Below are 72089 nucleotides of genomic sequence, written 5' to 3'. Positions count from 1 at the left end.
GTAAGTACTTAACTGTTCACTTTTCCTAAAATAGTTTTCGATTTAAGAAAAACATTGAATATTCCACATACCAGAAAAGAAACATGGCCATCTCCTTGCTATAAATAATAATACCAGTGTTTCATAATATTTAATGTACAAATTTGTATATTATTCCTTTTTTCAAAGAAAAATGAAGTGATCTCGTGTTAACAGTGGATATCAGTAGTGATTAAAACTAAGCTTACAAATACTTCACTCTATATAAGAATTCCATTAATTCATCAATTAATTCATTAATTCCATTAATTCATCACTCTATTCACTTTATAGTCATCAAAATGCATTCTTGTTATTTGTTTCAGACCTCCACATATATTAGGAAACATCTAAAATGTCCATGTTCGTTGCCTACAAAATGGGCACTATGATTAAAAGGAGGATGCATCTGAACTTCTTATTGCCCACATTAATTATTTAGAAACTAACATTTTCACTTTGATTGTACTTGTGTTATCTTCCTCACCCAGCTAAATAAAAATCTTTATATATAAACACATCTATATCAGAGATACAACAGGCACTATTCTCTTTTAAACTTAGTGTGTACTTAGTGACTAATTAATTAATTAAGGCGAGATCATTTTAATAACAACTATGTGCCAGATGTTTTGCTAGGCATGAAGATTGGAAATTCATACTTCCCTGAAGTGTCTCCCAGGAAGCTTGGGGGGATAAATAGGTTGCCATACAGTTATTTAGCCTTACACTATGTTACTCCAGGAGGGGGCGTTGTGGTGAGCGTGCCAAGGTTAGGGAAGTCGGCCCAGGAAGGAGCAGGTGTGGCCTGGGTCTTGAGGTCTGGACCTTGAATGTGTGAGGGTTTTCCAGACGGGCAAAGTATTCTAGAAAAGGAGATTACTCATATCGGGTCATGGAGTTCAGACATTTTGTGGTATAAGTGTGGTACTATGAGCAAAACATTATTTTCCAAACTGCTAAAACTCCTTTGAAAACTTTACCTAAAAGCCCACTGAAATCTGCATGCATCCTAGAGCCTCGCATAATCCAGGAAACAGGAGCCGGGGATAAGAGGTGCCTGTCTTCAATGACGGCGGCATTTGTAAGAACTCAGGACTTTCATGACCTGTGTGAGTCACGTGTCCCTCATCTAAACCTCTTTTTTTTTTTTTTTTAAATATATCTTTATTGATTTCAGAGAGAGGAAAGGAGAGGGGGAGAGAGAGACAGAAACATCACTGATGAGAGAGTCATTGATTGGCTGCCTCCTGCACGCCCCCAACTGGGGATCGAGCCCGCAACCCGGGCATGTGCCCTGACCGGGAATCGAACCCTAATCGCCTGGATCCTAGGTCGATGCTCAACCACTGAGCCACGTCAGCCGGGCTACTGCCAATGATTTCAAGGAGAGTAGCTGTAAAGGCAATTCCAGATACTAATTTCTTCAGTGTTTAACAATATGAAGTATGAAATTATAGGCATTTAATTAAGTCAGATTTCTGGACAGAAATTATAGGGTAGCTATCCCCGGTGAAATCTTTTGAATCACCAGTCAGGGAAAAATAAGTTTTAATGTCATTGTTCTATGAAGAGGCAACTTTGGCCTTAGACGATCACAACACTGTTAGGAGAGGCTGAGGGATGTTTATCTCACAAACACACGGAGCTCACCCTGCCTTTCATCTTCCCACACTCTGGCTGTCAACAGCAGACATTTATTATCTGCTGGAAGAAAGAGATTACCTTAAGCATCCCTTTTACTATGATTAATGTGAGGAGTAATCATCGGAGGGTACAGTTTCACAAAGGAAACAAATGTCTGTCTTTATGGATTACTGAAAATCATAATGTTTCATCTTCTGTAGGAAAATGAAATGATCAAATACCAGTTTGCAGCATTCAAAGGAATATAGATACCGTTTAGATGGAGTCAGCGTTCATCCATAAAGTGGGCGAAGCGCTCTCCGCGTTCGCGCCCGATTTAATGCCCTGAACAGCACGCTCCGCGCTGCAGAGGGCAGAGCAGCCAGCAGTCAAGCGAATTTGCTTGGCACCCTTGATATATCAATAGACATGAAATTTCGTGATAAGTTTTGAAAAGCTTTATATTTATAAGGCACTTATACACCCATTATTTCATCTGACCTTTTTAAGATTCACTCAGATAAAAGTGAGTGCTTCTCCTTGCTACACACTCATTTTATCATCAAGTCCTCACTGCTATCTCTATCTCCAGAATATATCCTGAGTCCAGCCACTCTGTGTTCCCTTTTTTTATTTTTTTAAAAATATATATCTTTATTGATTTCAGAGAGAGGAAGGGAGAGGTAGAGAGCGAGAGAGAAACATCAATAATGAGAGAGTCATTGATCGGCTGCCTCCTGCACGCCCTCCCCACCCCACTGGGGATCAACCCGGGCATGTGCCCTGACCGGGAATGGAACAGAGATCTACTTGGGTGGTAGGTCGATGCTCAACCGCTGAGCCACGCAGGTCCGGCTCTGTGTTCCCTCTAGTACCCCCTGAGTCAAAGCTCCATCACGGCTCACCCGGACGACCACAGCAGTCTCCTAACAGGTCTCTTTCCATGCGATCAATGAAATCAATTCTCCACATAAAAGCCAGAGTAATCTTTCTAGAGTATAAAGTATACCATACCCTTTACCCCAATCACTGCTTATACTAGTTAGTGGCTTCACATTGAACTTAGAATAAAATCTGTATTCCTAATTAAGGTCGACTAATTGATCTGATCTGGAGTCCATGGTGCACGTTAGTATACAGCTCTTGATCTAATGAGTGTTCTTTGCTCCATCTCTAGGCCTTTAGGGCACCTTCAGAAATCCCCTAATGGTCTTTCCTAGGCCTTTTATATATTCACTATGCTTCCTTAAGGTTCTTCCAGCTTCTACTTACCATCTAGTTCCCAAACCAATGTTTTAAGCTTTGTTATGGTGGCATCCTGCTTCCAGGTACCTAATGCTGTGTGATGAATTACCATGAAATGTGGTGGCTTAAAACAGAAACAACACTTGTTTTGCTCAAGAATCTCTAATTGGGACCAGAGTTAGCAGAGATAGCTCATCTGTGCTGCATTAGATATTGTCTGGGGCAGCTCCATGGCTGGGGCGAGAATCATCAGCAGACTTTCTCGCTTGTATATGTGTTGCTGGTCCAGAAAGACACAAATGACTGAAATTGGAACAGTTGGGATTCCCTGGGCGCTTCCCTCTACCTCTAAAAAAAAAAATCTCCACATGATCTCTACAGCATCATCAGCACAGTATGGCTGGACTTCTTGCCCGGTGCTTCAGGACCTCAAGGTATATGCTTCCAGCCTCAGTCTTTGAGCTGCGATAATGTCTTATTTTTAGCATGTAAATTTTAGGGTAATTTTCAATGTATAATAAATAAACGTGTGGCAATAAGTTTACCTCATTCTTTCCATAATTTACTTGTTAAGAGAACGATACAGACCCAAAATGGTTTAAAAATCACTATAATTGGAACAGGTAGGCAGCTTATTTGGATTAGCTTTGGTTTCTTTTCCTCTACATTTCTACCCCAACTCTTAATCCACAGGCAAGCATTTGTGTGTGTGTGTACAGGTTTATTGAAATATAATTGACATACCACAAGCTTCATATATTTAAAATGTATAATCTGATCAGTTTTAATATTTGAATACATCCATGAAACTATCACCATAATCTATAAATGAATAAATTGGTCGTCTTACGAAATTTCTCATTGTAATTCCCCCTCCCCTTCTTGCTCTGCCCTATATATAGGCCATTGATGTCACTTTATATTAAGTGACTTTATATTAAGTTGCATTTTTAGATTTTATATAAGTGAAATCATAACATAGCATTATTTTTTGTTGGTCTTCTTTCACTCAGCACTATTATTTTTAAATCCATTGGAGGTGGTGTGTTATCGGTAGTTTATTTTTATCGCCGAGTGGCATTTCTTTGAGGGTATGTAGCACAATTTCTTTATCCATTCATCTGTGGATGGAAATTTGTGTTGCTCCAAGTTTGGAACTATTACAAAATACTCTGAACATCTGTATAGTACAAAGTCTCGTTTTGTTTCTCCTGGGTAAACACCTAGGATTAAAACAGCTAGGTCACATAGTAGACAGGTGTTTACCAGCTGGAGAAACTGCCAAAATGATCTCCACAGCAGCTGCACCGTTTTGCATCCCAGCAATGGTGCGAGAGCTTCAGGTTTCCCGTGTCTCAGCAGCAGCCGGAGGCTCGGTCGTCCTCTTCATTTGGGCCACTTCAGACAGGGCACAGTGCTTTCGACTTGCGTTTCGCTCACTGCTCATTATTTCCATTCATTGCACTTGCCTTTCTATCCCCATATTTTATTTATTTTTCATATTCATGTCCTTATATCTATTCCAATATCTTAAACATTTTTATTTGGGTTGTCTGTCTTATTGAATTATAACTGCTGTTTATATATTCCAGATGTACAACTCTTTTATGAATGAATATCTTCCAAATATTCTTTTTTTTTTTTTTCTGGTCACGATATCAGAACTGGAGGGAAAGTAAGAAGCTCTAGCTAGCATTTCCTAAGGAGCTGTGCTCAAGCAGGGCACTCATCGCTTTACCCGCTTCATCTCAGTTGTTCTTATCGCTGTCGAAAAATTACAACCACCAGGAGAAAATGTCACAAACACCGACGCTCAGTACCCACTCAGCCCAATTAAGTCAGAATCTCTAAGGATGGGGCATGAGCCCACGCCTTTTTTTTTTCTTCTTTAAATTACCCAGGCGTTTTTATGTATGCTCATGGTCGAGAACCCGCCATACACATCAAGGTCGCTGGTAAGATGACTGAGATTAGTTTTTGTTGTTGCTGTTGTTTTAATTTGTTTTAGAGATGAGGAATCTGAAATTCAGGGAGGTGATGAAGAAACAGGGGTGACACAGGAAATAAGAGAGGCTAGGATTCAAGTCAAGATCTATCCACAAACACTTTGTTTTTATTTCCTCCCATTGTGCTTAAAAAGCGGGTTAAAACCTGTACCGTGAAAGTGATGAAAAATATATATATATCTAAGTTCAGCATTAAGGATACAAGGGGTGTCCGGATGCACCTAAAGAATGATACCCGATTTGGTAGACAGTGGTCACTCAGAAAGTATTTGCTAACTACTAAAACAATGTGGGAAGTGAGAAGACCACGTCAGGAAGTCTTATACACAGCCCATCCCCATTCTGATGACAACTCCCTTGGAGATTTCCATCCTGAAGCCTTCCTTGAGTTTAACAAGGAAACAGGCCTTTCACTGTCGTCTCCTCTAATCGGCCCATCACTTGTTCAGTGTGTGGAATCCCCCTGACAGCTGGGGAAGTCCCATTGGTAGGACGGGCTTCATAGCTTGGCGGGGAGAAAATCTCAATGTGTATTAGGTGCAATTTATCATCTGCTTAAAATGGGTCAGCACCCAGACCTACTTACCAAGAATACCCCCTCTCCTCTGTCCATTCAAATCCTGCCTGTATTTTCAGACCCAGCTCCAATCCCATCTTTTTCTTAAAAGACGTCTCTGACCCCTGTCTAAATCCTAGTGTAATTATTGTCACTGCCACTCACGTGGTAATCCATCAGGAGCTGCCTGATAGTGTCTATTCTACTATTTTCTCCAAGTTATTTTATATTCTGCAATATTTTTTAACTATCAGAATGTTGATGTCTCATCCTTCCCTCAATCATTACATGGAATCTATCCCTGCTGGGTGACAAGGGCTGGCTGACATACTGACGTGAGGTAGAAAGAAAAAGGGGCTCCATTTAACATAGTATCAGGTCACATATACCAGGGAACATTTTTAGGGGGAAACTCAGGAACATTCCCCCATGAAATGGCTGATTTTAAAATTTTCTTCAAGAGAAGTTTTATTGATTTGGCTTGACAAGTGCTCCTATACCATAAATTATATCACCGTATCTAAGGAAAGGATGGGTCAACAGATGATGCACGGAGTTCCCAGAGGATTAGATTGTGGAGTCCAGGTTGCAGACCTGTTTCCATTGTGGAGATTTAAGGTACAGTTCTGAGAGCCTGATGCAACCAAAAGCCATTGCTCTGATCCCAGGCATACCAAGGAGGTTTCTGATAATGGTGGGATTTCTCTTGGAGTTGCTCTATAGGCATGGGATGGCTATCCAGAAAGATCATTTCAATGATCACGCTACCTTATCGCCTCTTCCTTCATATGACTTCTAAAACAATTCATCATCTGTCCCCTATTTATGTCTCGGGCTTTACTCTTCATTCCCTCTGTCATTACTCCATAGAACCACAACGTCTCTTCTTGCTTCCTGAAGGTGTTCTGCTGTTTAGGGATCTAATTTGTTCTCTCAGCCTGAAACATACCTCTACAGTTTAGCTATATATATTTTTCTCTTTTTTAAATGTTTTTATTGATTTTAGAGAGAATGAGGGAGAGGGAGAGAGAGAAACATTGATGAGAGAGAACCATCTATCGCCTGCCTCCAGCACACACCCTAACTGGAATTGAACCCACAATCAGGGCATATGCCCTGACCGGGAATCAAACCGGTGACCTCTCGGTGCATGGGAAGACGCCCCACTGGCTTCAAGACCTTGAACACATCAATATTAATGGAGAAATTAGGCACTGCCGTTCCCTTGCCCAAAGAAGGAGGGTAAAAATGAATCCCAGGGGTGCGGTGTAATGCGTGCTAACGAGAGAGTAATGGTCTGAGCTCTGCGCCCCCAGTACTGTGATGCTAATGCGTGTGTGCACGCTTCCCATGGAAAGGCAGGCCCAGGCGTGTCCCGGAAAACGAGATCTATGGTAAAGAAAGTTGAGGACCACATGCTTTAACGACTTTGGTTTCTTCTTGATCTGAGGGCCATTGGGGCCTCTCTCCAGCGCTCAGTGACTGGGGAGAGCAGAGCCTGTCCATCACACTATAAAATGCACAAGAGATCGCTGCAAACACACAGGTTATTACTCTAAGGTGTGATGATCCCAGGTCAACGATCAGAGGTCAACTACAGGATTTTGAAGAAAAATTGGCAAAACGCTGAAGAAATAATGTAGCCCTGGCCAGTGTGGCTCAGATGGTTGGAGCATTGTCCCGTACACCAAAAGGTTGCAGGTGTGACCCCCAGTCGGGACCCGTATAGGAGGCAACCAATCAGTGTTTCCCTCTCACATTGATGTTTCCCTCTCTCCTTTCCTCTGAAAAAAGAAAAAAAAAGAAAGAATGCAATCTCGGAGACAGAAAAAGTTCAGGTATTATTTGGTGTATGTCACTCCAATAAAGGCATGTGGGTGACCCATAGTTATTAATACAGAGAAGTTCTTGGTCACCTCTGCCACGTCTCCATTAAAGCTCCCAAACTTAAAGTGTTCCAGTATGTTTTTCAAATAAAATGTTAAATAACATGAGAATGATTTTAGTTTGTAGTTGTCTCTTTCCGCCTCAGCCTTCACTTAAGACATTGTTACCCCTTATTGATTTCTCTATACAGGAGTTTAAATAAGAAAACTGAAAAACATAATATTCCAGACACAGCTGGGTACACTGCAAGGCAATTAGGCTTCTTGGATCCTTGGGCTCTTGTTGGCCAGACTCTAATTTCCTTAGCATCTCCTTTTGTACGAACACGAAGGACTGGAGAGGTTCAGACCTCCCCAATCAGAAGTGGACCGCTGACTTTAAAAGGGAAGTCAGGTACCCAATCTCTCTTTCTGCTCTGCCAGGTGAAGAAAGACCTTTCTGTTCAATCCTAGGTTATCTGGAAACTTCCTCTGCAGCATGTTAATTGACTGTTTCAAAGGACACCGATTTAGAATAAAAGTAAGAATAAATGTTCTAGCTGCTGACCATCCACACATTATCACCTTAAGCTTAACTTAATTAGACGGCGTCACTAGTCAGAAGTTGTGACCTTCAGAGAGAACACTGTTCCTGTCTTCAGTCAACCATATTTATTTCTCACCGAGTATTATTATATATCAAGAAAGAAAGGTAAATTGTTCACATACACCATATGGCCTGTGAATATTCTTGACCCAGTCAATGTGTATTTTGTACAATGAAAGGTTTGGGTAAATTATAGTAATCTTCATAATAGTATGTTGATATTAATAGAAAATTTTCTGATTCTTTAAAAAATTTGCATAGTCATTTCACAAACATTATGAGGTCTAGTCCATTAAAAAGGCCCTGATCTTGAAATTTCTCATCTTTAGAAAGGATAGAGAGGCTTGAATTATACAAAGAAGAAAATATACCATCTCAAATGCTGCAAGGCCACAGAAAAGTAAAAAAAAATCAGAAACATGCATATGACCTGACCCCAAACGGATAGAGACATATTGTAGTTCTTTTTTTTTCTTCTTCTTTTTTTTTTAATATGTTTTCATTGATTTCAGAGAGAGGAAGGGAGAGGGAGAGAAAGAAACATAAATGATGAGTCATTGATCGGCTGCCTCCTGCACACCCCCTACTGGGGATCGAACCTGAAACCTGGGCATGTGCCCTGACCGGGAATCAAACTGTGACCTCCTGGTTCATAGGTCAATGCTCAACCACTGAGCCACTCCAGCAGGGCTGTGGTTCTTTTCTGTCATTCACTTCACAAATAAGACATGGAGAAAATGGCACCATATTTCCAGGACAGGGGGCATCTTGTGGTTTTGGCTATTCCAACAAGAGCTGGGCAAGTCTGTCACAGGTTCTTGGGGATGAAGAGTCTCAACAGGTCATGTGAACAGCTAACTTCTAAAGATCAGTCACAGTTTGGGAAGAAAATTCCTCCTCAAAGTCCAGAGTGAGAGATCCATCCCTAATGTTAAGTTGGCTTCAGACCAGCCAACTCTGCTCCTACACCTGAACCTCCTGTACATCGACTTTTTCTCCAAGGACTCCACTATGTTTAGAAAACACTGAGTAAGGGGGGAAAAAAGGGGGGGTTAGGCCCTGGCCAGTGTGGCTCAGTTGGTTGAGCACGGTCCCATGCACAGAAAGGTCACCAGTTCAATTCCCAGTCAGGGCACATCTCAGGTTACGGGTTCAAAGGGAGGCAACCTATTGATGTATCTTTCTCATACCAATATTTCTCTCTCTCCCTCTCCCTTCTTCTCTATAATCAATTAAAAAATTTTTTTTAAAAAAGAAGAGGGTTGAGAGAATGGAAAAGACTAGCATGTACTGAGTACCATGTCATGTTTTATGCCAAGTGCAGAGTGTGGTAGTGTACAATGCCTCACACATAGCACACAATGAATGATAATCATGTTGTTATTATAACTATTATATCCTTCGGTACCAGTTCTCAAAGCATGGTCCTGCTTAGCCTGCATCAGAGTGACCTAGAATGCTCCTTACAAATGTAGATTCCTGGGCTTTGATTAAGACATATTAAATCAGAATCTCACTGGGTGAGGCTCAAACCTCTGTATTTTTAACAAATATAATACTGATTCAAACTAACAATTGAGAAGCACTATTTTAAATATTCCAGGAATTTTACAAATTTTGTTTCATTTAATCCTTGAAAAAAAATATCTGATTTTACAGGAGAAAAAATAGGGACTCAAACAGTTCTTGTAAATCCATATAGAACTGATATTGCAACACAGTTCTGCTTGACTTCAAGCCCTATGTCCTTTCAACTATTCGAAGCAGTGAGTTGTGGAAAAAAAAAAAAAAAAAGATCCTGGGAATTACTGCTCTGGGAGGGTCTTGGTTATTGCTTCGACACACCAGAAAGACAGGAGGAAAGAAATTAGCAACCTGGAGAATGGCCCACTACACTGGAGCTGAGGATGTCACTAATTTAGTGCTCACTGCAGAAGAAAATCATGGCTGGATCGTTCAATTCCCCACATTTACAGGGGGATTAAGGTAAACCTTACTTCAAAGTCACCCTGGAAAATTACATGACGTTTTTATCAAGGTCATTTTCACACTGGGTGATTATCTTTAAGCAAACATTTGTGGCACACTTTGGACAGATGCATATATCAGTCAGGCAGTAGATTGCGTCACCAAATTCAGGGGGAGATGTTTCCACAATCTTTTGGGGGCTATCAATCAATAGATGGTAGTGACAAGGGAATGAGGGATAGAAATGTCAGAGGAAAAAGTGTAACCAACTGACAACCCCAGTTATCTACCCAAGGAACTGAGACTGGGGACTGAGATTTCAGCTAAATGGGCTAGTATACATGACTAGTACTTAGGAGATAATTCTAAAATATCTATTCCAAACTGGAACCTCAGGCCCACTACATAGTAGTGATTTGACCTTGGGCAATGAACTCAACCTCTTGGGATCCCACCTGCTTAAAGGAGGCAAGACACAGCTTAGTTTATCTCTGTGCTGTGTATAAATTCTGCAGACCTCTTTGCTTATTTGTTTGTTTTGTACAGTTTGTTGATCTACCTAGTAGATGTCAAATGCTTGGCCTGGACCTTTGGCCTTCCTGAGCCGACCCCCACTTACCTCTGTGGATATCTATCATGTCTTTCTAGGTTAGGTTGAAACCTTGTCCAGAATCTGCTTGCAAGCTCAGTCTATGTTGTACCATTCATCAAAAGAGTTTAAAGCAAAATATATGTATTTAGGGCTAGAAGGTCTAAGTTCAGAACCAGCTTTCATCCATTATCCTCTGTGTGACATTAGACATGTTGTATACCCTACCTGAGCCTTCGTTTCATCAATGGAAAAGAGAGCTAATAATATTTCATTCCCAGGGCTTTTGTACAATAAATAAGGGCATACCATAAATCTGCTGCCAAGCCTAGTGCCTAAATAATATGCTCAGAATGTTGCCTAAGTATCTTTCTGGTACTTCTACTCTTTTGAAATAGCAATCCATAGTTACTCCCCAAAAGTGAAGACAGTTTAGTTTTATTAACTCAGGTGAAAAAGATCCTCCTGTTCTTGCCTACCTGGTCTCTCCTAGAAGAGATTTGCAGATACAGTAGCTTCGGCCCTTTTCAACTATTTTTTCCCCCCTCTCTCTAGTGGATATTGCTGCAACCTATTGTAGAGTGTTGACATTGTACAAATGATTCCGAGGTTGTAATTTATGGTGCTCTGGGCACAATTTATTTTTAGATGTCCAGTGAAACAAGGTGTCAACAGTTTATCAATATCAAACAAGAGGATATAGATCAATCTTTTAGAAAATACAGCTGTGTATTCCCAAGGTGAACTCAGGTACCATGAAGAGTTTAAGGGGTGCAGAAGGATTCCCCTCCTGGTTGAATGCCAGAGCCTAGAGGAGCTCTGTGACTACACACGGGGCTCCAATATTTTATATACAGTGTTATTTTATTTGACAGCATTTATTGATGTTTACCTGGGTCTGAGCATAAGCCTAGTGTTGGAGCCGGGACTACAGAAGGGATATGACATGACTTCAAACATCATGTAACTCATATTTTAGTAAACCAGAGACACCTCTAAGCTGATTATTGACTTGAGCACTGACTACTAAATAAAGGAATGAATGAGGTAAAGCAGATGAAAAGGAAGGACAGATCTCCTCTAGGCCCTATTCCTGGTGCTAGAAGTACAACGATGGAGACATGAGCCACAACAGTTATGCTTGCTGGTGTCGCAGAGTTTATAATGTGGAGTGAGGCCTGGCATCAAACAAGTAAGTCCACAATTAATTACCTGACATGCTTTTGAATCGTTTCAAGTATGTAAAGAAAACACACACATGGGTTGAAAGGATTAAATACTTTCTATAGGGTGGTCATGGAAGGGTTCTTTGAGAAAGTGAAGAGCATAAGAGACTAAGGCCATCAGAGGCATTTGGTCAATATTCAGACAGATCCAGAAAGGACATTGGTTTTACTCACCAATTCTGTTAAAACAGATGAATGGATGTGCCCCAATTTTTTTTTTCCCCTTTTCCCAAAGATAAAGTCTGGGATAAGCAAATCTGGGTCAAGGTAGTGATGTATAATAAGGAAGCCCAGCTTAATTAAAGTGTCCACCTACCCTCAATAGCTTATTTCACCAAGATTTATTAAAACAGATCTTTGCCATTAATCAAAAGTCAATTTATTTCCAAAAAAAAAAAAATTATCAAGACTTAACTTGGTTATGTGTATTGTATGGTTGTTAAGTTCTCAATCTGTTTTTCCAGATCAATGTGAATTTAATTAAAATGCAAAAAAATAAAAATAAATCACCCACTTATCTGGTTCGCTTCAAATCCTTATTTATACAATTAAGAGGATACTATTAAGAACTCAATTTAGTGACTATGGGCCAGGGAGGCTCTCGTGTCCATTAAAGCTGCCAGTGGGGAAGGGAGGCTGGGAGAGAGAACCAGAAAGATGTCCCCTGAAATGACTGACAGATAGCAGTGGGGGTTATGCTGAAATATCACAAGGTTTATAGTGATAAATAAAATAGTCACTCAATGGCTTTATGGCTTTTATGCTTATATGACTCAGATTACCCATAAACCACAGTTACATGCACATAAGAGTTACTAAATAATCAATTTAGCACTCCTTTTTTTTTCTACTTTCCCCTGGGCAGGGAGGCATCACACAGAGTCATTAGAGGTGCGTCAAAACCAGGCTCTGTGAGGTCGCAGGTTGTGGCTAACAGCATGACTCTTCGCAGTTCTGAGTCTCGTATTACTGATTTCCAAAGCGGAGCTCAAGAAATTCACTTTGTGGAGTTGATGTGAAGATTCACTGATACAATAATTGGAATTCAGCACATATGAGTTGCCCTCCAGGCTCCCAGGGGCAGTCACCCCTTGATCGTGGAGTGGCTTTTTCCTGCTTTCACCTGCTCCTGAGCTCACGTGGACACACACACACACACACACACACACACACACACACACAGTTCCTGGGATACCAATGATTCCTCCTGACCCCATTCCAGCAACACGATTCTCTCTTACAAGAGCAACCTAGAAAACTGGTATCAGATACTGACATAAAAAAAATAAGCAGATAAGACAGGTGAAAGGGAAGAATGATCCTTTGAGCAAAGCCAGCTGGAATCATTAGACTGGGTCATAGAAGAAAGAGCATTTAACTTACAGTTGTTCTTATGTGTATTGATTCCCCCCAACCCTGAAGCCCCTCTGCCAGGCTCAATGGGCAGCTGACCTCCAGTGCCCTGCTCTAGCAGCCTCTTCTGCAGCTTAATAACCGTAGATTCCTTACATTTTGCTAAAAGTATGAGCTTAGGGGATGGAGAACGAACACTGAAAAACTCCATCCTTCCTCCTTAATAACCTTGGGGTGCGACTGAGGATTGAGTTCATGTGCAGAGATGTTAATGGAACAGGAGCACATGGCATCATAAATACTCCAGAGGGTCAAACAGGGTGGGGGTTCCTGGCATTGCGTCTAATTAAGCTTCACAATGGAAGCAAGCTGCTGACATTACACCCCTGCCCTCTTCCACAAGCTGATGAGTCTTCCCAAAGCCCAGCCTTGTCTCTCTGTGGTTGACACACTAGCTTTCTACTTTCTGGAATCCATGCAACTTTTTAAGTCATTTACCTTCCCCTTGTCTTTGCCTTTACATTCAGCCCATTCCTGGGACAGACAATAGGACGAGCACTTTGGAATCTCCCAGACTATGGTTGTTCATTCTGTTTCCGGTGGCTTGGAAACTCTGTGGACAGCCTGGTGAATGGCTCATTCTTTTGCAGTCATTCAATTAGTTCTGATGTGGTGCTGACTCTATTCCAGGGGCTGAGCTGTGTGTCACAGGCCCAGTCATTAATGCCCTTACCCTCAAGGAGCCACCAGTCCCATGGGAAAAGATGAAAGAAGTCACGTTTGGAAAATAGCATAAGAATCCCCCCGGTAAAAATTACATTTGTGGAGTTTTTCATCATGTGTCAGGCATCCCATCCCCCCCCCCCCCCCCAATGATCCTTTGAAGCAGAAGCTTACTATTCCATTTTATAGATAAGGCACCCAAGGCTCAGAGATATTAAATGATTCAGAGTACTTCAATTAAGAATAAAGATTTAAAGTCTTGTAATGCTGAATAAATTTAAATCCTTCTTCTACCTTCTATAAGCTGTAAGACATTGAACAATTAATTCCCATTTATTTTCATTAAGGAGTTATTTTTCCTGTTACAATGACAGGAATGGCATCTGAAGTCAATCCCTAACCTCTCCATTTCCTTTTGGACATGTTTTCTCTGCCCAGTTCCATCACCATTCGCATCCCTCTCTCACTTAGGAGGCCAAGAATGGCCACTCGTGCACTGACTGGATGGTTTGAAACGCCGAGCAGGAGTCGTGCATAGTCTTTTCAGCTCAGTCCCTGCTCTTCTCTCTGGAAGTGAGACAATGGAGCATCTTTAATTTACTAAAATATAGATGAGGGAGGTGTGTGTGTGTTAGGAGTTGAATTGTACCACCCAAAGACATATTAAAGTCCTAACTACTGGAACTAGTGGATGTAGCTTTAATTTGGAAACAGGGCCTTCAGAGCTGCATTCAAGTTAAAATGAAGCCATTAGGACAGGCCCCAATCCAACAGGACTTGGTGGTCTTGTAAGAAGAGGAAAAGGCCACATGAAAACAGAGACACACAGGGAGAAGGCCATGTGATGTAGCTACAAGAAAAGGAATGTCAAAGGTCAATGGCCACCCCCAGAAGCTGGAAAGAGGCAAGAAAGGACTTGACCCAAAGTCTCAGAGGGAGCATAATAACCCTGTGCACACCTTGACTTCAGATATCCCACCTCTGGGGCTTTGCGAGAATGAATTTCTGTTGTTTTCAGCTACCCAGTGTGTGGTACTTTGTTATCACAGACCTAGGAAACTAACACCAGAGCTCTCAAAAATCTCTAATAGATCCTGGTACGGTGATCACTTTCGGCAATTACCACATCTGTTCCATGTCTCCCTGAGCCTTTTTCTGCTGCATATAATTTGCCAAGAAGTATTGTCACTATAGAACCATAAAATATTTTAGCAGAAAGCAATGTGTTAGGCATCACTGCAACTAATTTGTATGAGCTCTGAAGAAATGTTGGTCCCGAGGAAAGAAGTGACTGTTTCAGCATGGGAGCAGGAAAAGGTTTCGGCCCCTGCTTGTCCCATCTCTGCACTCTGTCCTTCAGCATGCTCTTTCCTGAGCTCTTCAAATCCCTCCCGTTCTTAAAATAGACCTCTGTTGGCAAAATCCAAACATAGCATTAAACTATTTCTCTCTACAAATATATAAAATGATTCCTGAGTAAAGTATTATAATTCCATTTTATTATACCATATACAAAACTAAACTCAAAATGGATTAAAGTCTTAAATGTAAGACCTGAAACCATAAAACTCCTGGAAGAAAACATAGGCAGTAAACTCTTTAACTCTGGTCTTAGTAATATCTTTTTGCACATGTTTTTTAGGCAAAGAAAACAAAAGAGAAAAAAATAAACAAACGAGACTACATCTAACAAAAAATGTTTTTGAACAGTAAAGCAAACCATCAACAAGATGAAAAAACAATCTGCTGAACGGGAGCAGATATTATATCGCAAATAATACTTCCAATAAGGGCTTAATATCCAAATTACATAAGTAATTCATACAACTTAACATAAAAAAACTAGCAATCCAGTTAAAAAACGGGCAGAGGATCTGAATAGATATTTCTCCAAAGAGTACATACAGACAGCCAATGGAGATATTGGCTCAACATCACTAAGTATCAGAAAAATGCAAATTCAAACAACAATGAAACATCACCTCACACCTGTTAGAATGGCTATCATGAAAAATTCAACAAATACCAAGCGCTGGCAGGACACGGAGAAAAGAAAACCATCCCATGCTGTTGTTCGGATTATAAATTGGTGCAGCCACTATGGAAAATAGTATGGTGAATCCTCAAAATATTAAAAATATTGCCATACAATCCAGCAATTCCATTTCTGGGTATTTATTCAAAGAAACACAAAACTCAAAACCAAAAAGACATATGCACCCCTGTGTTCACTGCAGCATTACTTACAATAGCCAAGCTATGGAAGCAACCTAGGTGCCCATTGATAGATAAATGGAAGAAGAAGAGGTGGTACATATACACATTGGAATATTACTTGGCAATAAAAAAGAACGAAATGTTGCCATTTGGGACAACTTGGATGGACCTAAAGGGTATTATGCTAAGTGAAATAAGTCAGGCAGGGAAAGACAAATACTGCATTATTTCAGTTATATGTGGAATCTAGAAAAAACAAACAAATAAATTAAAAACAAAACAAAAAACAACAGACCCATAGATGTAGAGCACAATCTGATGGTTGCCAAAGGGGAGTGGGTGAAGGGGAGGAACAAAAGGGCCCCAATTTACACAATATTCATGTGCCATGCACAATCCTATAAAATGCATATTGTTTTACACACACACACACAAATAACAACAGAACACTTCTAAATGATCCATGGGTTAAAAAAAGCAAACAAACAAAAACAATTATAATTCCAGGAAGAAAAAAATTGGCAATTTTACCTTTAAAACAGATCACTTTTGTACAGAGATTTTCAAAGTTTTCATAAGTAGTAAAACACTTACATAAAAACCAACAACGAAAAGAAACTTCAGTCACAAAAGACGTCAATAAATTCATAAAACTATAATTCCAGATATAATTAATATTCTTAATGTTTGTGTCAATGATTTGTATAGTCTACCGAAATGCCATTTGATGTAGTAAATGATGTGTTCAATTAAAAAAAAATGTATAAAAAACCTTGTATGAGAATAAATAAATGCAAATTAAACAACATGATATTCATTTTTTTTCTGCCTTTACATCATTGCTTATTACAAAAATTCTACCAAGTCTATGGCAGAAGATGTACAATCTTGGTTATACAAAATTTGTCATTATGAATTAAAAACATTAAAATATGTACATATTTTGACCCTGTAATTCTAGCTCAATAAATGTACGTCCAGGAAAAATGTTTAATATTATAATCCCTTGACCCAAAATGTTTACCTATTATTTTAAAAATGTGATTAAGTGTAAATCCATTTTTAGCAATGGGGAAAATTTTAAGCATACTATATGATAGGATACATGTGGCCATTAAAAATATTTTTAATAGCTTAGAATGCTTAAGTTACGGCACCAAGTATAACAAGGACGGGTAAAAATAAAATTGTAATAGCTAAACTATGCATATTTAAACACATCACAAAAAGATACAAAAAATTAAACTTCTCCAGCTACACGGATATAAATTTGACCAAGACCATTCGATATGTATATAGGAATTGAAAGAAAGAAATATTGTAACCCAGTTTCCTTTCCTCTCTCCATTCCAAAAATTCATTCTATTCTTAGAAAACAGAAGTTACCAAGTAGTGACAATATAGAAAATTATCTGTGACTAGAAGAGGAGAGATTTAAGCTCGCTTGACGGGCTCCGATGTGAAAAAGACACCTGTATGGGGTGACACCTACAGAGCGTCTAGAGGGATCTATTTCTTCGGGGCATAAGCCCTTCTCTCTCTCTGTCATTGTTCCCTCTCTCTTGACTGTAGTAACCTGTTCCTCTCTCATTTCTACCGAAGTCTTCAGCTGGATCTCCCAAATTTTTATAACATCTTGTCCTCTCCTACTGACAATTAATCCAGCAGTTAAGAGACCACGGGCCCAAATGGGTCATGTTGAGTACTTTCTGGGTTTTTTGAAATAGAACTTTAAAAGCCAGTCACCATTTCTAGTAACAGAAGCTTCAGGCCACGATGTTCTGTGTGTGTTGGCAGCTCTGCTCTCAACATGCCACGGGGGGGAAGCCAGTGAGTGTTCACTAGAAGAGGGTGATGCCAGCAGACAGTGGGACGCAGGGACTCATGCCAGGGGGAGATCTGGCAGGATTCGCGTCTCTGCACAAAGTAGTACTTTTGCCCTTTGTATTGTGAGGTTATTGAACCTTCAATTCAGTCGGAAACTCTGCTCTCTTTCTGATGAGAACCTCTGTTTCCTTCAACTGATCTGACTCGGGATTCCTCACAATATAACACATAAGGCAGGAACTGCGAAGAAAAATAAAATGCAGAAGAGAAATAACCTTGTGTCCTGGAACGGGCCGAGATTTACGTATTGACTACAAAGCAGGAGACGATGTTAAGAGACAAAACTAGGGAGATGGCCCAGGACCAGATGTCAAAGGACTTTGTTATTCTTAACAATGAGACATGCAGCCTGTAACCCACACAGAAATTCTGCTAGGCGTTCAGCAGAGAACTGGCAAGATGCATCTGTGCTTCTGGAAGCACCACTCCAGCCGAGGCGTGGAACAATTGTTCCTATGTAGCAAAACCAAAAGCAACAGCCCAGTTTGCAGGCTATTATAATAATTACTTGAAGAGACAATGAAGACTGGAATTAGTGAAGTATCATAAGAAATATAGAAGAAGCAACTGGAAATAGTAAGATGCTTTGGCAGGACATATAGATCCTGCCTGCCGGGTAGATTTTCCTGAGTCTGATCCGTATATTCCCAATGTCATATTTTAAGCGAACAATCCAGGGAAACGTCATCTACTTTAAGTTGAATTATTATTGCCGAGGTTTAAAAATGCAACATTTTCAGATTAGTAGGCACAGAAAACACTCTCTCTCCTTCCTTACAGACTCACAGTAAGTCTGCATAAAGCATGCTGGGATGGATACATCTGAAATAAATAATCATTTTTTTTATTGTTGGACTGGTAAATCAAGAAGGGATGTCACCTCCCACACAAAGACAAATTATGAAAACTACAAAGAGATCTTTGAAGATGGCTCTAAAGCAAATTAAAAATTAATGACGAATGAAATCAAATTCCTTTTGTGGCCCATCTTCTGCCACCTGCAGACAGCTCTAAAAAACGCTGCTGAAGGGATCACGTTAGTTTCTAATTTAAAGGGACTGGTTCTAGAAAAGTAATTACTAAGCCTGCAATGTCGCCTGTCTCCAACGACTTCCTAGTTTTTCCAAGTGGGCAGCATCGGCCAGGCTGCCCTGGCCTTGCCTGACAATTCGGAGAATTGCATGACCTTTGTTCTTGGAGAGGGAATTGCAGTTTTTAAAAGTACATCTACGGAAAGAGCTTGCTACTCACGGTGCAATCATGAGAGCCAGGTCACTGCTGTTGTGCAGTTCCAGGAGCAATGGTTTCTCGGAAGAAATGACAATAACCAAGCAAAACGGCCGGGAAGATATTTTGCCAAACTATAATGTACTCAGCTGCAAGCACAGCCCCAATGACTTGTTATTAGTGACTTACCTCCTGTCACTTTCCATGGGTGCACTCAAGACCATAAAAGCCACAGTGATATTTATTTGGATTTCCTATGTGTTCAGGTCTTTTTCAAACCGACAAAAAAGGAGTCTGAATCTTAAATGTCCATTAAACACCAACGACTATGTTGTTTTGTCTGTTCCCTGATTTTCTCTCCACTAAGCACAGGTGTCTCATGCAAACGGCGACTGGATTTAGGAACCTGCATCTGAACAGCGAATGTGAACGGCGTGATTTGGGATGATTTTTTTGGTCATCAGTTTTTTCATTTATAAGAGTAGCATAAGTGCCCAGCCCGTAGCATTGTTGTAGGGATGCAACATGAGGTAATATGTATAAACTAGAGGCATTTTTCCTGCACACTTAGATTGAAAATGGTTACCTTATACGGGTATCATGCTTTCTATTGTTAACTACAGGGCGGGCACACAGTTGGTCCTCACTATATTTTTGATAGAGGTCAGAGTGGGAAGTTTGGATTTCATCTGGTAGGCAATGAAAAGCCATCTTACCTCCTAAACATAAATATTTATACCAAAATAACCATAACAGATATACCTATAGTAGCAAAACCTGTCAACTGGAGGGATAAAGGCCAGTCAAGAGGCCATTGCAATAATCCAGGCAAACAGAGTTAAGGGCCTGGTTAGAGTGATACAATTGGATCTCAAAGGAAGGACAGATTTAAGAGATCATTTGATAACTATTTACTAGAATCAAGGGAACTTGAAAATTAACTTCAACATACTATGTCCTCAGTAACTCCCCTGGTGCCTGGTACCTGGCACCAGGAGCTCGAATGCATGCTAAATTGTGAAAGTGCTTAACAGATGTTTGGCCAGTTAAGTATTTCAGCTGGACAACCTTCTGAGCAAGTCCTTTGCATATATATGAATTCCAGCAAGATACCATTTCTACCTGCATTTCCTATTTTTCTTGGACAGGAACTTCATAAAAACAGAAAGTAGGTCTGCCTGTAGATCAGGCGATCATTTATTATCCAAGTTTTAATCAAATTAGTTTTTTAGTTTTTTTTTTAGATTGAAAATATGATGTCAATCACAACAGATCTTAGCAAAGGGAGGAGGGGAAGAGGAGTCATACCATACGAGAAGCAATTCAGAGAGGATTTGCTGAAGATAAATATTTGTAATGTAATTATAGATCTGTCATCAACACCACTATAATTTACTGTCAATCATCACACTGATGATAGGATCTTATCTTCCAAGATACAACTCTAGTTCACTGCAATTATCTCCGGGATGGATCTTCATGCTCAAAGATCCAACTTAGAATTATTTGGAAATAAGTTTCAAAAATTGATACTTCCATGCCAAAGCCTGATGAGGGGGGTCATCCAATGGCCTCTAAACCTGTTTTTGTGTGGCTGAGGGTTAGATGTCAATTGTTAGAAATAGACGTTGGTATTTCCACTACACTCTGGCTTTTTTGGACGTAACTCCCCTGAATGACCAGGAATTATATGGAGTACACTGTGAAATTTTGCCCACCTCCCCTCCCACCTTCAACACTTTTTTCACTTAATTAACACTAAATTCCAGGAATTGTGCTAAGCCCTTTGTGTACCTTATCTTGTAGAATCCTCAAAATATTCCTAGGAGTTGATAGCATTACTGTCTCCATTTTATGCACGACTAAACTGAAGTCAAGTTCAATTCCATAGCCTATTTTGTTTTTAATTGATTGGTTGATTGATTGATTGATTGATTTGAGAGGGGAGGAGGGAGAGAAAGAGAGCAAGAGAGAAACAGCAATTTGTTGTTCCATTTATTTACGCATTCGTTGGTTGATTCTTGTATGTGCCATGACCGGGGATCAAACCTGCAACCTTGGCCTATGGCCTGTCGCCTATCACCACGAAGCCCTCACCAACTGAGCTACCCGGCCAGGGCCTGTATACCCTATCTTTGTGTTTTGTTTTGTTTTTAAACTACATCTTCATCAAAGGTGAAAAATTACTCAGTTGCTTTAGGAAGAGCCAATTTACTAAGGCTGAGAGCATTTATGACCCAGAGCCAAAAACCAAGCTTCTCTTCAACTCACTTTTGTGAGTATTTTGGGTCAACCCCACACTTGAGGAGCACTGACAGGATGGAAAACTAATATTGTCCGAAAAAGAAAAGAAACTCCTCCCTGAAATCCTATAGCCCTTGCTCTAGGCACGATTTCCAGACGCAATCACTAGCCAACAGCTCTTCGGATTAACCTGTGGTTTAATATAATGAACGCAATCTTCCTTAAAAATAGGAACTTAATTTGCAACTGACCTCACAGTTTCATTTAGTCCCTCGGGCACAGTGAATTTGTTACTAGCTCATTCCCAGGAAATGGCTCTGTCTGTGCGAGTAAGAGGACAGGCAGGGAAAACTGAGGACACGGGGGGGGGGGGGGGGGGGGGGGGGGGCGGGCCAGGAGTCAGAGCTGCAGGCCGGGGCTTCAGATCCTGCTGCGCCAGCGCCCTTAACACCACCACCCTCCTCCGGCGGGCTCAACGCGTCCGACCTGCGGCCGTGAAACGTAACCGATCCCTCGGGTGCTCTGGAAAGCACACCCCCAACCGTAATGTGCCCTGTAACGGTGATGGGACCCGTCGCCATCGGTCGTGCGGCGTGCTCGGGAAGGCCGTCCAAGTCTTAATTAGCTTATGCTAAAGGGCCTTAGCGTCCATTTAGGTGAAATGTGACACTTGGTGGAACTGTTTGGATGGCCGCTAGGACGAATAACTCACGGAGCGGGAACACCAAGAGGACACTGTTTCGCAAGGGACACGGATTCTGACAGGGGTCAGGAAACCATGTGGAAACAGGACAAGGGGGAGAAAGAAATCATTTATAAATACAGAGGTAACAAGATGTAGTCCCTTCGGTGTGAGCAAATCAAAGGCATCCACCTCCCATATGAAAGAAAACAACTATCACTCTAATAATCTCTCTCTCACACACACGCACACACACACACACTCACTCATCATATAAAAGTGATCGCATGCAGATGTACTACACTGTGAGTTCTGCGAGAGTGAGCACTGTGTTATACTTGTATATCTATTAATGATGATGCTTTGGACAATAATATGCTTACCACTGAGGACATAAAGCCTAGGCTTTTGATTCATAGAAGGTAAAATTAAAATTGTGGTTCCCCCGCCCACACTAGGAATATGGCATTGGGCAGTCCCTTCTCCGGGTCTTTGTTTTAATTGAGATATAACTGACATACAACATTATATGAGTGTCAGGGATACAACGTAATGATCTGATATGTGTATATATTGTGAAATGGTCATCACATTAAGTCTAGCGAACATGGGTGTTCATTTGTAAAAGTCTCATAGTGCTGGTAATAAGACTGTGTGCGGAGTGATTGATGTGTATGCCAGATTAATTCTAAATATCTCTATTGTCTGGAAACTCTCTAGTAACTCTGAGTCTAGGAAGGATTTTAAACTTGCCTTTTGGGGAGTTCATGAATGGGTAATCCCTTTCTAGAATCGAGGAGATGTTTAATAAATACATCAGGTGCTAAATAAAGAGACTGATAGATTTCGTGACAGCCTTGTAGAAGTTTGGCATTTACTAGAAGATCCAATAGGTAATAGCAAAACGATTAGAAAAATTATTCATGACCAAAGTGCTATGGAAACATGCAGTGGGGGCCTCTGATGTGGGTACAATGTGAGCTTAAGTATTTTTAAGGCAGGGAATAGAGTTCAGAAGTAACCAGGGGAGAAAATGTACATAAGGAGACACACAATATTTCTCCCTCTGTGACGGGCTTATTTTACTGCATAAAATCCTCAAGATTCACCCATGCCATGGCCTAGGGCAGAATTTCCTTCTTTTTAAGACTGAATAATAATTAATTATATGTATTAATTATATGTATATTACCCATTTATTGGTTGAAGGACATTTAGGTTGCTTCCAAATCTTGGCCACCACGGGTAGAATGTAAAACAGTGCAGGCATTATAGAAAACAGCATGGAGGTTGGTTTCAAAATGAAAAAATAAAAGGTGCTGACATACATTATTATATTAGTTTCAGGTGTACATCCCAGTGATGAGACATTACATAAGTTACTAAGTGATCATCCCAATAAATCTCGCACCCACCTGACAGCACAGGTAGTCATCAGAATATTATTGACTGTTTTCCCTTTACATCCCCATGACTATTCTGTAACTACCAATTCATACTTCCCAATCCCTTCACCTTTTCAGCCAGCTCCCCAACCCCCTCCCACCTGGCAACCACCAAAATGTTGCCCTTGAAAAAGAAAAATGATTTAAAAATAAAAATTAAAAAAAATAAAAGTGCTGTTAAGGAGCTTTTCATGTTATGTTCTCTGTGATTTTGTCTTCATCTGCTGAGAGAGAACAAGAGAAAAGTGAGACTAGAGAGAGAGAGAGAGAGAGAGTGAATGAATGAATAATCCCTAATTTATATATTTGGATCATCACTGTACTAAGCACATCAGACTTCTGAGTTCAGGGTTCTCCTGAGCTGCTTCTTGGCCAGGGGAATGCAGACCAGTCTCCCATTCTCTGTGCTGTCCTTTGCCAACCCCTCAGGAGGACATAGCTCCTGTACTTTCTCCCCTTTTTGGATGATCCCATGAGATACAGCCAGAACTTTACTTCTGCGATGGAATTCAGTGTTTACAGGCCTCTTCTCACATGCTGTGAGTCGTCTACACCTGCTTGGGTAAATTTTGTGATGGCAGAGACCGGCCAAAATATCTACCCAACGTTTCTTTTCGCCTGCACGAGGAGTTAAACCAAGCCCACTGAGATTGCCTGCAGAGACCATCCAAATACATATTTGCTCAGGCTAGCGATGACCAATGTCCTGAGTAATATGGAAATAGAGTTCGACTGCAGTCGAGGCTCTGAAACTCACCGAAACAGGATTGCTTAATGTACCCCCCCCCCACAATGGCTTGTCTTCCGCTGCAGATTTCACAATACAAGAATCATCTATGTGCATTTCCACATTTTACTGTTGACTGCATCACAGTACAACACGTTGGGGAAAAAGGAAGCCACAGTGAGAAGAGTTCATCAAACATCCCCAATTGCTCCTTTAAAAATAAGTAAAAATGAAAATAAAAAGGAGAGTCTTAACACCAAGCCCACTGATGAGCTGTCAGAAGCCGGCAGAGACAGAGCCTGGAAACTGGAGCTGGGCCCGATTTCCGCTATTGTCTCAGCTGCTAACTACTCAGGGATCTTACACAAAGTCATAAAATCTCGACGGAAAAAATAAGGTCAAGGAGAAAAGTGCCATCGCCTGCTGTCCCCTAGAGGAGATTAAAGAACTCCTATAATATAGGCCAGGGTCTCTCAATGCAAAACAGAGACCTAGAAGATGGAAGACAGCCTTGGTGAAACTGCTTCAAACCTCCCTTTGGGGAACATGACCCTTAATGAGGCCTCAAAACTGAAGTCTCACGATTGTGAAGACAGGCGAAAATCAGATAGATAATGGGCCCCGAGCACAATTTTTTTAATGGCTTTTTCTTCTATTTATTCAAGTGGAACCAGTTCGGTCTCATTGGGTATTGGTTTTAAAATCCTTTGATGAAGGCATCATGACGTCTCCTGCTGCTGATCTATTAATCGTACGTGCCTGTAAAGGCTGCCCAAAATTCAGTTGCGAGTCCCTTCTGGACAGAAGGTCTCAAGGCACAGAAAGGACAATGGAAGCCTTACTTTTGCTGATTCTTCCATATAACAGGATTCTTTCACAGGTCGGACCTACATGGATGTTACTCAACCTGCCAAAATACTCCTCCCCAGAGAGTTTCTGGGTTGACCAGGTCTATAAACGATAACCTCCTGTGACTGATTATACGGGAACCAGCTTGGTGTGGTGGCAAAGCATGGGGATCAGTAGCATTCCATAACCCTCCAATTCAATCTCAATGAGCCTTGAATGAGTCTTCAATGAGTCTTCAATGAGCCTGTGTCTCAGGGTGTGACCTTCACAAGTGGTTCTCTAGGGTTACAGATTTTTATATGTTTGTTTCCCTTGTCCCTTCCCCCGTTCTCAGGGCTGCAGTGTTTCCAACATAGTTCCTTTAAATCCTGCCATTAGTTGACAAACGTCTCTGGTAGATGGGACAAAAAAGCTGGAGGGGTCTGGACTGGGAGGAAATCTCTTCCCTCAGTGGGGATACAGCTCTGGAAGTCTTTCACCTGAAGAAAGACTTCACCTTTGCTGTGGAGAAGACCGAGTATATCTTACAAATGTTACTCTTCTCAGCATGATGCCAGAGCCACAAGGGACTCTTGGTTCCACCGAAAGGTTGCTGGTTTGATCCCTGCTGGGTACACGTATGAAGAGAGGCAACTGATCAGTGTTTTTCTCTCTCTCTCTCACCCCTTTCCTCCCTCTAAGTCTGTTATCAGATAAGAATAAAAAAAGAGAGTTCTTCTTGGCATAAAGTTCTACAACGAGTTTTTTTCTTCTTTCACACAGCTTTATAAATCTACTCGTATAAAAATATTGATCTAAATTTTTTGATTACTTGTTTATTTCCTGAATCAATAAGTACACTGTGCAAAGAAGACAAGGGGGACAAGGAAATGCTTCTCCACCATTTATGACTAATTTATATAGTTTTGAGTCATCTATTCCTGAAATTCTATATAGAGACATTTAATAAATTAAATTGCTGAAATGCCATTTTCAGAGACTTAAGAAAAACAGGGGAAAAACATTGTGCTGGAGCAAAATGTTCAAAAGTGTTGAGGGATTGTAAATGACATGGCAAAAACAAACAAACAAACAAGCAAACAAGCAGAAAACAGAGGGACACAAGAGAATTGGACAGGAGGGGCTCTGAACATCTCAGAGTTCCCTGGGAATGAGTATAGAACAGTAGATAGCAGAGAGTTTACACCCAAATCCCCTAACACCACAGCACCTTATATCTGTATATTCCTTCAACTCTAGGGAGGTTCTGAATCACTACAAGTTGTGTTTCACTTGTTTGTTTGTTTTTAGGGGGAAATTTTTTCCCCTTGTTTTGTTTGGTTTCATTTTTAATAGACTCTATAATCACTCCCCCTTGTTAATGACAAGTTACAGGGACCACTCCTGTCAAGGGACTGTGCTCGGGGCCATATGGGCCATATGGAGAGAGCTTATGACCGCCAATGTGTCTTTTGGTAACTGGCAGGGATGCTGTGGTTGTGGTAGTTGGCTTTCTGTACACTCAGAAATGCTCGGAAAACAGCTCTTGCTTCTTTTGTTCTAGGAGCTGGTGCAAAATCCATGCCTGATGCCATATTTTTAATGACCTTTTTTGGTTTATTTTGGCCAGTGGTGCATCAAGTAGTCATAAATCAAGCATTACATGTTCACACTCCCAGTTACATCCCAAGGGAAAAAAATTACAACAATGTACAAGCACATGCACATGAATGTGGGTGTGCGTTTTTGGTGGCAACATGTGGTAAGACGGCACTGAAAGTTTTCTAAATGTGTTGCATCATTATAAGAATAAATAAATCCTTTAAAACAAAGATCCTGGCTTCATTACACAAGTTTAAACTTTAAGGATTTGCCCTCTCTGTGTGTGTGTGCACTGAGACAAGGAAAGATATATTTCCCAAATAATATTGAACGTCTACAAATCAGGCAATCATAATTCCCTGAAAAATTATTCTTCTATTACCTATTTAAAAGTTACCAAACATATACAAATCATTTGAATTTAATAGTAATATCTTCTTTACTATAATGAACATATTTTTGATTATGTCATTTTATCATTGCCCTACATTCAAAGAAAAAACACAAAGAAATTTGGCATATGACAGGTATATTGAGAAATTTAATCTTAGCAGTAATATATCTATGACATGTAATATTTAGGACATGGTGAAATTTTATGGCATATTTTGATTTTATTTGGTAGTCTCTTTTGCATCCTTGTCACATTAATTTGACTGAATTGTATGTTTTATGACAACCTATATAGTATAGTAAATTTAATCATGTTTATTACTGAATTAAAATGAAATGAATGTTGAAGTGAAATTGGCTAAGGGAAACATGCATACTCAAATTGAGACACATATTAAAAGATTATTAAAGAAAATCAATATTAATTTCCTTCTGAGTTTGAAAATGTAAGGAAATTTAATAAATATCTTGTCATATTTATTAATTTTTATGTATTATTAGTGCAGAGGTTTGCAGTCAAACAGATCAACGATCAACTTTTATATTAAGCAGCACATCTACTTTCTCTGAGACTCAGTTTCCTCATTTGTAAATTTTTAGAAAAAAATCTTCTAATGTAAACTAACATAAGGAGGAGCACACTTTAATATTTAGTCATGTAGTGGTCTTAATCAGTGTGCTAAAAATCACTGAAGACTTAGAGTCACAGTGGCAGATGATCATACATCCTGAATCAGAGTGGTAGATGGGAAACTTTCAGAGTGAGAGATGATGTCTGCCATTCCAGTAAGAAAATGAAAACAAAACAATTGCCAAGTTTGCAATGAAGACTTCAACAGAAGTATCTATCAATAGAGAATGCACACAGACAGACACACAGATCTGCATGTGCAAGGCCACAGTCTCAACAAATACTAAAATTCTGACAGTATACAGGAGTCTCTAACCACAACGCGATGCAACTGGCATTTAATAATAATACAGCAAAATATAACATTCAAACGAACTTCGGGTGATTAGTGTTAGAATTCTATAAAACAAGTATTAAAAATGCCTAGTATAATAGAAACAGAGGTCAAGTTCACACAAGTGGAAGCAGCAAGAGTTGCTTCTTGGTTTTCTGGAACTTAGGAGCTGATGCTTGGCCCTCCCTCATTCTGCCCACCCAGTTATAGCAAAATCCAAGACGGCAGTGCCTCTGAGTCTGAGTAAAACCCCAGACAACCTGCACTGAACCTATAAGTAAGTTGGGGGGGGGGGGCGGGGAATAAATAAAACAACCGACTTTTAATAGTAAATTTATTATATCCATGCATAACCTACCCTATCTAGGAAGGAAGGAAGGGAGGGAGGGAGGGAGGGAGGGAGGGAGGGAGGGAGGGAGGGAGGGAGGGAGGGAGGGAGGGAGGGAAATTGCCATGACATATTTAGAAATAATGTTTTCTAATAAAAGGTAAGACACATTGCTAGGGCTCTGCGATCCAGACAATATTTACAATCAAGCCTTGATGGTGTCCACCTGTCTGATGTCCAGCACCTAAATTTGCATATGAAATGAGTGAATGCAAATTATCTGTAACAAGTTTCTTGTCTCTAGTCTTTGGCAGAGCCTAATCTTTGGCTCACATTTTACTCAACAGAGGTAAATATTTGCTTATAAACTCCTGGGTTTTTTGACTTGCACTGGGACACAAAAATTTCATGAATGCATCAGTTTATGTCAGCTTTTAATTTTTTTGTTGAATTTATGGGGATGATATTGATTAATAAAATGATACAGGCTTCAGGTGTACAATTCTATGACACATCATCTGTATATTGCATTGTGAGTTAAGGTTTGTTAGGTGTCCTTCAGGACAGTGTGTTGAGTGATAAGAGAAAAGCCTTTTGTTCATTTATCCATTTGTTCATCCATCCATCCATTCATGAAATCATTCATTCACCCAACTAATATTTAGTGAATATAGCTCCTGTTTCATATATGGAGTTAGCTTTTAATTTTTTTATTTTTTCATTCCATAATTTGGGAATAATTTAATGGTCAAGGATTCAGTAATACTAAATCTTTTCAGAAACTACTACAAAGGCATATTATAAAAATGTGTGGCTGATTGTTTTAGTGGCAGTTCAACACTATGTACTGCCACTTTGAAATGAATTTAAAATGCCATGTACATTACATTAATTCGATTGCACTGAAACACATTCTGAACACTTGAATTATAGGGGAAATGTTTGTGAATTGTTTTCACATTACAAGAGGTACCTCTGAGCCAATCAATGTAAATTTACCTCTTTATATGTTTACTTTTCCCCCAATGCATACTACAGTGAACCATATTTATGCTAATTGCTGCATTTAGATAAGCTTGTATTTTCATTTTATGTAACACCAGTTTCTGAGCAGTGAACACTTCCGCTCTTCGCAGATACACTGCTGTAATGGCAAAACGAGATCCTTGCATGAAAAAAACCCAATGCCCCGCATACTTTACATACATATCCTCAAAAGGGCCATGCAATGAAAATGCTTCAGGTATTTTTCTTGACTATTAAACATATTATTAAAATATGCTTTTATTGGAGGAGCATTAATTTATAACGGAAGTCATATTCATCTCATCTCAGCGATACCCACAATCATCAATTGGAGAGTAATTTGGGTGCGAGCAAGCCCCTTAAGAAAATGTAAAAAATATAGAAGACTTGTACTTTTATACAGCAGTCATATTCCCAGGTGCAAAGTGCTGCAACTTCCCTGAAAATTAGAGAACAGCACGTGGTAAAAAACTGTCGTGCTGAGATTTCATCGCATCTCCACTTGGGCAGGACATTAGCTCAGCGCGTAATAGCAGCGGAAAACGGCCCGCACGCGCCGCTTCCCCAGGGACGGACGGGGCGCACGCGGGAGCTGCCCAGCCTCCTTCTGGGGTGAATTCATTTATGCAAGGGGTGTCTTGCACTCTAATGATCGACACTTACCTAGTGACTATTTCACGTTATTTCACCCAAGTGAGGCTCGTGTGGGCAGAAATTTATTCCTGGTTTCTCTAGGAGAAATTCTCTTGCCCTTGGACACGCTGGGGAGTCTGAATTTTCAGGACCAGGTTTGTTAGCCGTCTTGGTCTTTCTCGGGGCAGTGTGCTGACTGATAGGAGAAAAGGCATTTGTTCATTCATCCCCCCGTGCACCCATCCATCCATCCATTCATTAAATCATTCATTCACCCAGCTGGTATTTTAGTGACCACAGCCCATGTTGCAGACCCGGTGTGCGTTGACGTGGGGATCAACTGTGGCATGTGATTTACAAGCAAGAGAAATCAACTCTGCAGCATTAATAAAAAGGAAAAGTCCTCTGAAGGATCCTGAGTATTGTAAAGACTAAAAAGGAGAAATGAATAACTGAGTCTCAGGAAGAATAAAAATTAGACAATTATGGAGCAGAGGCTTGTGTCTTTAGGAGGAAGCTTTCTTTTCAAATTAGTTCCAATGGTCTTTCATCCATGATGGCAGGCTTCTAACCAACTTGCCCTGCTTGGGGCGTGTGCCCTCTCCTCGGATGCTGAGGCTGGGGGACAAAGTGGGCAGGGCAGCTGACAGGCATGTGCAGGGTACTGGGGGGAAACAGACAGATGACACACACACAGACACACACACACACATATATATGATATATCTTGGTATAAGAAATATATACTCTATATAGTATATTATAGGACATACTATACATGCCCATATATAGAGACACACTGTATATAACAATCCCTACTATATGAATATATAACATATATATGTTATGCCATATATTATACTATGTACATAGTATACTTTCTCCCTTCTTCATCCATCCCACCTTCCCTTTCTCCCTACATGCCTTTTATTATCATTTACTTACTAGCACTAATTATACTCTTACATGTGCCAGGGAATTGGTTAAGTTTTGCGAACGATACCTAAGTTAGAATAGCTCATGTCTAGGAGAGAATGAGCCCCAAACAAGCAATGGGAACCCACTGCAATCGCGGTCAGTCATAGAGACGCCGAGGGGTTACGAGAGCACGAGAGGGGAACAGCATGAACGTCAGCTCCGCATCCAGGGTCGGTCAACGCGTCTGCATTAAACAAGGCAGCCCAGTGTTTATTTTCAAAATGATTTTTGTTTTTGTTTTACTTGGCAAGTCTTAGTGTGAGTTTCCAATTATGAAGCAACATTTCTTTCCTCCACCGTGCTTTGTGTGATGGTATTTAAAACTGATGTGGGTTATGATGTCAAAAACTCATGTATTAAAGAAATAATTGGCTTTCCTAAGCTGATATTTCCATCTTTTGTAGTTATCTTTATTTAAAAAATTGTGCTTGGATTGTCAAAAAATAAATAAAAATAAACATGACAGTCCACAAATAACCAGTCTTTAATTGAAGTTATATATGAGAAATTTAGTTATGAAGAAGCATTGCCTAAACCAAAGTAATGGTATGTGTCCTGCTTACTAATAACTTTGTGTTCATTTACACGCATTTCTCTTTCTCTCTGGTCACCAGAAACTCCAGGTTAAATATGAGATCATAATGAATCGTGCACCTTCGTTCTATTTCCCCAACTTACGATTCTTTCTTATATCTTTTAAACTCTATATTCCCTGACTTAGGCACATCTTATTTTCAAAAGGGCAAATAAAGTACACGTGTTTAGTAGGTAAGTTCCATTATTTATGTGGTGAGTATTACTTAAACAAAACTTTTTAACTATCAAATAAAAACTGCATGTAAGTTCCTACTGCACAGTGCATATATAAAATAGATTTCATATTCATTTACAAGTTATCTCAATTAATTTACTCTTCTCTTTTAAAAAAGTATTGGATTATTTAAAAATACTATGAGAGGGAATGCACAACAACTCTATACAGACATAAAAACCACCCTCACTTAGGGGCTCAAACAAATTCTGGACCCAGCCTCAGACAAGGGGCTCTGCCCCCCAGCCTGGGAACATCCCCTCCTTCCTTCGCCTCATCAGCGCCTGACTTGGGCATAAAAACCAAGAATCCGCCCCCACTCGTAAGTCTCTCGCCTGACTTGCTGTGAAAAATAATTGTCTAAAAGATACCTTTTGGTGCCACATAAGGGGCGGCAGGTGGTCCGAGCAGGGCAAACGGAGCCACGTGCCGGGATGCGCTAGGGAGCCTGCCATTTGTTGCAAGTTTAAAAAACAAAAAGCTGGAATATAGGTGTTTTGAATAAGCAGTTTATATTGATGACTGCTTATAGAGAAACGGCATACACTCTGAGCCCTCGTAACTTTAATCATCAGCACTCAACTTCAGAATTTACTTGGAGGTAAAATAAACTAAAAATGAAGTGTAAGATTGACATGAATCCAATGAGTAGCTTAAAATGTGATGCGCTTTCCAACTAAATTCATCGTTAGTGATTTTTTTCCCTCTGAAAACAGCACTAACTAACATCATTACATCGTGCCAGAAATAACCAGAGCAATGTAACAAACCTGGAAAGCAATATTAACAAGTTAAAAGCAGGCATTATTTCAGTCATCGGTTGACATATTTATGCAGCAAGAAGTATAATTAAAACATGACATTAATTACTGTGGGAGGTACCAAAAAAATAAAAGTTTATAAACTCCGTTTGTTAACAAGTTGTCTGACCTTTACAAAGTCATCATACCTCGCTGGGTGTCACATTCTTAATATGTAAACGGAGACTGAGCGATTCCCCATGGCTCCCGCTGCAAAAAAGAGGCCTGAAAATGCGGCGATGCAGCGGGGGAACGAGACGACCATTTCAATTCCAACTGTGCAGGAAGCGAAAATATATTCTGATAGCTACCAATTAGTTCATCTTTAAAATGTAGCAGAAAAAAGGAATGAAAGAACGGACACGTGACAGACTAAACGAAGGGAATAATCCCAATTTTTTTCTAATTTAATTTAGACAGGACTTTGAAAACCTACAAATGGATTGGCTATGCGCAGGGTGTTCTAGCGATGGGATATTTAATGAGCGATTTGCTCTCAAATCGGTTTGAATTCTCAATGGAGAAAAAGCAATTATGTTAACCATTTTTTTTGCAATGATATTTGTTTGTTTTCATTTGCACTCAGTACAATTAAATTCAAAGAAAAAGAGAGTACTTATAACTAGAATGGGGCAGATGGGCGGGAAAGGAAAAATCAGAGGGCTGACGTTTGAGAAAAATACTGAGATTTGTATTTTATCACGCAAAATTATTCATCTTTTTCATCACTTATGTGACTGGCAACCCACTTTGAAAATCTAGAACTGATACTGATACTTTTATGTGATTATCATTTCCTTTTTGTCTTTTATGACCGTATATTCAGATAAAATATAATTATCTAAATATTGTAAAGAAATGCAGCTAGCATAGCTCACAATAGCATTTTCCTGGAAGCATTCAGAGTTTAAAGGATGGGATTTAGCTAAATTTCATGATAACATAAAGCAGACTCAAAAAAATTGTGAAATTCCTAAAAAAATGTATTTTTAATATATTGCTCAAATTCTGCAATTCTCTTAAAATTATGCACCTAACTTTCCTCCCAGATTAATCCTCTCATTGTTACTACAGATGAAGTAACACTATTTTTGATCTGGTTCGTCTGAGAATTTTAAAGCATATTTTCTCTTTGAAGTAATCAAACTAGGGAAAGATTGAATTCACAAAGGATAGTAATGTATGCAGTTTTTCTTCTGTAAATTATTTTTGTGTTTATTATAGCAAGACAAGGATCAGTGAGGGAAATCACATGTCAAATGCTTACATGAACTTGTGGTCGGGCTGCAGCTCCTTGGCTCCTGGGCTTAATTTGGCATTTAACTTAGTATTTATTTAAATCTTACTTTAGGCCCCGGTGGATATGGCAAACCTTGTCTTCATTTTCATTGTGTGAGCTGAGGAACACATTGAGTGGTCATAGTTGCTTCATGCCTGTCATTACTAAGTTATAGTGATTAGGTTGTCATAAGTCATTAAACATAATACAGGAGAGAGGCAAAATAGTCTTTTTTTTTTCTGCACTTGAGGGTCTTGGTATAAGTGTGTAAGAAAAGACAGAAGGAGTCCTAAGAAAGATACACCTGTAGACCAAATTAGACACCCTAACTACTATGCGTGATTTTCAGAGCTGCACGCTGAAGACTAGGGATAGTAGGAGAGTATGGGTGGCCACTCCGGGCAGTGACAGAGCAACTGCGAGATGACAAAAGCTGGGAAAGGGCATCAGAGCTCTTGACAGTCTGTGCTGAAGGGATTAGGGGGACATCCTGGTGGCATCCCTCGGTTCTGCAGTAACCTGGGGAGGGAGCGAGGGCGCCTAGAGAGTGATTCCTGGGCTCTAGGTCCAAGGTCCCTCATTAGGACAACACTGGCCTTCAGCATGTCACTCTTGGGAAGGCGTCTGGCTGCCAATTTACACACCAGAGCAGAAGTTTCGGGAGTTCTTGGGAGACCACAACGGTCCATGGAGATTGCCATTCTGGCTCTAAGAGACTTTGTTTTATTGGTCTGATTGAGGAAAATAGAAAAAATATAGTATGGCGTGAATATAAAATTTTTAAAAAGTGCTTGCTGTTATACTTCCATTTAATGTTTGTATGTAAATTTGCCTTGTGATCATCTGGATATAAAAGATATTGTGAGTCCTTTCTCCACAAACAGTCCAATCGATTAGGAAATAGAGGGAATGCTAATACCCTTTAGAGAGTTCAAATCCTGGTGGGATGGTCTAAACTAGCAATTGTTCATACTAGATTGTTTTCAAAAAGTCTGCAATTTGTTATTTTCCTGAAATCTACATAAACCCACCAAATAAGTAAATTACATGCCTAGTTCTATTGATTTCCAAAAGAAACAAGTCTCTGAGTTCCTACCCACATTGGAGATTACATACATTTAGAAATCTGATTAACTTAAACATTGTTTTAAATTTTATCAATGTGCATGAAGTTGTGCTTAATGTGCAAAAAAGGCTTTTCCCTCCCCAAAATATATCCTACAAGTCCTAAAATAACTAACTTTTACACATTTATTGCATCTCTTTGTGGTCAAGTGAGTTAAGATTGGCGTTGAGGTAGATAAGATAAAAACATCATAATTACGTCGATTTCACACACCTTTCCTTTTCGTTTTTAGGACAGTCTACTTCTTCTGGGTGGCTAATGACAGACTGCAGAGGGATTAAGATGATTAACACCCTACAGCTGGTGAACCACACACTCTGCTGGGAGATGCAATGCAAGCTTTTCGCCTCGGCCCCAGTGTGTTTACATGTCTCTGAGACTAACCCTTTAAAGCAACAGACACTCCAAATGTAGAAGAAAGATGGCATAGAATCCGGAAATTTTTTTTAAAAAAAGACATCTCTAGGACAAAGAGATGCTGCTAGACAATTACATGGGAGAAACATGGGTATTCTCTTGGCTGTGGTCCTAACGGGCCAAGCCACTCCTCTTCCTCACTGGGGAGTAGGTGTTGCCTGGTTTCTCCTTGGAGCCTTGAGTCGCTGTGATCACAGCCTAATCCACTCACTGCTTGTCATCTTAGACTATGGTGTTTTCTTATACAGAATTAAAAATCTGTCTTCTAGTAACTTCAACCCCTTCATCCTGCCCTCCTCCCCCTCCAGGGTTCAAGTCCAATTCTGTTACGGATTCAGCAATTGAGGAAAAATAGTTCCCTGCTACTGCCTTGAGGTGAAGTAGACCTCTGCTGGTGTCCTGGAGACACTCAAAATTTGCTCTGCACCCAAATCTAGGAGTGCCAATACTCCTGTGTTCTTGTCCCTGCCCCCGTGCTGAGACCTTAAGAAAACCAGCTCATGTTCTCAAAGCTTCAAAACTACTTTGAAGTAGAAAAACAGTGTCGCTAAGATGAGAGAGGAACCCCAGTTCATTGGAAACAACTATTTGAGAGCCTCAAAGTCATGCTCCGAAAGCTGTACTGAAAGAAAGAAGCTCGTGATCACTCTGGAAAAACACACTGTATTCATTTTATTCCCAAACTTTACTGAACAAAATGAAATCACCTGAGTCACATTAAAAATGCAGATTTCTGAGACCCACCATCAGATTCTGGTGTAGTACATCTTTGCTGTAATACAAGAATCTTTATTTATAGAATTGACTCTTGAATAATGTGGGCTTAGGAATGTTGATTCCCATGCAGTCTAAAATCCAGGTGTAAATTTTGACTCCCTCCAAAACTTAAGTTATCTCTTGGTATCTGCAAGAAATTGGTCTTCCGTGGATACCCACATCCATGGATGCCCAAGTTCCCTATATAAAATGGTGTAGAGCAATGCATACAACCAGCCCTGTGCATCTGCAGACTCTTAACCAAGGATGGAAAACAGTACAGGTATTCAGTGGAAAAAAAACCCCACATATAAGTGGACCTGTGCAGGGCAAACTCGCGTTGTTCAAGGGTCAGCTGTACTGTGATCTCTCATCCCTACGTGATTCTGACCTAATTAACCTGCTCACTGGATTTAGAGACATGCTGTTCTAACAGACCCAGGTATCCCTTGTCATGCATATAACTCCTTGCTTTATTTATTTTTTTGAAGGGGTGCAGAGAGGGAATAATGATTGTGGGGAGAGTTTTTTTCAGGACAAATTACAGATATCACTCTTCTGAAAGGGAGCCTCCCAGGAAAGGGGCAAACACTATGGGATGATCACTTTCATGTTTAGATCAATTATGAAATTTAAGTAAATGAGAATGATTATTTCTTATATAAACATTTTCTGGCACCACACTCAATGGTAATTTGATTCCTGTTAAACCATCCCATCCTCTTTACCTCTGTAACCCCCCAGCAGGTGGTTAAAACCTATCATTACAGCTCCGGCAGAAAAAAAGATTCAAATTCGTTCAATTTCTTTACCAAACTCTGAACGTGACCCCTTTGGCTTCCCTTCGTTGCTTGGTTACATTTCCGTGTGTCCACATGAATTCTGATTAAAGCAGTGCAACGTGAGCAGGCCCAGTATCGACAACGCAAACCCTTTGACAGTGCAGACCTACGTGCTGTCCCTCACTTGCCTTTCCCAAGCCAGAATCTGAAATGAACTTCTATTTCTTTTTCAGTCTCATTACATATCGAAGACAGATATTCCCACTGCCCGAGTCTAGGAAACAGCTGAGAATAGACACGTGTACCCTTCCCCCCCCCCAGTTTTCATCTCTTCTTCATGACCAACTTCCCTTCCCTTTTCTCTCCTTCCTGCCTCCCCCTTCACCTTCATCCAGCCCCAGCGGTGGCTGCGTGAACTTGGACGTGCTACTTAATTCAGACATGCGCCAGGTTTCTTATCTCAACCTGAGGGCAGTAATAAGAGCAATACTGAAGCATGACTGCGAGGTCTCACTGAGCCCACAGCCACCCGGTGCTCAGAACAGTGCCCGCTTAATAGCAACTGTGCTGCCAGTGTGCCACGACGCCTCTCTTGGTTACCACGACAAACATTTCCACCTCTCCTACCCACACTTCCCTTAGTCGCTGAGACTGTGCATCACGTGCACCACACACTGCAGGCATGTTACTGATTGAATGCCCAGAAGATCTGTGATTTAGATCATATCTGTGTATTCCAGTGGGAAAAGGGAAACTGACTCCCAAGAAGTTAAGTGATTTTGCGTTCACACAGTGAGTGTGTCTCAGAATCCACAGGAAGGGAGAGCACCACCCGGACTGGGGAAGTCAGGTCAGAGGCTTGAAGTCAGAGGGGGATCCTCTCCAACTCATGGCAAAAACTCCACAGTGAGCCCACCTACCCCGGTGAGTGCAGGGACTGAGGAGTTACTCGTAAAGAGACATCAGAAAAGGGAGTCTTGAGGATGTGAATTCAGGGAAGGCGGGACCTTAGAGACCTCTGTCTCTACTCAGATGACAGACTGCTATCTGGTTAGCAAGATGAACATGATGACCATCGACAGGCTTGCGATCAATCCCACAGCTGAAATGGGGGACTGACTGTGTAAGTCCCTGTATAGGCTCTCAGGGCTAAATACCCTAACCCTAACCCCAACCCTAACCCTGCTATAGGGACTATCCTCAGTCCTTTGACACTCAGAGTGCTGTCCCCCAGCCTGTCTTACCCTAGTTCTGCAACTTAAGATCCTGGTACTTGACCACATCTATAGACAAAGTTCTGTAAGAGGAGGTCATCCTATGCTTTTCTCTTTGCATATTTAACAGATTTTGTCACATCATAGACACATTGTCCTCTGATTTGTTTCCCAGATTGAAAGAGCAGAGCTGAAAAGCTCACAGGAGCTGTGCCTCAGCTCCACCATGGTGGTTTTTTTTTCTTTCTTAAACATCTTGGGCTCTAACACTAAGCTGCTTTATGCTGTGAATCTAATTAGTTTTTAAAAACACAAGTTAATAAAGCTGATATTGAACCTTGCTGTCTGCTGTATCGAAGTGGGACCAGACGTTCAAGGATCATGGTGCCACCTATTAATCACCACTGGCTCCCATTTGCCAGCTGCAGGCAGATTCCCCTCCAGTCGTATTAAAATGTGATTCTGCATTTAAATGCCATTCTGCTAGCCTCCTTTAATTGCTATAAGCGCATAAAATTGTGTTCCTCCACCCTCAGAACTTCTAGTTCATAGATGCTACTTGGTTTTGATTCCTCCTCCAAAGATTTTTTAAACATGTTTTTGAAAATTTTATATTTGATTGTATATTATGCATTTTAAAAGTATATCTCTATCAAGTGGCAGATTTTCACATATTGAAAATGTATGAGTAAATATCATTTTAAAAAGCAATTACGTTTAATTGTATTTAAGTGATATTTGGAGAGTTGTTTAAAAATAGCTTTGGAATAGAAACCTGTAGACTTAGGTTTTACTTCATTTTATGAACAGGGTACAGACATGGGTTCAAATCCCAATGCTGCCACTTTGTAGTTGTAGGAACTTGAGAAAAGTGACTTAAAACTCATATTTGAGTTTCCTTTCTCTCATCCACATAAAGTGGATAGTATTAGAAATCTACTCAGTAGGATTGCTGTTAAAATGAAATGACTAGGAGAAATATTTTCAAACAACATATCTGCTAAAGGATTTTACTCAAAATGCACAAACAACTTTTAAAACTAAAAAATAAATAAGAACCCAATTGAAAAGGGGGCCAAAGACCTTAATAGACATCTCACCAAAGAAGATATACAGGCAGAAAACATGCATATGAAAAGATGCTCCTTAGCACATGTCAGGAGGGAAACACAAATTAAAACAACAATGAGTTACCAGTACACATCTATTAGAATGCCCAAAATCCAGAGCAAGACATCACCAAATGTTGACAAGGATGTGGAGCAACAGGATCACTCATTCACTGTCGTGGGAATGCAAAATGGTACAGCTACTTTGGAAGACAGCCTGGTGGTTTCTTGCAAAACTAAACACACTCGTACCATATGACTCAGCAATTGCGCTCCTTGATATTTACTCAAAAGAGTTGAAAACATATGTCCAAACAACCTGTATACAAATGTTTGTAGCAACTTTTTTTCATAATTGCCCAAACTTGAGAGCAACCAAGATGTCCTTCAGTAGGGGAGTGGATAAACAAACTGTGGTACATCCACGCAATGGAGTATCATTCAACACTGAAAAGGATTTAATTATCAAGCTATGAAAGAGACAGGATGAAACTTAAATGTATGTTACTAAGTGAAAAAGCCAATCTGAAAAGGCTACATCAACGATGTGGCATTCTGGAAAAGGAAAAACAATGAAGACAGTTAAAAAAAAAAAAAGTCAGTGGCTGTCAGGGTTAGTGAGGCGGGAGGGGTAAAATAGCAGGGCACAGAGGATTCTTAGGCCAGTGAAGCCATTCTGTATGATGCCATAATGATGGATACATGTTATTACACATTTGTCAGAGCCCATGGAATGCACAACACTAAGAGTGAACTGTAATGTAAACTATGGACTGCAGGTGAGACTGACTTTTCAATGTGCATTTATCAATTGTAGCAAATGCATCACTCTGGAGGACGTTGTTAACGGGGAGGTTACTCCGGTGTCGGGGCAAAGGGTACAAGGACAATCTCTGTACTTTCCACTCAATGTTGCTGTGAACCTAAAACTGCTCTAAAAATGGTCTATTATGAATATTAAATGAGGTTTTTTTCATGCTATTTCACCTTTATTGAGGTATAGTTGACATATAAAATTCTAAGATAATTAAAGTATACAACATGGTGATTTGATATACATATTCATCATGAAAGGGTTTCCTCCCACTGAGTTAATTAGCATATCCTTCCAGGTATTATGTGCCGGCCTCGGCATGGCTCTACAGTGCTCAGTCCTACCTCCTCAGCTTGCCAAAGTATCCTCCTGTCATTTCTCCTTCTAGGCAGCTGAGTAGGATGGAAGTCCCTGGAAGTTACTATCCCCCAGGCATCAGCCTTCAGCCACTGAGAGAAGGGAATCCAAGAATAAATACTGTAATATCCTCGCTTCTTGGGAGGGATACCTCTGAGGAGCAATCTGTTAGCACCGGAGGTCAGCAATTGCACAAAGGGTAACCTGCTCATTAACATGTTGAACACTGACTTCCTTCTTTTCCTTAATTTCCTCCCTCTCCTACTGGTGCCTCAGGGATCATTGACCAAATCAATGGCTTGCATTCAATCTGTATCTCAGCATCTACTTCTGTGTGTGGGAACCCATCCTAAGACAATGGAATACGTGCTTAATCAAACAGTGGGTCACTCGTAGACAATACCCTATAGAGAGTCAGTAAAGGAAACTCTCAGCCATCTAACCAACAACAAGCACCACGAAGACAATCTTTAGGTAGCTCTATGCTAAGCACTCTCGTTAACTATCTCATTTAATCACCACAGAAAGCTTTATGGGTAAGGTATACTATTTATTCCGAGCATTTTACAAAGGAGAAGGCAAAGCACAAGGAGATGTTAGTAAAACTGCCTGTGTCACACAGAGTCAGGATTTAAACTCCCTTTATTCCAAAATCCATGCCCTTAACACTCATCCTACACTTTCTCCCAAGACATCCCCTGATGGTAACCTGTAAAATTGGTTCTGTGCAGACCAGTCAACCTGTCAGTCAGGTATCCGATCTCAGTAGAAATCAGAGCCAAGGTTATCCATTCCCGTATCGCGTCTCTCCTGGCAAAGCTAATCCATTCCCTGTAAGATTCACCACCGTGATGCAGTAGGGGCGTCCGAGAGGAACCCCCCTTTCCCTCCCAGCTCCGGGTAAGTCACGATCGTCCTTCACAAGCCCTGGCCTCCCTTTAAATACTGCAATGTGACTAAGTCCATAGCGAGAGTGCTGGCATGTACCTGTAAGAACATTTAAACCACAGAGCCAAGAAGGCTGGCCTGTTCTCTCGGGGGCGTGCGTCGGGAGAGGGCCGCAGAAGCCCCCGCGAGGGGACCGGCGCACTGCTTCCTCTCTTCACACCTCATGCCATTGTTGCAAACAGTAAGGAGCAAGGAATGGTGAGCTAGTAAAAATTGTTTATAATCAGAATAAAAAGTAAATAGTAAAATATTTACATTGTATCTACAAATTTATATTTTAAGGCGCCAGAAATTCAAGCACTGAATATTATAAAAACATCATAGATGGTTTGCTGTATTTCTTTAAAAGAAAGCCTTCTGAAGAGAGATCACACCAAAGCCAGTTTTCGCATCATTATGAAGTATTTATTTCTTATTAATATTTATTTCTTATGATGATATAGGGGGCCTATCAGACCCCCAAGGCATTCTGGGAGAGTTTACACATCTGAAAAATCAAATAGATGCGGAAAAAATGCCCTTCTAGAAAGTGTAGAAGACTTTTGAAAGCCCGGTGGTATTTAGAAAGAGACAAGCGAAGGCACACAAGAAGTTACATGACCTCCTCAAGGTCACAAAGGGAGTTAGTGACAGAGCCAGGAACAGTGGCCAAATCTTTTGGGCTCATTGTCCAATGCTCAATCCACCATACTTTACTCTCTCCATGGTGTGCAATTTGCTTCTTAGCTCAAGTCACTCAGATGTGCTCTTTGGCAAAGTGGGCCGTCCAAGGAAGCAGAGACTTCTTCCCCCTCAAAGTCTCCCCTGCTTCAGGTCCAGCAGGGGGCTGCCTTCCTTGTCACTCAGCCACAGCCTACCCACAGAGATATTCCACTGGGTGGGGCTCTGAGCGCCCACCGAGCGTGCTAATCCTTAATGTACACAGCCTTTTGGTATGGAACATCTGTGGGTTCCAAGAGTGAACAGATGGCACTGAGCTGTGCCAGACTCAGCACCTCTCCCCTCCAAACTACATCCCTCCCTTAACATCCACAGGCTATGGCAAGAGGGACCCTGCGCTTCTGCAAAGCAAGGGGGCAGAACTGTGGGCAATGATCGTCTCGAAAAGGAAAATGTCTTACCCTAACTTCTTTTATCTCTTTTATCTATGTGCACTAAACTTGTGCTATCCTCGATTTCCTGGAGTCACCTCTCTGTGGGAGCATATGGCCAATGGAAGACAGACTCATTTTATTGGAGAAATCACTTTTCTTCATAGATATTCTTTTAATTATATTCTCAAAGCATGCCTGTTGGAAACTCCCAGGTACATGTACCAAAAAATGACAGTTGGCAGGCTCCCCTTAATATGTGTTTATAATTATTTCATGCTATTGCATCTCAATTTGTATAAGATAAAAAAATCAATCTGATATTTGTTAATGAGGTAAAAAATATTTTGCTATCTTTAGATAAAATAAAACAGAAAACTTTAAGATATATTATAAATAGTGTCTTATATGTGCATGTTTGGGGAAATGGTTACAAGGAGCCATTTTATTCTACCTTTTAACAGCAGTCATTTCCTTTCTGCTTGAAGTAAAGTGAAAATAAAACACTAAATGAAGTATTTACATTTTATCACTGACCTTGACCTTCAAAATACCAAATAAATTACAAGTCTCACTGTTAGCAAAGGAACGTCCTAGGAGAATTTGGGGAGCTTTATTTGGGCAGCTAAACTCCAAACATAGGGCCTGGGAAATCAAGAATCATCATTACCGGGCCCAAGTTAACCTGTAGCCTCCATTCCCCCCGTTCAGTCGACGTTTATGAAACCCTCACTCCGAGCCAGGCTGAGCTGGAGACACTCAGTTCTCCACCCTCGAGTCTTTCTGTCCCAGGCATCTCCTTGACTAGTCACACAGCACAGGACATGCACAACAGTTCACTCCTGACACTGTGGGTCCCCAAGTGTGTGGAGGTGGTTCCCCATGCCCACCACTCTCCACGACACGGCTGGGTGTTCTGCAATTTAACTCCCTGGAGATATTGCCGGATCCCACAGGTCCAGGGCTCAGTCCCACAAGACTGTGATTCCCTCCCACGTCAGGGCCCCTTGCAATCCCAGGTTATCACCTGAGCTTTCGACTATCTGGCTATAGGCCCGAGGTTTCCATGATCCCCTCTTGGGTTTGATTAATTTGCTAGAGCAGCTCACAGAACTCAGGCGAACTGTTCACTTACATTTATTGGGTTTGTTATAAAAAGATGATATGGGATACAGATGAACATCCAGATGCAAAGCACAAAGTATGTGGAACAGGGACGGGGCTCCCCTGCACCCGCCAGCAGGCCACTGTCCCAGCACCTCCACACATCTCAGGGAACAGGGAGGTTCTCCCAACCCCACCCTTTTTGCCTTTAAGGAGGCCACTGGCCACTGATTCAACCTCCAACCCCTCTCCCCTCCCTGGAGGCTGGGGGTGAACTGAAAGTGAGATAGTAACAGTTTAACAAATAATGTGTGTGCTTCAGAGAGAATATCTGGGAAATCGGTATTTAAAAATCTTTCTATTGGGTAGGTTTTCATTACTGAAAACTATGCTAAAAGTGTCACGAAAACTCTGTTACCTTTACCATTTAAAACCCTGGAAATAGAATTCCCTAACCAACTTCCAGCTCTCCCCAGAGCTTGTCTATGTTGAATTCGTGTGTCAAAAACATGAAGATGCACCACCGCCTGATTAGTTTGCGAGGATAAGTGATTTCACAGGGAAGTTGACATTCAGTGCCCTAATTTCAGCAACAAGCTCATAAGTGCTAGATAGAATTGACAAATCTAAAGAACATGATGAAGAAAAAACTCAGTCCAAAATGCAGTTGCACAATTTGAATCTTTTTAAAAATTAATTTTTGGAGTTACGGAAGCCACTAAAAATAGTAACAGAATAATCTGTGGTACGAAGTTTAGTTCTAAATTCAAACGACTAAACCAAGATTTTCAAAAACAATGAAGTCATTTTAGTGAAATGACTGCCACTAAAATATTAACAATCCTCTTACTAGGAGGCAGAATATTTTGTATACTGCTTTAATAAAATAAATTAGAAGAGTTTAAAATCCTGTTCATTTCATTGTCCATGCACTAATATAATAAACATATATAATCAGAAACATATATATATTTATATATGAGAGTCTATGATACTTTTTTCTTTGTTTTTACTAAGAGGCATATACGGTAAAAACCTTGGTATCAGTATGACTAATTAGGTAGGAGTATGGTTTTGTTGGTGTGTACATGCGTGTGCACGCATGTATGGATGCTCACATTCATGTGCACACACAGGGGTGGGCACTATGAACACTTGCCTTTTGCACATAACGTTGGCGTGTTTATTAGATATTCTCATCAAGATCTGTCGTGGGTACCTAAGCAGACACCCAGGCTGGGTGTGGGTTAGGCACTGATGGGTCAGTGCGCGATCCATCCGTATCTCAAGCAGGATGAGGTTCCCTTAGGCACTGCGTGCGGACAGAGTGGAGAAGAGCACCAAGGACAGGAGCTGGGGGGATCCGATGTACGGAGGTCGGGAGGTCTGGGGGAACCAGCCGAAAAGATGGAAATAGAGAGGCCAGGGAGGCAGGAGGAGAACTCGGAGTGTGCGTGTGTTCCCCGAAAGCCAAGTGGAAAACTGGTTTAAAGAAGACGACTTGTGGCCAAATGCTGAGGAGAGGTTGGATGAGGAGAGGCTGGATCAGGATTTGGCAATCAGGAGGTCACAGGTACCCTTGACGGCGGTCATTTCGGTGGAGGGGTTCGAATGGAAGCCTGACTGGAGAGGACCAAAGGCACAAACGAACAGAGCGGACAGTGTAGATGGCTTTCTGCGAAATTTATTTTAAGGGGCTCCGAGAAATGGCTCTTCAACTCTCTTCATCCACTAACCGTCTTGGACTTCCTGCAGGCCACCAAATGCTTTGTCGCTTGGTGCCTTTGGCTCTGCCCGAGCTGTGCATGTTTTGCGGGAAGTGTCGTTCCTTTTCCTTTACTCACTGGGCACCCTCTGCTCTACTCAGGAGTGATTTCCTAGCAAATCTCTAGCTATCTTCAAAGACTCAGAAGAGATGGGAGGTGTCAGAGTCACTGATATAATCCACCCCTAGAACATAACAGCTTCTGTCTTTAAGATCCCATAGCTAACTGCATGGGGACATTCACTATAATAAATCCCACTGCTTCTTTAAGAGTTGTCAGTCTAGTCTCTCAGTGAGCCTGTGATGTTCCCGAGCGCACAGCCCGGGCCCCTTATCTCTTTAGTGCCTGATACCAAGCAAATCCTCAGTATGATCACACATGCACCAACCACATTTTCCTGAGATTCAAATCCATTAAACTATCTGAAGATAAATACGAAAATAAAAAACAAGTAAAAAATAAAGTCGCTCGGCTGTAGCTGAACTCTAGCAAATAAGGGAGAGTAAGTTATTCAAATTGAACTTGGTCAGAATCCTTAGTACTTCCATCTTTGGTGTCTATCAGAAAACTAGAGGGGAAGGGGGAAAAGAGAGAGAGAACGGGTTTAGAAAGAAGACAAAGCAAAGTATATTTTGTGATATGATCAAAGTTTTCTGGTGAACCTCAAAGCAATTACAGAATTAAATGAGCTATGTCCTAGTTTTTTTATTGTGTTAAATCTGCGCTAGATTCTCCCAGCATGTGAGCTGCTCTGAAGAAATCCCTTAGGTGCTTTTGAAATCTGTATGAATATCACATACCAGTTTGCCTCACTTGGGTCCTTCCATTTTAGGAAACCCTGATGACACACCAGTGGCCAAAGAAGTCACTGTGACTGCCTGAAACAGCTGACGCTTCCTCTGAGGTAGAGGGAAAGGGGCCAGAGTTTAGATATTCATTCTCTTCTTACGCGCCTAGATCTGACCTTGTCCTTTGCCCTGTGGCACTTCCGTTCGCTTATCTCAGCTTGAATTTAAAACTGGTGGAGGCTGGAAGGACTAAGAGAGTATTTTACTTAGATCCAGTGTTAGATGGGTGAGGGTTTCAAAATGATCTGTGGTCTGCACAAGGCCAGGTAGGGAGAGAGAGGAGATGCTATATGCTAAGTGCTTTACAGTCGGTCGGCTTATCACATCAGAACTTGGAAGTGGACGTTGTGACCGGTTTTCAAAAACACGGAGACTAGAGCACGGCAGTAAAAAAGTCACAGTTCTAAGGAACAGAGACAATAGTTTCACATTCAGTTCTGTCTACGTTGAAACTCATACTCTCTGCGTTAAATCATGTTGTTGCTATTGCCAGTAACTCAATCTATTTTTCTTTTTTTTTTAAAGTTCATTTTAAGGGATAGGGCAGAAGAAGAAATTATATCATTTCTTTACTTTGAGATCCTCCCCAGTAGTATAGAAAATCTTGAAAGCTGGGGGATTGAATTTGAATTCTAGCTTGTACAGGAAGTTCCACAAATCAATCATTCATAGGCCTATTTATAAACAGGCACATTAACAAAAGATCCAATTCAATCACCTACTTGGAATGTCAGCACCTTTGCAAACTGTTGTGTGGTTGTGAGTATAAACATGTGTCTGTCTTCATACTTAACGTGACCACTAATGAACTAAAAACTAAGCTAAATTGTCCAACTACCAATTGATGTACATTAAATAACCAGCACAGCACATTCAGTATAGACTCACGTGAGACCAAAAGCAAGACAAGAAACAATGTCACCTCTTTCTCTCCAAGACACACCTGTAAAATAGGTTAAATGTAAACTGTATTAAATAAGGCCTTTTAAAAATGCCTTGAGGTCCTCAAAGTAAGCATCGTTAGAAAGCATTTTGTTATGAGAATAACACTAATAGAGTAATTTGTCAACAACATAATTACCTCATGTGCAAAAACAGAAACAACACAAGGAAGAAATTACAATTCCAAAGCACTGGAGTCATTACCCTCATGTCCAAACATACCTTTGAAAAGTTAGGCATTTTCTGATATACTACTCATACCAGGAAACTCAAAAGAAATATCACAGAAAAATTGTCCTTGAATCTCTCTTCTCTCCTGTGCATCCCCATGACACATAATTTTATATGTGTTTGGAGCTTGCTAAATGCTACCATAAAGTTTGCTCCTATGAGTTCACCCACTATGGAGAAAGACCTTTCTTGGTTTTCTATTTTTGTATCTTCCATTCCTACCATGCAGTACATGCTCAATAAATATTTGTTAAATATTTATTACAATGCATTACAGGAATAGATCTGAATTGACACAAAACAATACAAGCTGTTAGGAATCGCCCCTGAGAGAAGCTGTGAATTATATGCTAATGGGTTTAAAAATTGTCCACAATTCCCTGTTGCCTGCCAAGTCCAGCCTCTGAGAGGACTTCTCGGGCAGGTGGGTGTATTCTCAGATAAGAGCGCTGGTTACAAGGTGCAGAATGGATGGTGGCAGTGAGAGTCTGAGCCCCGGCAGCCCCCTTAGGAGTCTGCTAAAATACTCAGCATGAGATGCGGTGCAGGCCTGAGTTAGGATAGTGGTGGAGCATAAGTGATATTCTTAAGGTAAAATAGGTGGGACTTGGCTGCTAATTAGAGGGAATAACTCCATAGATGGTGACTGTGTTTCTGAGCTTGAGTGGTCCTGAGGCTAGTGGGTCATGGCAAAAAAAGGGGGGCAGGGGAGGAAGGAAGGAAAGAATAGTTCTGGGGAGATAAGATTCTTTTCATTCTGGATACCTATTCTTAATGACTTCTCTAGGCACTGCATGTGCGCCTTGGTAATGCAGGCCGCTATCTTCTTTAAATAAAAGTGATGTCACTTAGGCTCATTTCTTTTTAGTTTATCTTCAGTCAAGCCAGGGAATAATTGCCCACCTTCCATTCTAGCCTCTCAAAACCTGCTTTCAGGTTAGACTTTAATAGTCTCTTTGCCATTCTAAACTCTAGTTGAACCACCCATCAGGCTTCCATTACCTGATTCAGTCATCGTGATCTTCATGCTTCAGCCTTATGTGGCTTGAGATACTGAGAGAGAGAAAATCTATTTGGGAAAGGTAGACAAAAACGTAGGCTGCACCCCAGGAGAGTGGAACGAACCCTTCGGAAGGTGTGGCGTTCTAAGACTTGGGGGCATGAATGTCATGCTCACAGCTCGCTATTGCCACAGCTAATTCATAAACGTGGATGTTATTTAGGGGTAGAAATTCGTGCCACTCTTCTTGAAAATTCTCCCTTTAATTATTTGGGGGCCGGGGGTGTGGTGCAGCACCCTCTAGTGGATAGCTTCCTACTCAAACCCTCTCTTCCTCAGGGGAGCCGTTACTGGCTTTCCTGACTAAGGCACAGACACCTTTAGAGCCTCATGTCCCCCTCCTTCATATCGCTTGCCACAATGGAGAATTTATTTCCATGTGCATAAAATATTTGATTAAAGTTTGCTTTCCCCACCAGACTATACCTTCATGAGACTATATCTTTTTTTTTTTTTACTCAATATTATATTTATAATGCTCAGTATAAACCCTGGCAAATAAAAAATGGCCAATAAATATGCAATGAGTGAGTGAAAGAGGCTGGGGAATGAATGTCAATATGGGAGATCATTCCGAATCTAAGATACATGATTCCACTGTTCCATTTACCTCTAGGAAACTGACCTGTTAGCCCGGAAGAAAGTTTTGGTACATTCACTTTCCAGAATCTGCTTTTATAAATGAAGAAAATACATATTACAGGAATCTCAGATATATATGTTCCTTCAGTAATGACCTTAGCACAAATGCATATTAGACAAACAGAGATGAAGTCTTACAGAAGAAATCTCATCTGTGTATTAGATCTGCCATCAAGCTTCAAAGGAATGTGGAATGAATTGTTGATCTACTTTTCCGCATGACATAGTTTGTTACAAACATTTATTTTTAGAGACTGTTATTTTCTGGCTGCACAATAAATTACTGTTATTTGCATAATAGAATTGTTTGCCTCTTTAATTTTTTATACAGATTGGGGATTAGTCATACTTGAGGTGGCTGGTTTGACACTGAGTATAAATGTAGAGTAAATATCCCCATTATCAGTTTTTCTTTCCACTCTTCCTAGACTATAGATAACACCTGTTCTATCTGGAACACATGCTGCCCTTCAGAAAGTTTTGAGACTGGAGCTTAGATGAAAAAATCAGTGAAAAAAATCTTTGATATCCAGATTGAAAAAACACATGTAGCTCTCATGTGCCTGGTGCAATGCCTGACAGCCAACAAGTGCTTTGTGGATGGATGTTCAACGAAGGACCAGGGAGCAAAAGTTACTTTCAGCTGCAAGTGTTTTTATAAGATCGATCACATAACTGCCTCAGTCAACTTTCTTACAGGTAAGTTTACATAACGATTTTATGCTTGGTAAAAAGGACACTTTCTAATGAATTCCATTTCAATAAAATTAAGCAATTATCAAGTTCTTAAAACTTGCTAGGCATTGTGTGGAGCGCAAAAGTTTTTGTTTTTACAGTTTAGAACTGTACAGTGAATCGCATTTAAGTAGATGGATATGCAAATCTCATGCTCTGGGCTCTGTGGCTTTCACACCATTTTTTTTCTTTATGTATTTCAAAATCAGTAAAATAACAACACCCCACTCGGCCCCATGCTCCCAAACAGTGGGAAAGGGCCTGGGGCGCCTGATACAGTGACACACTGGCAATTCTTTCCTGACATGAAAGAACGTGGGGCCTGGAAGATGTGCAGGTCCTTGTGTGTTCTTGTTTCTGAACGTGCTGATGGGCAGATACGGGGAGCTGGAAAGCAGCGGGCACGCAGAATGGATGAGAAATGTGGAGGGCCCTCCACAAAAATCCAAAGATTAGTAGCAAGGCCAGCTCGGAAGGCTGACCGCCATCCCAGAGGGTTCCCTGGATGCTGGACAGAGTGAGCCCTGACCAGAGCACCCAAGTTTAAGCAGAGAGTGGTAAAACCCAGACATGAAATCTTCAAGTTTCCTTCCCCTGGCAGGTTCCTCCTTTGATTCTAGAAACTCTCCCCCGCTTCTCTTCTGAGAGTCCTTCATGATAAACCTGGGTCAGTATAGTTCTACGTGTAGTGGGGGGAAAAATCACTCTGACCATTTATGTTCCTGACATGAACGGAGGCTGCGCTCTCTCTCTACTGTAATTTCCTTGAGGACAGCGAGTGTTACTCGACCTTGTATCCCTAACACCCGCCCCACAGGATGCAGAACTTTGAAGGTGCTCAGAAATGATAGCTGAACGACTAAAACTATATTATGAATAGTTCTCTTTGAACGTTGGAAGTACAGAAAGTGCTACGCTAGCACATTAGCTAGTGCCTGGCACCTCATTTTTATTTTGCCAGTATGATTCGATATGTTATCTCCCCCTTTTCATGTATAAAAGAAGTCGTTCTTATCATATGACACGATACAACCTTGGACATAGAATAGATTGGTAGGACACCTAGCTGTTGCAGTATTTTGGTTTGAGCGCCACAATAGCTTTCTCTACTCCATTATCATAAAAACAAATAATATATATTTTATGCAGTCCTATTTTAAAAGGCACTTGGGGGGAAACTGGGGTTTAAAGTCAGTAATCCGAGTTTAAATCGGTTCCGTCCCTTGGTACTTGGAAACTCTAGGGGAAAGTCACTTAATTTATTTTGGTATCAGGTTTTTATCTACAAAAATGGAGATAATGTCTACCTTACAGAGTTTGGCGATGATTATAGAAGTCAATGTGCTTAAAATGCCCAGTGCAATGTTTAACACAGAGTAAGCTCCAAACCCAGGTCAGCTCAAGGTCTGGGCCATTGCTTTAGTGACAAGGGAAATGGCAAACATGATCAGAGTCAACCTATAGAACTCGAAATCTGTAAGACAATTACACAGGGCGGGGCGAGAGTAGGTGTGCCGTTGTGAGTACTGGACACGGAGTTTATTCTTGTATTATTCATTAATCACTGTATTATTTTCCATATGAACAACGGAAACCTACTTCTGCCCACCCTGTACGTGTAAGATAACTGTAGGGTATAAAGCACACGGTTCTATCCACAGGTATCCCTTGCTTTTCCAAAGTTCACTTTCCGATCATTTTGTTTTTAGGGAAGACACAGATTTAGTACTTCCTTGTTTTCTCTAACTGAAGGAAATCCTAAGAGAATTTTTACTTATCAAAAAAAAAAAAAAAAAAAAAAGGTAAGAAGTGAAAACAGCTCAGTGTCTGCTTTGCAGAAGCCACTATGGAGGCAGCTGCTCCCCGAGCAGCAAAAGTGACACCACCCGGATCCTTCCCTGGGAACCAAACTCAGGGCCTCGGCACCAAGCCCCATGGCTTTGAACTCGCCCGCGGGCGTCTGGCCTCTATCTTGACTCGCCCTGTGCATCCCTTAGCAGGATGTGCCCTAAGATATCAGAAAAGCCTAACAGGGCTCAGAAGGGTGCTACGCTGAGCATAAAATTGGGCACAGTTAGGCGTGTTCATCGCGGTGAATGGAATGAAGACCTTGTAAGTGCTGGCATGGCACTTACCTGCACTCATGATTCCTAAGTATCCACACACGGGGAGAATGAATTCTGAAAGCTGCCCAAGTTACAGCGCAGTCCTCGGGCCTGCCAGTCGGCACCCAGTCGCCCACCCCAATGCAAGTCTCCGGCACGAGTGGGCTGACGGGTGTACAAAGCATGGTGTGCGTTTATCACATGCTTCCTGCTTACACTCCATGCTAGTGTTATTTTAGGTTTTATGTGTTCTTTGGTGTGATATGTTAGGTTATTTTGGGGAGGAACCTGGGAAGGCTCAAAATGTTTTTCATATAAACTAGTGTTAATTGCTTCTTTGCTTTATGCTATTTTGGCTCAGGGAAGATTTCATAGGACTGTTCTGCTCTCAGAAAGCCAGGGAAATCTGCATATTATTTGGGTAGTTGTTAACAAATTATTTTAGTTTTAATATTCTGAGTTGAAGAACTTTTTAAAAATTTATTCTTTGCCACTGTTCTAGATGTCCCCCATTTCCACCCCCCTTCGCCCAGCCCCTGCTCTCCCCCTCCCTCTCACCATCGCCACACTGCTGTTGGTCTGGGCTACACATCTAACTCATCTGGGGAGCCACAGAGATAAATAATCTTTCAAATAGATTAAATCTGAAAAGTTCTGTACAATACACTATCATCTTCACAGGATAATGCTGTACTGGCCTTATTTAATATGACACGTCTATGCCCCAGAAGTTATTTATTGAAAGGAGACATTTTCCTTGGAAATATAGTTTAAGCATAATTAAATTCTCTCTGGAAAATCTCCAAAATTGGGCTTTTCAAAATTATTTGCCCAAATCCTGTATTTATCTTCTTAGTATAATGAAATAACAAGGTCTTTTTTTCTAAATAGAAAAATTCTTCTAAATGATAGTCTTTCTTCACACTAAATTTAGAATTTAGCTTCAACCAAGAAATGCTGTCACAGGGCTATGCACTATTAGATAAAGACCTTGAAGTTTTCATCAATAGAAAATATTGCGGTGATACATAGAAACAAGAAAAGGCTGCAGAAATATTCCTGATAGCATAACAAGGTGTTAGTTCATTATCATGGGATGAAGTTCATTCTCAGCTATTCATTTGTGTCATATGGAAGCAAGGGTCTCTCCTGAGCTTCTTGGCACAAACCCACTGAGGAAATAAAATTCAACCGCATACAAAAATCCATGCCATTTGCTGGTCAACAGACTTCAGAGCAAAAAAGAATCCATAAATCCAAATAACCAGTAAATTCAGTGATCTAACTGAAGTTTTATTACACCATTATTGACTCCCATTACTTCTATAATATTTATTGAGTGCTTTATATGCCACGGCTTATCTTAGCCTCTGAACATCATAGGTCTCTGTGCACAATGAACTTCTAGTCTAGTGGGAAAGAAAATAAAGCCAAAAAAAAAAAAAAGGCAATTACAACACATCATAAAATGCATGAGAATAAAAGAAATTAGAGAATGGACATGAAATTTAGGTGTTATACTACACGTGTTGATCTCTCCATCCAGAAGAGATAAAAAAAATCAGGATTGAGAGCTGAAGGGGTTCCAGTACAATCAGAGTGTGAGATAAAGATGGTGAGGACTGTGTAGATTTGGGGAGGGGCATATTCATGTCAAAACCCCTCCATGATCAGATCCTTAATTTCTATCCCTGTCTTCAGATGGCAAATGCAAAGCCGTGAAGGGATTTTTAAGTAACTTAAAATTTTGCAAACGCCACTATGATCACTTTGTTGGAGGAGACACAGGCTCGCTGGCTATAGGGTCATTTCAGCGGGGATGGCCGTGTTTTTTCTGAATTAACATGGTGACTTCATAGAGGGTAATGATGCTGAGGAGAGAAACTATTCCAGTGACTTGAGAAGGGGTGTGGAATTGATTGATAAATTGTAGTGACTGCTTTTTTTTTTCTCTACGTGCAAAGTTTAGATTAATGTTCTAGTTGAAGGCAAGGACAAGAGCATGTGTAGTGATGTCATCCTATGTCATACTTAATAGACTTGACAGGAAGTAGTCATCAATCTTGCCATCGCCATGGTGACCCCACTCGTCTGCTGGCCTTGAAACGCCCAGGAGCACCGAGGTAGTTTCCTGACCACAGTGCACCAGTGATGCAGCCGGGGGTGGAGAATCCTGCTGGAGGCGCAGGCAACTCAGCGAGGCTCTGCTCAGAGTCCCCAACGGTGGTGGCATCGGGACTATCCTGGGTCCTTATCATTGAACTCATCCCTCGTTCCCAATCTTTTTAATTCCGTTGCCTGACCCTCTCCCACTCCCTCATTTTGTTCTAGTTACAGGAGCCTGCTATTCCTGGAAAAAATTTGCACGCTTAGCAATTACCATTTCATTTTGCTTTCTGCCGCCACTTTTCCTCCCTTATCCTGTTTGATTTTCATTAATAGCATTTCTTATCGCTTGAGATAGTATATATTTATTTGCCCATTTATTTCATTGCTCTCTCACCAACAGTCTCCTCCCTCCCAGCCAACATAAGCTGACGGTAACTAGAGAATGTAACTTCTTCCCTTCTAAATCTTTGCAGAATGGGAAAGGGAGGGGAGGAGGGAAGAACAAAGGAAGAAAAGAGGACAGGAAGGGAGACAGGAAAGGGGCCCGGCCATCATGGCTCAGCGACTGAGCATCAATCTGGGATCCAGGAGATTGCGGTTCGATTCCCAGTCAGGGCACATGCCCGGGTTGAGGGCTCGATCCCCAGCAGGGGGCGGGCAGGAGGCGGTCAATCAATGACTCTCGTCATTGATGTTTCTCTCCCCCTTCTTCTCTCTGAAATCAAGAAAGATGTATTTTTTTTAAAAAGAAAGGAAGGGAGAAAAAAAGGAAGGAAAGGGGGAAGAAGAATATAGGGAAATACAAAAGGAAAATTTTTTTTAGCTGAAGGTGTTTTGTATAATGTATTGAGTTTGACCATGAACTAGGAATGTGTTTTCACTGTTAACTCTATTTGTTTCCAGTGTAAAAGAATTGAAGATAACCATATGCCATTAATAGTCTTTATCATAGGCCATTAATAGACTAAACAGTCTGTGAAATCTCTCTTATTTATATCCAAGTTCCCCTTATTGAAAATGCAAGCGTCTATTAATCAGGGGTAATTTTTCCATTATCTTTGCAATGAGAAAATCCAGATTATTAAATGAATAATCATTTGTTTAATCAAATTACAATTATGATATTCTTCAAAAAAACAAAGTAATTTTAGGTACAAAATTTTGTTCTATGTTTATACTATAGTGAACAAGTTGACTATGGTAATAAGTAGAACTAAATAGCTACCATTTATTTACTAATAGTTGTCAGACAGTATACTAGCTGCCATATGCAGGCCAATATATTCATTTCTCAAAATAAAACTTTTAATTAGATAATATCCTCGTTTCACATATAAAGAAATGATGGTTTAGAGAAAGAAAAGTGACAATTTAATATGGTTCATTAATAGCAAAACGGAAATTTGAACTAAGGGTCCATTTATTTCCAATGTCTATATTTTGCTCAATATGCAAACATTTGGTCTTGTCCTGGTTTATCATTGTAGATGTTAGAAAACAATTATTTCCTGATTAATTCAATAAACATTTATCAAGTGTGGTTACATATGCCTGCCTGCTTGCATATTGAGCTAGCTGTCATTTTATTTATTTTGTTCCGCTTTTAAAGCTGCCTTACTTTCTTTTTTCAGGACAAAGATTTATCCCAGGCAGCCAATCAATGACTCTCTCACCATTGATGTTTCTATCTCTCTCTCTCTCTCCCTCCCCCTTCCTCTCTCTGAAATCAATATATATATATATATATTTTTTAAATCTATCCCATACAGTCAGATAAAATTAACTTTACAATAAGTGACTCAGAGGAAGCACAGGAACATGAAACTGTGATTAACAAAGACGGAGCGGGGTTAGGGTTATGATGCTACATAACAGAGTCTAGTAGACTTACTCAAGGCTAGGGAGAGATTAATCACTGAATCATTTCTGGTAGTCACTGAGGTAACATGAATTCGCTACAACATTTACAGTTGGTAATATGAGAGGGTTAAAACCCAAAACAAAACAAAATTACATTTGTGGTATTACTATTATTCCCAATGATAGCAACCGAAAATCCTCCATGATTATTATTCTACTTGGGCGGGCCCTCAGTTGCCACCCTACAAAGACTCGGTGAATGAATTACTAAAACCATAAACAGCAGCTTCGAGTACACACAAGGATTTCTTGGAGCTCTTTCATATTAAGACCTTCAACACGGCTAATGGCATCCTGCCAAAATTTGATTTACTCAGTGCAGCTAAATGGTGATTGAAATCCATGTTGACCATCAACAGGGTCCTTGAAGTTTTAATTTGCATATAAATCTTAGGACACCTAGGAGGACATTTCTATTATGTGTCAGTCCGTGTGCAAAGTACTTAGCAAATAGCCGGGATCAACTACGTTTTGCTTCTGTAACAAACACTGTCCCACCCCAATCTCCAAATTAATGTACTACAATTTAATTTCTCACTTAAGTTCCAGCAGAGTTTGATAAGTGGCCCTGGTTTTGATGGGTGGACTTATGGGTGGATGGTGTCTAGCCTCTTGTGTGGCCTCTGGGATCCCTGCCTCCTCGTGTTCACACCTTCGTGACCCTCCTCTCCTGAGCCGGCGAGAGGCCCGTGATTTTCACCTACTCAGTAGAATGTGGGAAAGGGGACAGTATGGCATATCCTCGATTAGTCCATATTATAAAAAGACTCCACTTCGCTAGCAGATTGCTTTCTAAAGACTCTGTTTGCTGGCTTGATGAAGTCGGTGCCCACGCTGGGAAAATGCATACGACAAGGAACAACAGGCAGCCTGGAGAAACCTCAGGAAGCTTCTAGGAGCCGAAGATGGCCTCTATCAACAGCCAGAGGAAACCTGAACTTTCAGTTCCACGGCTGCAAAGGAAATGAACTCTGCCAACAACCTGAATGAGCTTACAAATGGGTTCTTCCCAGCCCAGGTCTCCACATGGGAATGCAGGGCAGAGGAAACCTTGATTGAAGGCCCCTGAGATCCTAAACAGGCAGCTCAGTCCGCCTAGTTCAGACCCCTGATCCACAGAAACTGTCAGGTAATGAATGTGTGTTGTTTTAGGTCAATAACCAGGTGGCAATTTCTCATCAGCATCAAAACCTTTATCTCAATAGGTGCCTTCTCTGATCCTACAACAGGAAAGGTATACAGTGTTTCACGTCACTTACTCTTGGTAAACACATAAGCTGTGATGGAAGTAAAAGCGCCTTAAATTAATAACATAGAAGAAGAATTACCAGTGATAAATCAGAGCCTTTCTTACAGTCACATTTCTCCACTAAATCTGTGTTTAAAATTCTCCCAAGAGCAAGAGGAATCAATGCTCCCCTATAAGGGAAACACCATCGAAAACAAATATTTGTTAACCACAGTAAACACTTTTACAAATAAGTATTTTACAAGTTAATAGTAGGATAGTGCCACTCATTAGGATTCATTAGTCTGCTTCACCATTATCTCATCAAACGTGTTTTAAAAACGCAGTGCCAAACTCAGATCCTCGTATTTTTTTCCTTAACCATATATCTCAAGATACAATAAATCTTCTCAGCAAATAAGAGAAAGTGTCTCTTTTGTGAGGCAAATCAATTTTTGGTTCCCTAGTTACCAGCCAATTTGACCTTGGGGTTCGGTATTTATTTTTTACCTGACTTTCAGAAAACAGCTCCAATCTAACAGGTAGGAAGACCTTACGTGTGTAGTCTATGGACCTGAACCCAGGTAGATGTTCTGACCTTGAGTCTTCACCCGGCCTCGAGAAAGGTGAAATGACATAAACACCCGTTCTCAGCACAGCAGAGCCGCCTGTATCAGGCTTAGCTGAACTCAAGAGCTGGTGTGGAGCAGCCTTCGTCAAGGTGCGGTGCTTGGAAGGCTTCCATTTCCAAGATCAACACGGTAAAATTGATGTAAAAAAAGTCTCCCATGACAGAATTCAAATGTATTTATAGGAAAGATACAAATATGTACAAAAACATACAAAAGGCACAAAAAGGTACAGAAAGGATGAGAGGAGCTTAATGTATACTTTCACTCTTTTTAGTAAAAAAATCATCTACTTGCTTATTGAGAGAGAATGCAACGCACTAGCTTGTATATGTATGTGTACTGCGCCCCGAATGTTCATGGCTGGGTGAAAAAGGTGAAGGGGGTAAGAAAAAATAGTCCCTCACAGACACAGACAACCCTGTGGTGATTGCCAGAGGGAAAGGGGGGGCGAGGGTAACAGGGGACCAATGGTGAGAAAAGGAGACTTGACTTTGGGTGGTGAACACACAATACTGAATATATTTCAAGAAAAGGAAACTCCAAAGCAATAGCTCTCAGAAATTTTAGGACAAAAATCATCAGCAAAATACTAGCAAACCAATACCAGCAACCCTTAAACAATACACACAGATGAAGTGGGAATTATTTGAGAAATGCATTGGAAAATGCATTCAGTATATGCATAGCAAAAGGTAGAAGGCGGGGGGGGGGGGAGAAAGGTAGGAATTTAAAAAAGGGAGGGAGAGAGGAAACCAGAAAAAAAAAAAAAAATTGGACTAGAATGCGGTAAATTTCAAAACAGTGCATCATTTTTATGGAACCTGAAATAGTCAATTAGCATAAACAAGTTTAATGAACAACTAACAATGCAGCTGTTTATTAAGTGCATTAGGAGCCCAGGATTGCTGTTTAAATAGATATATTTTCAGAGTAAGCAATAGAACCATTTTGAGTAGTCAAAATACATAAATCATGAGAGCAATCACACTTGTAAATATCACTTTTAATTGAAATGGAAAGTTTTCTGCCCATAGACTTAAGATCTGCTTTCAGCAAAATATTGAGGTTTTACTGGGGCAAACACCTATGAAATGTGTTTTTGAAAGAATTATGTTCTACAAAGTAGTCACCAGTGGTGACTGTTTGCTCAGAAAGAAGAAATCGATACCTTGGTAAATGTGCTACTGCTGTTCAACAACATTACTATGGACACAGAGGTGGGGCAGTTTTCCAGGGACAGGTAAAATGTGTCCCTTCGATGTGGCACATGTTTACATGTCCCCTTCCCGTAAGTCTCGGCTAAGCTTTTAGCGACCTGTAGACTGATGGAGGACTCTTTGCTAGGACAGGAGCCTCCTCCTACTTGAATGGGAGGTATTTAAGTTTAAGGTCAATTATTTGCACTTCCACTTCAATTAAGAGGACGTGGCCTGGTCGTTTAATTTACAACAGCTAGTTAAACTCCCTGGAAAATGTCTCAGAGTGCCAAACAGCCATCAGTCATGGGGAGGGCAGGAAAGTTCAAACACCTATCAGATTAGCACACGTATCATCCTCACTATTTCATTCACCCATTCGTAAAGTACTTAGGATAAAGAACTGATGGTGTTTTCTAGGCTGTACCAACATTCTAGGAAAAAGGCAAGAATTCGGTGAAATGGCTATTATATTGACAAGTACGCTAAAGAGGAGAGTTATCTTCTGGACAGAATTGATGGCATCATTTATGTCCATAATTTCATTTTCCCCATGTCAATATTTTAATCACTTAAGTGGCTTATGATTCAAAGGAGGAAAAGGGAAGGTATTGTAAATAACAGTAGCTATCATGTGATTGACACCTCTCATGAACTAGACATTGGGCTTAGTTAATCTGTAGAACATTTGAAAAAATAATTCCTTATCATTTATGCATTCCTTGCAACTGTAGTTTATATGATAATATATATCAAAATGTCAAGGTCATATGATAGCTAGCGTAGAAAGTGCTAGCCTGCCCAGCTGGCGTGGCTCAGAGGTTGAGCACAGACCTAGGATCCAGGAGATGCCCGGTCAGGGCACATGCCCGGCTGCGGGCTCCATCCCTAGCAGGGGGCGTGCAGGAGGCAGCCCATCAATGACTCTCATCATTGATGTTTCTATCTCCCTCTCCCTTCCTCTCTCTGAAATCAATTTTTAAAAATATTTTTTAAAAAAGCAAGCACTAGCCTAGATAAAGTTTGAGATCCCTTCCAGATCCAACATCCATGAATCTTTAAACCTAAGATTTTCTTTGGTTTTATATAGGAGACACCTCTCTAAAACTCATTTCACAGTGAAGTTATATGTGCCATTCTGTAGTATTGGCCAAAACATTCATTTAGAGATCCATCAAAATCTCAAAGAAGGGATGAATGAGTGGCTGTGACCTCCTTGACCTCACTGATTGGAAGCTTTTCTTCAGAAGTTAGGTAGCAGAGGCATCTCTCACTACAGAATTCTCTCCTTTGGAAGTATCCAAGTGCTTTTGTGGGGGCTATACCTCAAAGTGCATAAATCAGAGAACTCCCTTTTGTGGTACCGAAACCTTTTTATTGATTTAAGGGTTTGCTTTAAGGGGGAAATGTCACAGTGTCAAGACAAGTGTGGGTGTTACCTGAAAAGTGCTTATTTACTTTGCTCTTTGGGAAACAATGCTGCGTTGCTATGACAACTGCTACGTGACTGTTTCTTTTCGAATATACATGTGTACACACTCTCTCGCTCTCTCATTTTCATATACAGGCGACCTATTCACACAGCATATGTACTCCTAGGCACAGGTGATTCACCTAAGTAGACAACAGAAAAATTATGGGAGTGGAATTTTGTTTTTCTTCTTATAGAAAATGAACTGAATCAACAAGGATCGAGATGAATCCTCTTAAAATAGATAGCCATTCAAACGTAAGGGTTTAGGATATAAGGGTTGAAATGGGTAATGAGCTTAACGTTCATACTGGCATTGGAATGCTCCCTGCAAAACAGGGCGTTATCCTTATATCAGAAAAGAAAGATTAAGTTTAAAATTACAGGACAGTTTAAGGGACTTCAAGAGTCATATTTTTTGTTATTTTTTATTTGATTTGAAACATGCTGTGATCCAAATATGTACATCTTGTATAATCTTCATATGTTTTTTCTACTATCCTCAAACGTCGTCTTACAAATTCATAATTTATTTATTGATTTGCTTTTATGGGAAATAGATTGATATGAAAGGGAAATTTTATATTACTAGAGTAAATAAAAGACCCAATATCACTTGTCATAAAGATAAAGCAACTGCAAAAGGAAACGCATAAATTCTCCCATCTATGTACCATCAAACATAATCTTTTGTGGAACTAGTGAATTTTTAATATGCTGGAAAAGACTTCAATAAGCTCTATACGATCAACAAGTGTCTACTTGATCACTACCTCCACAGACATGCAACTCATTATATCCAAGGCAAATCATTCTTCAAATAAAATATTCTACTCCACATAGAGTATGATTTACACCTCAAATTAGAAGCTGAAGTAGCTCTCTTCAAAGTCTTCTCCTATGTAAATATGTCTTTCAATGAGAATGTTCCTGAGTTTTCTCCTTGTGCATGTATCTCATAAAATTTTTCTGCTATGGTCGAGCTACATTCTAAGAACTAAAAAGTATGAAAAAACAGTCCATGCCCTCTGAGCATTTCTGTCCTGGTGGGGTAAAGACAAACCAGGTTTTCATGAATACACGCAGAGTATTCAGTGGGAATGAAAAGAAAGTAGCCCCACAATCTGCTTCTACAATTTCCTGCATTGTAGAGGGGAGACAGAATTTGCATTGAGGCGAGAAACAAAAGGGAAACGAGTGGTGGAAAACATTTCCAGGAGAAGCAGTCCATGCAACCTTGGGGGGAGAGCTTGTCCTGTGCATAACGGGTGGGGCCCCAGGTTTGAGTACAGGGAAGTGGGAAGGCCTTGTACGCGGTGAGGCTCATCTAGAAGCTAGAGTGAAAGGCAGCAAAGACATCGCTTCTTAGGCAATACGTTCAGGTGGCATCTTGCAGACACGGGGAGGCCCTAGGATATTAAGAAGGACGGGTATGATACAGTCTGTTCTAGAAAGGAGAAAATGGCAGGAATGTCTATAATGGAATGGAGGGTTTTAAAACTATGAAGTCACAATAAGAAAAGTGGTTCAGTCTAGAGTTAGATGCGTGTCCAACGAGCAACAATGGGAAGAGCAGATTGGGAGCTAATGAGAAGAGAGAAAAAGACAAGGTTTTGTCACCCATAGGATCCTGGAGTACGAGAAGAGAAGAAAGCAGGCTTTTGGGTGAATTTTTTTCAGGAGTATCTGGAATGGCAAGAGAAGAAATGAGAAAGGTGAGCCTATCTAAGAACATGTTGAGCTTACGTTTTCTTGGGGGAAGGATCTGGATGGAAGCCTAACCTTCTTAGGGAATGTCAGACCCAGAGGCATAGGTCTGAGATAGAACAGCCTTTAGATGTCAATCGAAGGTTTGGTGTATCCATTCGAGAAGAGGTGAGCACTGCAAGAACTGGAGGAAACACAGGTACTTAGAAAACAAGATAAAGCAAAAGACTGAATTCTAGCAACATGGTTTACCACTAAAATTCCCTGTCACTCATTTTCAAGTAGAAAGGACGGTTTCATGGAGAATTCAAATCAGGTGCAGAGCAAAATGATTTCTATATAATCCGGCACTGGGTGGCTCTCTGGTGACTCATGGGAGCAGCTTCAGAGAAAGAGTGTTTGAGGATGGCCCCGAACAGGCGGAGACAACGAAAGCACAGGGCTCCTTCTGGAAGCTTACCTAAAATTTAAAGGCAGAAAGGTGAGCTGATGCTGGGAAAGAATCTCCACCAACAGCAGATTGTGCCTCCGCCTCTTGAAAGAGCATTGCCCAGAAGATAATACAATATCCACATGGATCTCATCACAGGGAAGCAGGCTACATGGAAATAAATTATCTCAGCCCAAGAAGAGCAGCATTTCTCTCTATTTTCCATCTATAATTCATCACTTTCCATTCTCTCAACCCCACGTCCTATAGCTCGAGGGCCACTGTCCAGAGACCATCCCAAAGCTCTTGGGAAATAAACTGGGAGACGAAACCTAAAATAGTCTTTTAATTTTGTATTTTCCTCAGCTTTCCCCCAGAAATGTTTGAGCCCGTGGCCCTTTTCTCATGACAAATCCTGCCAACTAAATGGCCTGGGAAACAGTCTTTGAAAAATTTCAGCCCATGCACAACAATAAATTGTACCTTACATAAAACAGCAATTTGGCATGCAAAAGATGACAAAACGCTATTAAATATTTATCTTCTCGCCTTATGTTTATTTGAATACATTTCAGTTGGAAAAGGTAAACATTTCCCATTTCAGCAGTAATTCTCAGTTCCTCTACCATCTGACTGTGAGTAACTGCTCCGTACACTATCCCCCGCTGGAAACCCGCAAGCTGATCTGAGCCCCATATAATGCTGCTACTTGTTCACTAGCTTATATTTGTTGTTACAGCGCAGGATCTCATGTCACTTATATTTGGGGAATTATAACAGGGGCTATGGACAGTCTAATGTACACCAGAATCTATGCTAAATCACTTCTCATGTCACAGTTTATTTATTCTTTCTAAGAACACTGTGAATTATACAAAAGAACCTAAAGGGTTAATTCATCTGCACAATGCGGATCAGGTCACCGGGGGCCAGGGAGACCGAACTCAGAAGCTCTTGTTTTTAACTATGATTCTTTCCCACCTCTTGTGTGTTCACCCTGATAGATGCTGGAAAGTTGCTCAGTCAGTGTTAAGCCCTAGAAGAGCTGTTTTGCTTCATCACGGTCATTTTTTGCTCATTCGTAGCATCGTAAGAAAGTCAATTGGCTCAGACTTCTACCTAATACATGATCAGGGTCTGAGCAGTATTACAAAATCACATAGAAGCTGTACTTGCAAAGAAATCTTTGTTAAATGGGTTTCTCGCTTGTCAAGAAATGACTTTGGCTACAGTACACAGCTTTTATGGTTTTCTTAACTCTTCTGCATTATATAAATTCAATTTCACATTTACAAAGGATTCCAGATGGTACTTTCTAAAATGAATATTACATATATGGGCTTGTTAAAACCACTCGTCCTTCAGTTTTGTACTTCCCCGTAAAGAAAACCATAACCTGTAGGAATGACCGCCTGTTGAGTTATAGGGCTGTGGAATTCCACAATATCCTGTTATTCTCACACCACAAGACATTTCTATGCGGCACGCTGTACCTGTGTATTATTCTTACAATGCAAAATCCTATTAAAGTCAACGGTGCATGTATCCATTTCATTTCCATGTGACTTTGTATAATAAAAATAAAATATAGTGAAGAGAATACATAATGAGTTGCCTGCCAACACTGTTCAAAGTGCAATTAAATAACCGAGGAAGTGAGAAATTACCTTAGTACAAAGGATGTATCCGCAAATAGATTGCTGTTAATTTAGGCTATGCCCCAAATTATACACAATTACTGAAAACTTTCTTAGTCCACAAAGCATCAAAATACCCACAGGGGTGATTAATGATGTTCCCCTTCTTGGAAGAAAAATGTCAAAACGCATTATCCATTTTTTGTTTTAGTTTCTTGACAATTACTGTGTACCCCTAAGTAACAAAATCTATGGAATATATGCCATGAGCTATATTTAATTTAAAAAAAAAATAAAATAGATTCTCCTTTACCTGGCAATCAACAATGTAGTAATTAACTGAGTATATTTTTAATGGTTTCAAAATATTTTCCTCCTTTCAAACTATATTTTCCTCTAGCACATAGAAGACATCTTAATATTAAGATTTGACTTTTGTTAGGCTCTCAGTTATTTCTAATGAATCCCTACTATTAAAAGGGGAGTGGTATAGCCCAGCTGGTGTGGCTCAGCGGTTGAGCGGCCACCTAGGATCCAGGAGATCGGGGTTCGATTCCCGGTCAGGGCACATGCCCGGGTTGAGGGCTCGATCCCCAGTCGGGGGCGTGCAGGAGGCAGCTGATCAATGACTCTCATCATTGATGTTTCTCTCTCTCTCCCTTCCTCTCTCTGAAATCAATTAAAAAATATTTTTAAAAAAGGGGGGGTGATTGGTATACATGAGCAGGGGAATATAATTCATCCTGTGAAACAAAACAAATATTACAGGAGGTCTATAATGAAGTACTAAAATCCATTGTGTGTTGAATTGCCTAATTTTGAAATGTGGTTTATTGCTTTTTTGTTTATTAAAAAAAATCTATCAAGTACAGCTATACATCTTACCACATGATGCTCATGAAAGAAATCCACTCTCTAGGTCAATAACCCACGCTCCCCATATTAAACTCTCCACAACAATTCGGTGGTGCTTTCTCATTCACTAATAATCTTCTCGAACACCACAGTTCACTGGAAACCACTTGGGCTTTGGGGTTAGTTCAGGCATTTTCACGCTGTCTGACCCTGTGTTAATTTATCATCTCCGAGCCTTACCATCCTCCAGTATTCAAAGGTGTTCATGTTTATCGCACAAGCTATTTGTTAATATATGGGTTAAAAAAATTAAAAAAATAAAAAGATGTATGTAAAGCATTTGTGTCATTGTAGGACCTCGATGAATAGCAGTTACCTTTCCTGTCTACTGTTGGCAAATATTATTAAATGTCTTCTGTGACACAGTACTTCCTCAATGAAATAGTAAACATTTTGACTTTCAGGACTAGTCATAGTTCTGTCTGGCTGGATATCTTAGCTTCAGCTACTTTATCATTCTTGAAGAGTGTGATATTAAGATATAATAAGGAATATATACTCGATCTTCACCCCTGGCTTTGGGCACAGCTCCTAAAGCCCCTGGGATTTCTTGAGGAACAGGGGTAAGAGGAGTGTCTCTTGTTATGCTAATGAAGTGACTCTTTCTTGGCCCATGAGGCCTGGTTAACAGAGGAGCCATTCACATGATTAGAGGGTAGGACTTTCAACACCCCCATGCCTGACCTTCTGGGGAGAAAGAGGAACTGGGGATTGAGTTCAAGCACCAGTGAAAAATGATTTAGTCAAACATGCCTACATAATGGGATCTCCAAAAAAAAACAACAACCGTAAATGACCAAGTTCAGAGAGCTTCTAGGCTGGGGAACACATCCACATGTCAAGAGGGTGACACACCCCAAACTCCATGGCACGAAAGCTCCTGCATCAGTCCCTCTGGACCTCGTGTTACAGAACTCTTCATCGGGCTGTTTATTTGTACCTATTATAATATCATGTATAAAAAAAACCCAATAATAGTGAGTACAGTGTTTTCCTGAGATCTGTGAACAATTTTATCAAATTATTGAATCTAAGAAGGGGGCCTTGGGAACCCCCAGTTTATGGCCAGTTGGTCAGAAGTGCCACATGACAACCTGGGATTTGTGACTGGCATCTGAAGCTGGGGGTTCTCTGGTGGGACCAAGCCCTTAGCCTATGGGGTGTGCACTGCCTGCAGTGTCAGAATGAATAAATTGCAGGGCATCCTATTGGTGTCCTCAAGGACTGGAGAATTCCCTGGTGCGAAAATACCTACACATTTGTTGTCAACAGTGAAGTGTGAGTGTAGAGGAAACAGTTTTTTGGATGTTTTTTTCCCCCCCTTTTGAATAGTCCTTTCCCCTATATTCTGGCCCGAGTTCTTTCTTCATCCCACCAAAATACTGGTGGTCTTTTAAAATACCGGTGAAACATCACTGCTTAAATAACATCTTCAGTAATTTCTCACTCAGCTGCAAGATGTCTCTCCCTTTGAACTCAGAGAAAGAAGTCAGCATAGGTAAAATCTGTAGACCTGAAAATAAATCGAATTCAGTCACCCTTTTCTTCTTGTACCTTACAACCTAGCTGGAGCTGTCTATGTGTGAAGGGTGAGTGTGGCAGATAAGCATGTCTATGGTAGGTCAAGATGTCCTCTGCATCCATCTCCCATCCATGCATTCACAGAGTAAGCTGTTCATAACTGTTAAAATTTAGAGATTTTTTACCCAGAATAGCCAAACACTTTAATGTGAGAACAAAGTTGAACTCACACATCCCTACTTCAAAACTCACTGCAAAGCTAGAGTAATTAAGACGACATGGTACTGGAATAAAGAGAGACATATAGATCAATGGAATAGAATTTAGAGTCCAGAAATAAACCTTTATATTTATAGTCAATTGATTTTTTTAACAATGATGCCAAGACAATCTAATGGGGAAAGAACAGTCTTTTGAACAAATAGTGCTGGGACAACTAGCTATTTACCTTTAGTCTCCAGCTCCTCTGGAAGTTGGAACTTATATGACAGACCCCTACTCCCCCATCTTAAGTCACATTGATAGATTGTCCAGTGGCCAAAGTCCCCAGGCAAACAAAGAGACTCCTGTCAAGTAGAACATCATCAGGACCTAGAGATCACCTCCTAGTAAACCGAGGCAAAAGGCCAGACCTCTTTTTAGACAAAGTTCATTTTTCACTGATTAGGTTTCTCTTTGGAGTCATAGAAATGCCCTTAAATTTATCTTAGTCGTGGTTGGCTAAAATTTATCTTAGTCAGTGAATAAAGTGAAAAGCATGGAACTTTACACACAACGGGTACAATTACGTTCTGTGGATTGTATCTTAATGAAGCTGTTAAAGAAAGAGTTAAACATTTTGTTTGGAGTGGTCCTTTGTAATTTTCTGACAGTGCTGCGTTTTTAAGTTTTTATTACCCCAGTTTGTGTTTTAATTATTTAGGCTTTTATGATCAACAATCTGTAAATGTTTTCTTTTTCTTTGTGCGTCTCCCAAGCGCAAACGATAGGTCCATTTCTATATACAGGAAGAAATAACTGCCAACTTATTATTTCTTTTCCTAATACCTTTCTTTATCTAAGGACTAGACAATTTTTCAGGGACTCTAAAAAAAAAAAAAACAAAACCAAAAACCAACTATGCTTATTCCCTGCATTCAGAAACTTATTTCGAGGGTGATCTTAAAAGGTGGCACAGAGCAGGCCTTTGACAGACGGGAAACGTTAAGTGCTTCAGCAAAGGGGTTTGTCAGTGAGCTCCCAACGGAAGGAGGGAAGCTGACCCTCAAGTTCAATCCTACTGCAGTAACTGCTGCTAAAAGCACGAACCCTGCTTGTTAGGGAGAAACGCGAGAAGAGGCCGGGGTGAGGGGTTGGGGACAGGGGATGCCCCCTACAGTCTAGAGCAGCCTTCACCGGGCGCACTTAAAGCTTAGTTCTAGGGAACTAGGAGTAAATACAAAATCTAACAGGTAGACACGGTCTCTCTGCAGCTTGCACAAATCTGACAACAATGGGAACAGACTGCTGGGGGCATTTCCCAGGGATGGGAAAGGGAAGAATAACATTTCCAGAGCCTCCACCTGGGCCCGGGACACAGCAGCGCGAGGCTCGGCACCCAGGGTGGCCTGGGCTGTGGGTCTCAGTGGTTCCCTCTCAGGGGGGCTTTGGGGAACTGGGAAATGCACTGACTATCTGTAAGCCTTGGTTTCAATATCTGAAAATTAAACATAATAAAAGCACACACCTCAGATGAATAAAACAAAGTGTGGTGGCATATGAAAGACCTGCATCACCTTTTGGATGCCATCTATGGGTAAACTGATGTCCATATTTACTACCATCAGGAATAAAACCACCTCATGTAACAATCTCATCCTATTAGGTAGTAGCTCTATTTTGCCAAAAGCTCTATTTTGCTAACGTGGAGAAAAAATTGTACTACAATAGTAAAACGAACAAAATAATTTAATCCCATTTATAAAACTTTCTAGACTTTAATTTTTTTTTTGTGTGTGTATATATATATATATATATATATATATATATATATATGTATGTATATATATATAAAATCTCCCTTCAAAATCAAGCAAATATTAAGATGAAGATAATGACCATAATTTATTTATTTTTCTTATTTTTTTATTTCATTTATCTTTAATGATCATAATTTGTTAAATTTCAAATGACATTTATAGGTTCCTAACATGAAACAGGAGAAGAAAAAAAGGAATTTTTTTTTGCATAGTTCTTTATCCAGACTATTCTGTAAATTTTTAATAATAATCACAGAATTCGGATTCAGTAGGTACTAGATTCAGTCATTTGCCACATGACTTAATCTGTCTTTATTTCTTTGATAAATAAAGAAAGCCAATCAGACCAGAAATGTCTAGAGATGTTTCCATAGCTTTGACTGTTGGATAATTCATTACAACAAAGACTAGAGAATGAGGTTCTAATTATCTTCAGAAGAAACTTTTAATCAAGATAAAAGCTCCATAAAATGTACTAATTTGACACCTGATGACATAACCAATTAACTATTCAGAACAACATGTACTGTTTTAGGTGAAATAATTTTATCATCAAACAAAAGGTGATGGTGTTTATTCATCTGGGCCGCGCTGCGTATCCCAGCAGCACACCGGCAAGTAAATAAGCTAAGGAGTCGGGGTTAGTTCTGATTTTACAGTATGAAATTTTAAAATGTCTTAGAAATGTGAAAGACAAGAGGTTGACGAGGTTGATAAAGCATTTAAATATTGTGACTGTATCAATTAAACTTATTAGCTAAAGGAGGGAAAATAACTTCACCCCAGGTTCTATAAAAATACCCACGTTACTGCTTCAGAATGATTTTGTGACGGAGGCGGAATGACGGCCTGCCGCCCCGAGAGAGTTCAAGAACGGCTCGCTGCAAACCATTCGCACTCATGTTGCTGTTGAATTTCATTTGTGTGTTTCTGATTTATTCCTAAAAGGACTTGGACCAAATACTACACATAAATCAGAGTTGCCCAGATTTTATGGTATAAAGTTTTCTATCAAATTGAAGCAATTCTTCTTTAAAATGGTAACTGAGTAATTCCCTTGGGAAGGGGAGGGGGGGGGAGGGAAGCTAGTTAGTAACTAGTTGCTTTTTATTAGGATGCTTTAATAGAATTAAATGAAACCATTTTGGGGGCTCAAATAAATGCTTTCTGAAGTTTATCTTATATATACCGAATACTTTGTTCACACGCACACACAATTCATATATAGAATCAATGGCATTAGCCAGACCCCTCTGCCCACCAAGAAGTCTCCACCGTCCTGGCAGATTCCTACTACCAAGTAAATTACAGTGGTGTAGCTGAAGTGAGAAAAGCTAGTTTTTCATTTGGTTTAAGATCCCTGCAGAGCAAACATAGTTAAAAGCATAAATGTCCATCGATAGATAAATGGATAAAGAAGATATAGTATATTCACAATAGACTATTACTCAGCAATGAAAAAGAATGAAATCTTGCCACTTGTGGCAACATGGATAGACCTAGAGAGCACTATGCTAGTGAGAGAAGTCAGACAGAGAGAAACAAGTACGGCCCGGCAGGCCTGGCTCAGGGTTGAGCATTGGCCTGGGATCCTGGAGATCGCGGTTCGGTTCCCAGTCAGGGCACATGCCCGGGTGCGGGCTCCATCCCCAGTAGGTGGCATGCAGGAAGCAAGAGAAAAAGTGTCATTCCAAATGAGGGTTTTATTTATCAGAAACAAAGAGGTAAATAAAATATTTATGGGATTTGTAATACAAGTGGTAAACAAAAATATAGCTCCGGTCGGTTTCTTTCTCCACTCTCATCATTGATGTTTCTATCTTTCTCCCTCTCCCTTCCTCTCTCTGAAATCAATAAAGGCATATTTAAGTAAAGAAATAATTTATTAAAAAAAAAAAGAAAAAAAGTATTGTATGATTTCCCTTATACTATGTGGAATCTAAATAACAAAACAAATTAATTAAATAACAAAACAAAACACAGAAGCAGACTCATAGATACAGAGAACAAATTGATGACTGCCAGATGAGACAATGATAGGGGCACTTATAATTTCCAAAGATTGAGCACCCGAGTTAATTGAAATATAATTATATTACTTATAAATTGTAGAACACACATACTCATGTGAACAGGGGTCTAAGTTTCTTTTTCCTTAGGCTTCTCTTTCCTGGGCCTTGGCCCCCGTACATTCCCCCTGATCCTGGACAAAGCAATTAAGGAGCAGACGCAGCTGTGGCCGACCCAACAGGGGTCAAGATACCATCTTACCAAGACTTCACCAGATGACCAAGAACAAAAGGATCACATCTGCGGACCTCGAGGACTGCAGTTAGCTGCATTCCGTTCCTAGCCTCAGTGTACCCCATTTCCCTATATGGCCGGACCCCTCAGGCCATTCCTTAAGACAGGTTTTGGATGCTCGTATGCTCCCTGTCTTCTTGGTTGGCCGGCCTTCTCAATAGACACCTTATATGATCCAACCCTCCCTGCCTTGAATTGGACACAGCGACAGGCAGCCCGAACCCCACCAGGGTTTCCCAGTAACAAAAGGGGTAGGGAAGGGGTGAAAAAGGTGGAGGGGATTAAGAGGTACAAACTTCCAGGTATAAATAAGTCACAGGGATGTAATGCACGGCATAGGGGATAAAGTCAATAATATTGTAACAACTTTGTACAGTGACAGATGGGTATGAGACTTACTGTAGAGAGCACATATAAATGCATATAGATAAATGTCCAACCACTATGTCCTACACCTGGAACTAATATTGTCTGCCAACTACACTTGAATACAAAATTTAAAAATTTTTTAAAAGCGTATTTGGAACTTTTTTTAACCTACTTATTTTTAGTAAATAGGGATCAGCATGGTTCTATAATTACACACACACACACACACACACACACACACACACACACACACACACACTTGGCTGTCTGAGCCATTGTCGACCTCCGTATGGACCGTTCCTTTCTGAACACAGATTAAGAGAATGGCAGATGGTGCCAAGTGGTGTGAAACATTTGTGCCCATGGCAGTCACACGGTCCTTCCTTCTGGTCCTCTTTGGCAGCCTCTCCAGCAGCTGGGTGGCAATGGCCACGGAAACTATCAAATACAGGGCGCTGAGGAGCTTTTAAGAACTTCCCAGCTCGGGGACTTACCTTCTGCTTGAACTCCCTGGCCAGTCTCTGAAGTTTACCCCTCCTCTCCTAGGCAAAGCCCAGGGGAGTTCTAGGCTGAAGGATTTTTCTTTTGTCATGCAAATTACCCTCGGACCTTGGGGCTGTTTCCTGACTCCCTGGGGGCAGAAAATGCTTGAGGACCTGAGATAAAGTGTCACCCCAAAAGAATCAGAAACAAAGAGTCAAATAAAATATTTATGGGATTTGCATTACAAG

Source organism: Miniopterus schreibersii, assembly GCF_964146895.1.
Source record: "Miniopterus schreibersii genome assembly, chromosome: 18".
Taxonomy (NCBI): Eukaryota; Metazoa; Chordata; class Mammalia; order Chiroptera; family Miniopteridae; genus Miniopterus; species Miniopterus schreibersii.
Note: the sequence above shows the minus strand (reverse complement) of the source record.